At 37.8% G+C, this 72,089-nt stretch overlaps 1 protein-coding gene across 11 annotated transcripts; it reads right to left on the bottom strand.

Annotated features, from left to right (window-relative positions):
- Positions 1-15,663: 15,663 nt before the first annotated feature.
- HNRNPC (heterogeneous nuclear ribonucleoprotein C) lies at positions 15,664-68,810 on the bottom strand. Of its 11 annotated transcripts, none has more exons than XM_032416972.1 (10): positions 67,846-68,810; positions 67,164-67,209; positions 62,617-62,642; positions 41,598-41,875; positions 36,352-36,427; positions 35,664-35,711; positions 17,750-17,910; positions 16,925-17,038; positions 16,522-16,682; positions 15,664-16,422 (listed from the first exon to the last, which is right to left on the bottom strand). In XM_032416972.1, the coding sequence occupies exons 4-10, from the start codon at positions 41,836-41,838 to the stop codon at positions 16,339-16,341; spliced, it is 885 nt and encodes a 294-aa protein (XP_032272863.1). In that variant the 5' UTR covers positions 41,839-41,875; positions 62,617-62,642; positions 67,164-67,209; positions 67,846-68,810; the 3' UTR covers positions 15,664-16,338. The 11 variants fall into 11 exon arrangements, with proteins under 11 accessions (XP_032272863.1, XP_032272856.1, XP_032272855.1 ...); XM_032416965.1 differs by having other exon boundaries at positions 36,313-36,427; positions 67,846-67,996; XM_032416964.1 differs by lacking the exon at positions 67,164-67,209 and having other exon boundaries at positions 36,313-36,427.
- Positions 68,811-72,089: the final 3,279 nt, after the last annotated feature.

The following is a 72,089-nucleotide window of genomic DNA, read 5'->3' as shown; positions in this document are numbered from 1 at the left end:
ATCGGCCCTATTCACTGTGGGAGTGGACTACACAAGGGTATCAATACCAGGAGGTGAAAATCTTGGAGGCCATCTTGAAGACTGGCTATCACAGTCTGCCTTCTGGCCCTCAATGATTCATGTCCACCTTATATGCAAAATACTCCCTCCCAAGGCCCTCCACAGTCACATCCCATTACAGTGTCAGCTCAAGTCCATGATCACATCATCTAAATTAGGTACAGGTAAGGATGAAACTCATTAGGCAGAGTTACATAGCATTTCTCCAGTACAATTTCACTCAATCATAAGTCTGATGAGCTGAACATACAAGTTACATCTGGCTTCTACACTCACAACATATAATGGCAGGACAGGTATGGGATAACCACTATAGAATAAAAAGGGGAGATGGGGAAGGTAGGCACACAAAAGTCATGGAGTCATAGAAATTCTGAAATCCAGTAAGGCACTTGATGGCAATTCCTTGATTAGGATTCAAGTTCTGGAAATAATTGTCCATGGCTCTTGGCTCCACCTCTGAAATCGTGGTTCTGCCCACAGAACTCTTCTTTATTTTATATGAAAGTACTAAAATCACTCAATACAAAATAGATAATGAGTAACTGAGTTACCTATTTTAAAAATTCTTAAAAATAAATCTCTAGGTCTAGATGGTTTCAGTGGATAATTCCACCAAATGTTTAAAAAAGAATTACACCAATCCTATATAATCTCTTCAAGAAAATAGAAGGAAACTTTTCCAAACTATGATACCAAATCAAACCAAACCAAAAACCAGAATAAGACCACACTAATAAAAAAAAAACTCTCATGAATATAGACATGAAAGTCTGCAACAAAATATTAGCATATAGAATCTAACCATGCATGTAGAAAGAATTATGTACCATGACTCAGTGGGGTTGATTCTGGGATGCAAGTTTCCTTCAACATTTGGAAAGCAGTCAGTAGAACCCGCCATATTAATAGGCGAAAGAAGAAAGTCACACAATAACATCAACTGATGCACAAAAAGCACTTGACAAAATTCAACACTTGGTCATGGGGAAAACAAACAAACAAACAAACAAACAAACCTCTCAGCAAGTTAAAAGTAGAGGAAAATGGGAAATTACCCTAACCTGATAAACCTGCAGCTAACATCATACATAAAAGACTGCATACTTTTCCCTTTAAAAATGGGAACAAAGCAAGGATATCTGCTCTTACCACCCTTATACATCATTGTATTGGAAATCCTAGCCAGTGCAAGAATGCAAGAAAAGGAAACAAAAGGCATACATATTGGAAAGGAAGAAATATAACTATCTCTTTTTGCAGTTGACGTGACTATCTAGGCAGAGAGGTCTACAAAATTCTCAACGAATTGAGAAAATTGCTTTCTCAATGAAGCTACCAACCAAGCAATCAACAAAACTCTTAGAATAAGAGAGTGCAGTGAGGTTGCAAGATACAAGATCAAGATATAAAAATAAAAGAATAAAATAGAATCATTCTACCCAATTTTAAGACTATATTGCTACAGTTAACAAAAATATGGTATGGACAGGTGGATAAAAAACATTGATCAATGGAACAAAATAGAGAACCCAAAAATAGAACTCAAATAAGTATGCCCAACTGACTTTTGACAAAGGTGCAAAAGCAATTCACTGGTAGGATAGTCTTTTCAACAAATGGTGCTGGAGCAGTTGAACAGCCATAGGTAAAAACAAATTTTAAAAAACCCGTCAATCTAAACCCTACATATTACACACACACAAAATTTTTTAATGGATCATAGATTTAAATGTAAAAGATAAAACTATAAAACTTATTAGAAGAGAACCCAGAAATGAACCCTCAACTCTATGGTCAACTAATCTTCAACAAAGCAGGAAAGAATATCCAATGGAAAAAGGACAATCTCTTCAACAAATGGTGTTGGGAAAATTGGACAGCCACATGCAGAAGAATGAAGCTGGACCATTCTCTTACACCACACGCAAAGATAAACTCAAAATGGATGAAAGACCTAAATGTGAGACAGGAATCCATCAAAATCCTAGAGCAGAACACAGGTAGGTAGAAACATCTTCGACCTCAACCGCAGCAACTTCTTGCTAGACACATCTCAAAAGGCAAGGAAACAAAAGCAAAAATGAACTATTGGGACTTCATCAAGATAGAAAGCTTTTGCACAGCAAAGGAAACAGCCAAAAAAACTAAAAGGCAACCTATGGAATGGGAGAAGATATTTGCAAATGACATATCAGATAAAGGACTAGTATCCAAGATCTATAAAGAACTTATCAAACCCAACACCCAAAAAACAAATAATCCAGTCAAGAAATGGGCAGAAGACATGAACAGACATTTCTCCAAAGAAGACATATAAATGGCCAACAGACACATGAAAAAATGCTCAACATTATTCGGCATCAGGGAAATACAAATCAAAACCACAATGAGATTATCACCCCGGGACACCAGTCAGAATGGCTAAAATTAACAAGTCAGGAAACAACAAATGTTGGCGAGGATGTGGGATAAAGGGGAACCCTCCTACACTGTTGGTGGGAATGCAAGCTGGTACAGCCATTCTGGAAAACAGTATGGAGGTTCCTCAAGAAGTTAAAATTAGAGCTACCCTATGACCCAGCAATTGCACTACTAGGTATTTACCCCAAAGACACAAATGTAATGATCCGAAGGGGCACATGCACCCCAATGTTTATAGCAGCAGTGTTCACAACAGCCAAACTATGGAAAGAGCCAAGATGTCCATCGACATATGAATGGATCAAGAAGATGTGGCATATATATATATATAATGGAATATTGCTCAGCCATCAAAAAGGATGAATACTTACCATTTACACTGACGTGGATGGAACTGGAGGGTATTATGCTGAGCGAATTAAGTCAATCAGAGAAGACAATTTTCATGTTTCACTCATGTGGAATGTAAGAAACAGCGCAGAAGATCATAGGGCAAGGGAGGGAAAACTGAATGGGAAGTCATCAGAGAGAGAGACAAACCATGAGAGACTCTTAACTATAGGAAACAAACTGAGGGTCGTTGGAGGGGAGGTGGGTGGAGGGATGGGGTAACAGGGTGATGGGCATTAAGGAGGGCATGTGATGTGATGAGCACTACGTGTTATATGCAACTGATGAATTATTTAACTCTACATCTGAAAGTAATAAGGTACTATATGTTGGCAAATTGAATTTACATAAAAAACCTTATTAGAGAAAATATAGGAGAAAATCATCAGGTCAGGACCTAGTTCTTGGTAAAGAGTTATTAGAAATGACACTAAAAGCATGATCCATAAAAGACAAAAATTGATAAATTGGACTTTATCAAAATTAGAAACATTTGCTCTACAAAGTTAAGATGAAATGACAAGCTACAGAAATGAGAGGAAATATTTGCAAAGTATTTGACAAAGGATCTGTATCTAGAATATATAAAGAACTCTCAAAATCAGTAGGTTTTGTTTTGTTTTGTTTAAGTAAGCTCTACACCGAACATGGTGAATCCCCTCAAGATTCAGCAGTTTAGGGGCGCCTGGGTGGCTCAGTCAGTAGAGCATGCATCTCTTGATCTCAGGGTCATGAGTTCAAGCCCATGGTGGGCAAAGAGCTTACCTTAAAAAAAAAAAAAATCCAATTATAACATGGACAAAAGGCATGGACAGTTCACCAAGTGGCAGATAACCACTTGAAATGATGGTATCATCAGCCATTAGGGAAATGCAAACAAGCAAACAAGAACAAAACCCCACTCAATACCTATTAAAAAAGTGAAAATAAAAACTAGTCACAATCCTGGGGCATCTGACCGGCTCAGTCAGTGGAGCATGTGACTCTTGATCTCAGGGTTTGAGTTTGAGCCCCACGTTGGGTGGGGAGATTACATTAAAAAAAAAAAAAAAAAAAGTAGTGACAATCCCAAATCTTGCCAAGAATGCAGAGAAACTGGATCTCTTGTTCCTGTTGGTGGGAATGTAAAATAACACAGCAACTCTGGGAAATGGTTTGGCAATTTCTCATAAAATTAAACATATACTTACCATCCTACTCAACCATCACCACACTCCTTCCTGGGCATTTATCCCAGAGAAATGAAAACGTATGTCCACAAAAACGGATAGACAAATATTCATAGCAACTTTATTTGTAATAGCCCCAAACTGGAAACATCCCAAATGTCCTTCAACAGATGAATGGTTAAACAAACTGGTACATCCACAGCAACAAAAAGGAACAAACTATTGTTACATGTAACAACTTGGATGGAATTCAAGGGCATTGTGCTGTGTGTTTGTTCGGGGGGTGGGCAGCCATTCTCAAAAGGTTACACACTGTGTGATGCCATTTATATAACTTCTTGAAACGGCAAAATTATAGTAATGAAGAACAGATTAGTGGTTTCCAAAGGTTAAGAATGGTTGTAGGAGGATGGGGGACATAGTATGACAGTAAGTAGTATAAGGGTTCTTTTGTGGTAATGGGACATTTCTGTATATTGAGTGTGGTGGTAGTTACATGAATTTATACGTGTGATAAAATTGTGTGGAAACACACAAACACACGAGTGAATGTAGTAACTGCTGAAATCTGAATAAGGTCTGGAGGTTTTGTTTTTTTTTTTAAAGATTTTATTTTTATTTATTTATTTGACAGAGAGAGAGGGGTCACAAGCAGAGGAGTGGAAGAGGGAGAAGCAAGCCTCCCACTGAGCAGGGAGCCCGATGTGGGGCTTGATCCCAGGACCCCGGGATCATGACCTGAGCTGAAGGCAGACGCTCAACCGACTGAGCCACCCAGGCGCCCTGGAGTTTTTTGTTTTTAAGAGAGAGAGCATGCACGAGAGAGAGCGTGAACACAGGGGAGGGGCAGAGAGAAAGGAGAATCTCAAGCAGGCTCCATGCCCAGTGTGGAGCCTGATGCAGGGCTCAATCTCAGGACCCTGAGATCATGACCTGAGCTGAAATCAAGAGTCGGAGGCCCGACTGAGCCGCCCAGGCGCCCCAGGTCTGGAGTTTAATAGTAATGTACCAGTGTTGATTTCTTAGCTTTGACAAAAGCATTAAGATGTTAACATTAGGTGAGGGGCACCTGGGTGGCTCAGTTGTTAAGCAACTGCCTTAGCTCGGGTCATGATCCCGGAGTCCAGGGATTGAGTCCCGCATCGGGCTCCCGGCTCAGCAGGGAGCCTACTTCTCTTCTGACCCTCTCCCTTCTCATGCTGTTTCTCTTTCTTTCTCTCTCTCTCAAGTAAATTAATTAAAAAATCTTAAAAAAAAAAAAACCACAAAAACATTAGGGAAACTGAGGATGGGCATATAGGGAGCTTTTTTTTATGATGAGGCTTGCATTTATTAAAATTTTAAATTCTAGTTAGTTAACATTCAGGGCAATATTGGTTTCAGTAGAATTCAGTGATTCATCACTTACTCTCTGTACTGTCTTTGCAACTTTTCTGAAAATCTTTTACTCCAACTTTAGAAGTTTATTTTTATTTGTTTTTAAGATTTTACCTATTTGTCAGAGAGAGAGAGAGCACAAGCAGGGAGAGTGGCAGGCAGAGGGAGAAATAGGCTCCCCCCTGCGCAAGGAGCTGGATGCAGGGCTCAATCCCAGGACCCTGGGATCATGACCTGAGCCAAAGGCATACGCTTAAGTGACTGAGCCACCCAGGCGTCCCTGAAGCTTATTTTTTTTTTAAGTTTTATTTATTTAAGTAATCTTTACACCCAACGTGGGGCTCGAACTCACGATCCTGAGATCAAGAGTCGTATGCTCTTCTGAGTGAGCCAGCCAAGTGCCCCTAGAAGCTGATTTTTAAAAAGGAAAGATCAATTTTTTTTTTTAAAGATTTTGTCAGAGAGAGAGAGAGCACAAGCAGCGGGAGAGGCAGGCAGAAGAAGCAGGCTCCTCGCTAAGCAGGGAGCCCGATGTGGGACTTGATCCCAGGACCCTGGGATCATGACCTGAGGCGAAGGCAGACGCTCAGCTGACTAAGCCACCCAGGTGTTCCAGGAAAGAAAAATTCTTAAGAAAAAAATTCTTAAAGTTTGTTTTGAAGATCTATTTATTTTAGGGGGAGAGACAGAGTGTGAGCAGGGTGGGGCGGGAGGAACAGAGGGAGAGGGAGAGAGAGAATCTCAAGCCGAATCCCAGCTGAGCACGGAGCCTGACATGGGGCTCGATCCCACGACCCTGAGATCATGACCTGAACCGAAATCCAGAGTCTGAGACTTAATCGACTGAGCCACCCAGGTGCCCCTTAGGAAAAAAAGTTTTTAAAGCGACACCACTAGGATACCTACCAGAGTAGCTAAGATTGGAAAATAGCAGGTATGCAAGGGCATGAGATAATACTCTTTATTCCAGTGATTTCATTCTTAGACTTATACCCAGCAGAAATAGACACATTTGTTCAAAAAAAGACATGCTCTTGAATGTTCATAGCAGCTTTATTCATAATAGCCAAAGCTGAAAAGTCTAAATGCCTATTCACAGAATGAATAAACTGCGGTTTATCTGTATAATGTAATACTATACAATAGTATGAACAAACTACAACATGCAACAATATAGATGAACTGAAAAGACATAATGTTGAATCAAAGAAGCTAGACATATAAAACTACGTAATACATTATTTCACTTATTTGAAGTTCAAAAACAGGCAAAAAGAATCTATGCTGTCAGGATAATAGATGTCCTTGGGATGGTGGTGTAAGTGGCCAGAAGAGGGCATGCATGTGTGGGACTTCTACAGTGCTGGTGATTCTCCAATTCTTGATTTCTTGCCAATTTTTGTGTGTTCAGTGTGCAAAAATAACAGCTGTACACATGATTTGTGCACTTTTCTTTATGTAAATTATACAATAAAAGTTTACCGAAGAGCAAAGTGAGACAAACTCAAACACACTCATTAAAAAAACAAATTATAAGGACTGATAATACCAAGTGCTGACAAGGATGTGGAGCAACTAAAAATTTCATTTACAGCTAGTGAAAGTATAAATTAGTACAATCACTTTGGAGAGGTGTTTGGCAGTATCTATTAAAGCTGAATATACACATACCCTATGCCCAATTCCACCCAATTATATACATACATAACAGAAATGTGTACAGATGTGTTCTCAAAAGACATGTCCAAGAATGCTCATGGGAAAATATTATCTCAAACCAAAAACAATCTAAATGTCCTTCGATGCTGCCGGAGCCAGTTCAGATCAGTTACAGCCCAAAATTGCAGAGAAGTGAACCTCCTTGTGGCATCCCTCAGTCAGTGGGGAACAAGAGCCAGTGGATAAATATTCCAGCCTCCTGTTCTCCCATCCTTAGAAAACTCAGAGAAGTATTATGTACCCAATCTCAGTCACACACCTTTCTACTGGCTTTTTCTTCTTAACGTCTCACTCTTCCACTTCCTCACAAGTCCTGTCTCCTGGAATCATTCCCCAAATAAACTACATCCAAGTGTCTGCCACGGGGAGCCCAAACATCAATAGTACTTACTATTCCATCTACGTATAGTTCACAGACAGAGGACACCTATCTATGGTGATAGAAGTCAGAGTAGTGGTTACCTAGAGGGGGTTAATGGTTGGAGGGAGCATGAAGGTTGTTACTGGGGTGCTGGTAATGTTCCATATCCTGATCAGGGTGGTGTTTACACAGGTATGTTTTTTGTAAATCTTCATTAAGCTGTATGCTTAAAGTGCATGCATTTTATAGTATATATGTATACTTTAATATTAAGAAGAATGCAGGTGTTGAGGGGTAGAACTGCCCACTAAGGGGAGAGTGGGCTTTGTAAGGGAAATCGGACTTACAGGTATTGAAAGAGGTTTTCTTTTTTTAAAAGATTTTATCTATTTATTTGAGAGAGAGCATGAAGAGGAGGGGGCGGGGGAGAGGGAAAAGCAAAGCAGACTCCCTGCTGAGCAGGGAGCCTGACACAGGGCTTGATCCCAGGCCCCCAGACTCCCAGGATCACGACCCGAGCTGAAGGCAGATGCTGAACCGACTGAGCCACCCAGGTGCCCTGAAAAAGGTTAATTTCAATGAGCACATCCATCTTTTTTGGATAATGCACTCTCTCTCTCATCCTTGGCAATCAGACATGGATTATTAGGGATTTGTTGGAGGCACCGGGAAAGGATTGTGAAATATTACAGTGAAAGCAGGGGCACTAAAGTTCACCTGCAAGAATGCATCCCCTTGAGACAGGCCCAAGGCATTGCAACATTCCTCTGGGTGTGTGGTGCACAGCCAGTTCTTCAGCCTTGCTGGGCATTCACTCTGTTTCCAAGACTGCCTCACCCAGGGCTGACCCTCCCGTACTTTTTCCTTTCCAGCCCATTCATTCAACATATTTTGATGTATCAGACACTCTGAAACACTTGGGATAATATTGAACAGTAATAGATGTAGCTCCTGCTCTCATTGAGTTCCACTCTAATAAGAAAAACAGTATTAATCAAGTAATCATATACATTGCTGAGTGTGGCTGTAATTAGTGCTACGAAGAGATTCTTGGTTCTAGGGGAGCCTGCAGGGCGGGGAGGATTCCTGAAGGAAGCAACACTTGAGCTGAACTCTTAAGGGTGAACTAAGTTCACTAGGGAACCAAATGGACAAAGGCGGAGGGAGTGAGCATGCGGAGTGAGAGGCACCAAAGTTCGAACAAGGGAAGTGAGGAGCACATGATAGGCTGGACAGACAGGTAAGGAAAGACCGTGTATGCCATGTGCACTGTGGTAAGAAGTTTTGTCATTATATGTGTTTTGAAAAGATCACGAAGGCTGTTGTGTGGAGAAGTGATTGGAAAAGGATCACAGTGGGTGTGGGTACACAGGAGGGTATCACAGTAAACCAGGAGCAAAGGGATGACAGCTTGGACTGGAATGGTGCCCGTGAAGATTGGGAGAAAATAAAAATGATTGGACACACATTTTAGGAGGCACAGGAGCTTTAACAGTAGCTATAAAAGTGGCATGTCATTTTTATTTCTCAACAGAGCAAGTATAATCAAGTGTTTACATCAGCTAGATACAGGAGTATGGATTAATGTTAAGTTTGGTGGTGGTTCTTCTTTCACTAGCATATTTCTTCTTAGGGAAATGGTGTGTGGTTATGTTGCAACTGAATTGTGCCTAGGATATTCTGAAGCTGTTAAGAATAAATACTCAAGGAGAGGACTGAAGATTGCCAAAACGTTGCAAAAAAGAGGGCGGGGTGGAGGGAAACATGGCTATGGAAACACGAACACCCAAAAGGCTTTGCAAGGAAGGCAAAAAGAAAAACCAGTGTATACAGGGCAGACAGGAGGCTGCCATCTTGGTGGAAAAAGTTAAAACATTCCTCAGATACACCAAAGCTAAAAACAAAGTTTCCCTGGGTCTGTAGAGATCTTCAAGTCATTTGTGTGAAGACTGCAGACTACTTGGCCAAGTGAGGGACTGTGCTGGAGGGTTATTATTTTGAAGGAAAGATGTATATCCTTACACTTTGGTGAGTGCTTATGAGGACAAGACAGGATAAACTTCAGAGGAGTAGTACTGCCATGTGCCTCATTCACAGGCTGAAAGGGAGATAGTAGGGACCAGTGTATCTACCCAGGCAGTTGCTGGGTCCCACACCAGGGGAATGAATCAGGATTGTATGCCCAGGAGAGGGAATGAAAACCTGACAGCAAACACTGAAGCCGTCTCCGTAGGTGGTCAGATAACAGTGAGCAAGTTAGGATGCTGCTTCATTCCCCCCACCCCCCGCCCCCGTAGATTCTAATAAAGGCTGCTCCTCCTACTGCCCAAGAGAGCAGACCACTGCAGCATTTCTAGCAGTTAAGCAGGTTAACTTTCTGGCAACTAAACCCCAGCAGCTTCTGTCACTTTGTGAATGACCTGCTACAGAATAGCTTTTGCGGAGTCCATATAAAGTTCTGGGAAAAGGGCAGGTTTGGCTGGCTGAGGAAACTAACAAAATGGAGTAATAGGCATTCTGAGTAGGGAAGAGGAACACTCAGTGAGGTTGGGCAGGCAGCTGGCTCTAGCTATCTAGCAGACCTCTGGCTCCACTACAAGCCCTCTGGGTGGGTAATTTCCCCCAAGTAGGGTCAGGAGAGGCTATAAGGATCTCATTCATAATTGTTTAGGGCGGGGACAAAATAGGCAAAAAATGTAAGACTTTATGGTCCATAGGAAGATTTCTTGGATGGGAACTACTAAAAGCTTTTCACCAAGCAGTAAATGGCTGGGAGTTTCTGAGTCACTGAACTTGACAGGTAGATTCTCAGGTTCCAACTTTTTTGGTCACTTATGTCCCACATTCATACCAGAAACCCATTATCGAGGCTTGTATGAATCTGCAAAGGTGACTCAACCTGTGTCACTGAACCCCTTTCACATTAATAAATCCTTTTGGGGAAGACCAAATCCTTTTTAGGACTTTTCTCATAATGACATTGCCAGGTGCTTCTAATGGACCATGCAGGCATCACGGTACAGAGTCGGATGTTGTACGATCAGAGTATTAATATCCTGACAAATAATGATTTTTACAAGATATTTGGGAAGTTTGAGATAGAAGAAATAATTTATAATAGTGCCCCTGGGTTCCCCAGGAAGAGCTAAGGAAAATGGATGGGAGACTATTCTCTGTATTCTTGCTACATTTCTAAAGCCAACCACATTGCATAACCCAGTAGTTTCTGCTCTTAGCCAGGTGTTTTTCAACGTGTTAGCAACTGTTAGGTCTATAAACCACTCTAGTATTCAGTATACAGAATCAAGAGAAAAATGGTTATTTTTCCTCTTGTTAAATTTGAGAGAGAAGGTGCTGGGACCCTAGTCTGTTATCGTGCTTTGGAAATAGTTGTGTCATTTTTTGATTCAGGATGTAAGCTCAAAAATACCATTTCCTCTCCTTAGGTCCAAAATCCAATGGATAAGCCAGATCACAGGCTGAAATGTTGGCTCAACCATTTAATACCTATGGGGCTTTCAACAGGGCACTCTTTGAAACTTAGGAATTACTTCCATACATATGTAATAGGATTGTGTGAAAATCAGCTAAGATTTTATCTTAAATGCTTGCCTAGCATCATTCTTGGATGCACAAGGCTTGTAGATGTCCTACCAGTCAAGTTTTCCATGTTGGTCTAGGGATGTTCTAAGGAAGTTTTTAATGTTGAGGTCTAGGGCCTAGAAATACGTATTTTCAATGACCTCAGGACATGAAACACCTCGGAAAGTCACATTTGGTTCACTTAAGTTACAGCTAACGTATCAGTATCTGTACTTTTTAAAACTGCTCATTTTGTAGCACTACACTATCCAGTAAGAGAGCCACACTATTCAGATTAAAAATAAAATTGAAAATCCAACTACTCAGTCACATTAGCCACATTTCAAGGGCTTAGCAGCCATAGGGCTAGCACATTAGTCAATGTGTTTATGAAACACTGCCAATCACAGAAGTTCTATTGGACAGTGCAATAGTTTAAGAGTGGTGAGTGGGTAAGATTGGGCTTACTTTAACATGTTTTCTTGTAACACTTTGTCTCTCCCTCAACCCTAGCTTATCTCACCTTTTAACCCTATCCAGACACCTCCCCTTCAGTGCTTTCTATACTTTGGCCATAGATTTCAAGGCAGGTACACGCTCACCCTTTCACCAGATGCTGTCATTTTAAATAAAGTGTCACCATCATGCTTTCTTACTTTAAGCACTTGTCTTAACCCACTTAACACAGGACATGAACATTCTTTTACTAACTTCCTTATTAGCCAGCCAGTCACCCAGACACCCTCTCTAAAAGCCCTAATTCCTCCCTTCTACCTTATTTACCTTGGAAAGGACACTTTGCTTCTTGGTGCACGGGTTGCCCGTGTTGCTAGCAAACTGAAAATTACTGTCAAGTCCCAACTGCACAGATTTAATTGGTCTGGAGTACACACCTGGGTGCCAGGATTTTAAAAGCTCCCTTAGTAATTCTAATGCACAACCAAAGTTGAGACCCATTTGACAACAAATTTAACATACTATAAAAATATTTTTATTCACTTTGGGTTTATGAAAGGCCTGCAAGAGTCATTTTGCACAAGCAAATTTTTGTCAAATCTTCAGAACATTTTTATTTCCTTCAACTTCTTTGTGTGACTCCTAAAAATCTTGGGCTTCTACTCCTATTTAGTTAGCTACTTGTCTTTTTGGCATTCACCCCATTACACTATCCCTTCTATTGTAGTTCTGACTTAAGGGAGAAGCCCGCCCCAGCTCAAACAGGGCTTTAACTCCAACTCTCTACACAGGTCCTGCTTTTCTTAATTGGGATAATTAAGTTTTTTAATTAATTTAAAAGTTACTAATGCAACCACATATTCTTTTGAGGCCTTCCTGATTAGGATTAATTTGATTAACTAAATTTCAAACATGGAATTTTCCAACACCCCTAATTTATTCTCCTCTCTAAACATTTGGAGTTCTGTCATCCCAGTGAGGTATACATCTAAATCTAGCCTTTTCTGTACAGTTTAGCTGGCCCAATTCTTACTTTATCCCAAGGTCTTTCCAAAACTAAAAAATTCTCCAACAGAGTGCCCCTTATTCATCAAATAAACACCACAGTATAAATGGTACCTGTTCTCTACGAGATACAGCATTGATAAAGCAAGTGAGGTTCTTTACGGTTACTTACCAGCCCATTCTATACATATGTAGCTCATGTACTGGTCACTCTCATTTTTGTCATACGTTTACAATTTTTAGTTTGCTTCAAGGTATCACGGTACTTTTTTTTCTTCCATCTAAAACTCAACTGAATGCATTTCCTTGGCCAATGTGATCTGATCTAGGGTCCAGAAACTCAAACCCCATTTGACAGTGGTACAGGAGAATTTCCCTCACTTTATAAGGTCAACTTCTATGGCTAAATTCTTCTCCCAGGCCATAGGCAATGATGATGATTTCTGATTCTCCTAAAAATAAATACATAGCAATTTCCTATTTCCCAACTACCTCCACAACACATCCCACCCTATCATCCAGGTTACCTAAAACCACCAGTGTTTGTGAAGTATAGTCTCTCGGCAGTTCCATTTTCTTTACTTTGCATTATCGTACCTGCGGGCTTTGCTTCCCCTAGCTTATTCTTTTGAATCAACATACTACTTCTAAGTTATTCACTAGATTCCTTTATTGATATTTTAGTTACTGTATGGCTAGAATGATGCTTATTTTTATCTATCCCTTCCTTCCATTACATTCTCAATACTCATTTGACTTCATTTTATTCCTTTCCAATTTACCGTAATTCTATTGTTCTCGTTTGCATTTTCCCATTCTCTTACATCTAGTTCCGTCTGTTAAGAGAGACTTTAAAACATGTATGTACTGCCTAGCACTACTAATCCTTGCAGGTTTCAGATGTTGGGGTGACAGGTGAACTGAAATCTTTTGGGAACCCTCTTTTCAAGCATTCCAAATGTCATCCATTCCAATCCAACAGCTTTAAGTTAGCTCCTTTCACTGGTGAAATAGCAAATTAGAAAAGTACCTTTGCCAGTGAACTCCATAGAAGTCTCCCCATTAGAAATTATGTAGCATCAGAAATGTTCCAAAGAGGTTTCATTTAAGTCATCCACCTTCTTCATCCAATCTTGGCTGGACACTGCAATCTTAAAGGCTTCCAGGCTATTTTCTTACATTTCCTGGGATATTGGGTAAACCATTATTCTGAATTTTATAATACCCAACAAATGCATCACCATATTTTACTGTTTTAAATCTTACTTCTAAATAGCTTAAAGCCTTGGTCTTTGAGATAGTCAAAGTTACCCAGAATTCCCTCTAAACAATTAGCTGACTCTAAAACTCAAGCTTTTCAACCCCACCTGCACTGCCAACCCACTGCTAACCCAAAGAGCCCGCTGCTTGCTCTGCCTCTATTTCTACTGAACCCATTCCAATCTCTTCCTGGGGCCCAGAGTTAAATCATGTTAACAGTGACTATAAGCCTTCATTAGATCAATGGTCTTTAAGACAATGGCCTCTTTTTTAAAAAGCTTGTAGTATCTGCATTTGATCAGCTTGCAAGATACAGAACTATACGCTATTTCAGTCGTTTCCTTTTCTGTAAGTTTTGGCCTAGGAGCCTGAATTCCAAAGTACTAGAAGAGTATAACCCATGATTATAGAAATCTACAGTACTGTTCTCTTAGTTCCATGGTGAAATTTAACTCCTAATAGCCTGAGACCTAGAGTGTGAAATTACTCTTCCTCATCAAGCCCCATCATGACAGAGATGTCTTGGCATTTTATCAATAACCGTCTGTGTATACATTTTCAAAGAGCATATGACCATTCTCTAAGCTTTCTACAGTTTCTTTCAATACTTGGTTTCATATGAAATTAAAAAAGTAGACACTTTCATGCCTGGTCTAACTGGTTCAGCATCTTAGAGGTACTGATGGCTAACAACCTTAAATGGTTTTTATTAACATCTTAGAACCTTTACCCTTTCTTCTAAGCATCCAGCTTATTTTCTTTTTGGGATTATGTGCTGAAAGTGAGTTTGTGTAACATGAAATCATGTAAGATCAGAAGAAAGGGTGCGTAGAAGTATTTCTGACCAAATTAACCCACAAAAGCTACTTTTGTACTATGGATGTCGGGTCCAAAGGGGTAGTTCATAGTTCAGCCTCTTCCTTCTATTCTGCTTTGTCACCTGTTATATAAAATGATTTTTGAGATCCTAATAGGACAGGACTTCTGCTCACAGGTTTGATATAAATGCCTTTGTTGCATGCTATGAAACACAGCAACTTTCTGGGGAATCCAAGGTTTGTGTGAATGGTAAGAGTCCAAACTAACGATGTTCTTGTCCTGCTCTGCTGGAACCAAGTATAAAACATAAATAAACCAGACCTTTCAGGATTAGGGAAGCGTATCAAATCTAGAAGCTGTTTAATAAATCCATCCTTGGAAGTCTAGGTGCTAATTAGTAACATGCCTAAAAAACAAACCAAACCTGAAATTAATCACACAGGCGGAGGGGACAAAAATTATTTATATGGATTAAACTAATTGAAAGTAAATGTTCTCAGTCACCTGGGAAGGTATGAACTACAGAAGAGCAGGGAAGAGAAAGCTTTCCTATTTTTGGCAACTTGGACGCATAGACTCAGAATCCAGAAAGTAACTGGGACTCTAAATGGCAATTAAAAGGATAAAGTGGAAGAAAACAGAGGTTTCATTCTCCAGTTTTTCCAATTTTCCTGAAAACGTGGTATGTTTGAACCTCTTCCATTTAAGGACAAAACAATTTAGCACACACAAAAAAATCTCAAAAGGGGTGCCAACTGGACCACAGATCATCAATGAAAAAGCTTAATATAATTCCCAAACCTTTTCATTAGGATAAAAAAGCTATTCTGCTCAAGAATCTCCACTCCACATCAAAGTTACTGTCTCCTTAATGCAATACCCACCCCAATGACACATCATTTGAGTAGTGTATGTTGGTATGAGTGATGACTATGACTCAAAGAAAAATATATCTAGTACATTCTAGGGTTTTTGTGGAGGCCGCTGCAAAACAAAGAATTTAAAGTAAACAATTATAAAATACAAAAATAAAAAACCAGGTTTTTTTTCTCCAAATTCCTGGTTTAATAAGGACTTGTTTATTTTGAGAAAAAAGGGTCCCAAACATCAGGCTGTTCACAAAAATAACCCACAGTATCAACTTTAGAAAACAAATCTTAAGACTATTACACTATTTTTCTAGAGGATGCATTTGACATGCCAACTCTCATTCACAAAAATACATTGTTACATTTGTGTTGAACAGCCCCACATAGCACTCTTATGTGGGGTATAACACACATACCTCTAACTCAAAGCTGCTCTCAGGTGCTACTCAACTAATGCGATTGCCTCTGCAGTTAGGGAAGCAACTACTGGAGCTCATGTATGAATGAATGGAAAGAACTGTACTCCCTGCATAACAAGAGATTATTTTGGAGACAGTTGATAAAAACCACACATCCTTTTTATTGTTAAGTCATAAAGAGGTATCAAAATTAAAAGCAAAAATTACAGGGTAAGACTTAACATAACTACTAGGAGCGTCAAAGGAAGTGAAAATGGGACTAGGCGCAGGGCAATATGAATTAATGAACATGGGAAGGACAAGGAAGGGGGAGAACAGTGAGCATGTGCTGAAGATACTAGGGGAGAGGATCTGGTGAAAATTTTGATCTTAGACAAGCGCCTAGGTAAAGAAATAATGGGACAACATTTCTAAACCCCACTATGTGCTTAAGAGTCATCCTCGCCATTGGCGCTGTCTCTGTCATCCTCTCCTTCCTCAGCCTCTTTTTCATCATCCTTGATCAACTCCAGCTGTGAGAAACAGACACAAACAGGATGGAGTTAGAGGCACTCCATGTGTCCCTGCTCCCCCCTCCACCACCTCTTTCTTTCCTTTCCCGTGGTTTTCACCTGGTCATCCCCCCGATCTTCATTATCATCATCATCCAGTAGGTCCCCCTCCTCAGCAGAGTCATCTGCACCCCCCTCAGACTCCATCTTCACATTAGTCTCATCTTTCTTCAGGGAGCTGCTGCTCTGCTCCTCTTCTGACTTATCATTCTTCATCTCTACTGGGGATGAGAAGGACAAGTCTGTCTAGGGGCAAGTAATGTCCACAGGATGTAGACAATCCCCACTAATGATCACAGAACTGCAGCACAAATCTAAATCCTCCCGCACAAATGCCCTTCCCAATTCAAATTCCCCAAGTTTCATATTCAATTGCTTTATATCCCACTATTCCAACATATACCTTCAACTACCTTTGGCAACTAACCCAATTTTACACCCAACAAGCGGCAAGACCATTTACCTCCTTGTTTGCTCTGTTCTTTCTCAATTTTTTCCAGGCTTTCCAGTAGAGAATCCACTTTTTGTTTTATCTGGGTCAACTCCTTCTTAATGGTCTGAAGGTCATCGCCTTTCACTTTAATACAAACAAAACTCTAGATTAGAATCAACTCTACCAGAAGCTACCAGATGCCGAAACACATTTCCAACTAAACCATATGGCAATAGCCAGCAGGAGATCCCGGGGGAGAAATGGAGCCAGGATCATATACTGTTCCAGTCATGGGGATCCTCATTTTTTTAGTTGGTAGCTAAAAACTAAATCTAATGTGCCTACTCCCTTAGCAACAGTATTCTTACTTTCGTAGGCCCACTAAAGACCTCAATTATATTTGAAAGCACTTTTTGTACTGTTTGACTGACTTACACATTTTGTAAATTCACAAGTGCTTAGCTCCCTAAAGTCTAAAACTTTAATTGGCCCCTTAATCACTACTATCTTCTCCTCTTCCATTGTTTTGTTTATACAAAGCCCTTTGTACAAACCCTGAACATTATTAACTACATTAATTTCCCTATTTCTTTTAATCTTTTTTTTTTAAAGGATTTATTTATCTATTTTGACAGAGAGAAAGACAGCGAGAGAGGGAACACAAGCAGGGGGAGTGCGAGAGGGAGAAGCAGGCCTCCCGCTGAGCAGAGAGCCCAATGCAGGGCTGGATCCCAAGGACCCTGGGATCATGACCTGAGCCGAAGACTTAATGACTGAGCCACTCAGGCACCCCAATTTCCCTATTTCAACACACAAGAAATAGCAGAATCACAAAGCTGCAATAATAATACATACACTTTCCAGACTTGGAAGAAGATCCTCGCTGTCCACTCTTAGAATTGAAGCCACTTTTGCCCCTTCGTGAGGTGTTTCCTGATACACGCTGGCGTTTTGAAGGAACTACAGCCCGAGCAATAGGAGGAGGAGGAGGAACACGTGCTGGGTAACTATACATCCTATTGGATAAAAGGAAAACAGAATTCCTTCACAACTAAGTCAGCAAGATTGATCAGTGACCTTTATAAATGTTCATTGTCCCTCAACTTGTGTCTTTTTGCTAATTTCATTCAAAAGTCCAGTAAAAACCTACCTTCTTTGCCGTTTTGAATACAGCAGCTACTCAAAGGAAATACTACATACACACACGCATATCCAATGATAGTTGGTTGGCCTTAAGGGATGGACATAAAAGATTCCTCTGTACTCTGGCAGTATTAATAAAGCATTACTTTGTACAATGAATAGCCTACATATGTATTTGTATATATATACACAAAATATACACATTTTGTGATTTTACTCTCTATATATGCTACAATAATTCATAAATAAATAAAACACAAACAATCCCAAATAAAATACAAAAAGGGGTTGCAATTAACGGAGTCTGCAAACAGTGGTGTTTATTGTGAGTTAAATCCCATTAGTTAGCGATACTAAATTGAACCCTATAAAACTGATAGTATTAACCAGTTTTGGCCTACAAAAACAAAGGGCCATTCATATGTGTTAGCTTTGTATAAAAAGCCATGATCCATTCTAACAACACTTAAGCAGAGGATGCACTCATAGTTCCATTTACAACAGGATGGAGAATATGGTCTGTTTTGTTCGCTATTCACTAGTGCCTAAATCCACTGTGCAGCATACATTCAGCTCTCAAAAACAAACAAACAAACACAAAACCACTGGTTGCTTAACTGCTGCTTCCAGTGGAGAAGTATCCCAGTAACTGCTAACGATACACCTTGAAGTGATGGCTTGGTAATGACTTTCATTTTTGTAAAGAGAAAATTCAAAGTACAACAAAAAAAACTTACATGGATAATAGTTCTAGAAAACCTCTACATTCCATGTTTTTATTTTTACAATAGACTGGCAACATAAGAAGGTAAGACCTACCATGGAAAAAAATCTTTTTAATTCTGTTCTGCACCTTTTTAGTAGCTAACTTTCCTCAACCCAATGTTTTTTCCATCCTACTTTAATATACTAGTAGCTCATTTTTTTCTAGGAGTAGCTATGACAGGAACATTTTCCTAAATTAAGAAAGAGCACATTAGGTACACTGCCGAACAAGTGAGGGTACAAGTTAGTAATTTTCAATCAAGCAGTTTTTAGTCAAGACCACCCAATACTTTTTCCCTTGAAGCACAGTAGTTATTAATTTGTCAAGCACTAAAGAATCAACTATGTGGTATAAATTACTAAAGCACTCATAATTCTTGTTCTAAGTTCTATTAAGGAACACTTTATAAGTTTTGAGTCCCAGGAAATAAGACAATGTAGGATTCAGAAAGTAAGAAAGTATTATTAATGCTTCTACAGGCTTTTTCTCAGCAGACAAATTTTTTAAAAGAAGATTATTTATTTGCCAGAGAGAGAGAGAGAGGTAGCATGTGCAAACAGGGGAAGCAGCAGTCAGAGGGAGTAGCAGGCTCCCCGCTGAGCAAGGAGCCTGATGTGGGACTTGATCCCAGAACCCTGGGATCATGACCTGAGCCAAAGGCAGATGCTTAACCAACTGAGCCACATAGGAGTCCTGCATCAAATTGTAAATGAGTTGTTAATTTGTCAATTTTAATTGGTTTATGGGAATTAGCACAAACGAAAAATATAGTAACATTTTATTATCACCACTACTTTCCATACATAAAGCTTTTCTTCTTTTGGCCCATTAATGTCCCACAGTGTAATTCAAAACTATAAAATAAAATATAAAATAATTCAGAAACCACTCTCCTTTGTGCAAGATGATATTTTAAAAGTAATTCTGGAGGTAAACGAAGGTGAGTTATCTATATCTTTGGGCATGAAACATCTCATGACCCAATACTGTTGGATCTAAACTACCTACCCACCCCTTTCCAACCAACCCACTCACTGGAAAGGGCACCAGTCTCTAAACCAATTATCTTGCCATTCCAGATTCCCTCTATTTGTAGGCACTGGAACTTCCTTTTGAACCATACAATTTCACCTGATGCAGGTAAATCATCACAATGAAAATGAGGCAAGAAATGCAGTTTTAAATCTGTGTAATGGCCCCACAAATACAAATAGAAGTCAAATGCTCTAGTTTTCAGAAGAAAAAAAAAAGTTTCAGAAGACCAACTGGTAGTGCTAAAGGGCTTTTAGTGCCATGGAACTTAACTGCTGCTCAAGCAAAAACGGACTCTTGAAAAACTCAAAGGCTCCTCTAAGGAAGTTTAAGCAGATCTTCCTTGTAAAATGTCAAAGTGCACAATTGTGAAAACATGAAGAGAAAACTATGCCTACTCTGACAACACTCAAGGTCAAAGGGATAGGATTAAGTAACCATTTTCCCCCACAAGAAAACCATGCTTATCAAGATCAGTATCATGTGCTGATTCCCTAGTGATAAAGCCAAAGTCATTAAAAAGCCTTCATGAAAGTTTGTTACCAAAGGAACAAGCACTAAATCCTAAGAGAATTACGACTGCACCCTAAATCAGAAATCTGGACATTTAAGTGTTGGTATAAAATCTAGCCCGAATAAAAAAGGTCATTAAAATACCATTTTAAAGAAATTAAAACACTTCTGGATGCACATTAGCTAGGTAATTATCTAAACAGATAAGACAAACTGTCCTAATCTCTAAGCAAAACATAAGCATTACAAGTCATTTATTAAAAATAGAAGTTTACAGAGGTGCCTGGCTGGCTCAGTCAGTAGAGAATGCAACTCCTGATCTTGGGGTTTTTAAGTTCCAGCCCTATGTTGGGTGTAGAGATTACTTAAAAAAATAAGATAAAATAAAATAACGGCTCGGTTAAACATCTCTTTATTTCAGCTCAGGTCATGATCTCAGGGTCATGACATCAGCTCTAGGCTAAAGCAGGGAGTCTGCTTTTCTCTCTCCCTCTGCTCCTCCCCCCACACTTGTGTACTCTCTCTAAAATAAATCATAAAAAAAATAAAAGCTACATGCTATAATTTATAGGTAAGAGCAATCTAATAAGATTACTCCCTCCTCCCTGTACAACAATGGTTTATCAAATTCAGTTTAAATATGCAATCCCATTATAATTTCATTCAAGTGTCAGGAAGTATTTTCTTCTGCTTCATTATTTTTTATCTACAATGAAATTTCAAGATGTTGTTTCTCCCTGCTTACCCCTGATTTTCCTAGGACTGATTTTACAGGCTACCATGTTGTTTGGGCTTTAGAATGTGTGAGGATCTCTCAAACTGCTAAAATACTATGAACGTTACCTACTCACAATAAAGTTAAAAATCACTGATGCAGGAACAAGACCAAATCTAGAATGAGTGCTCATTTCTCAGAAACGAAACTCTATGCCACACATGGGGCTCGAATTCACCACCTAAGAGTCACATGCTCTACCGACTAAGCCAGCCACCTAAAATGTGCTTTAATTTAGAGAAGTCCAGACAAAACTAAGTACAAATTCATGAGATTCAAAAAGAAGGATTTTAAGAAAATGATAGGAACAAAATCCCAGGAAGTATCAGTAAAATGTAGTCTGTGGGATACATCTAGAGGAAACCATGGGAAACAGCAAAAATTATGTACAGAGTTTAAGAGTCAAAGAGCAGCATCCTAGCTCCAGTATTTACTAGTTAAATAAACTCCCAGTTGATGAGATACTCACCTCAAACTCTAGCCACCATGACTCTAGACATAAACCAGTGCACCAACAATTCACTTAAAGAGTTGAAACTAAAGCCCTGAGTGAAGACTCTTTGCTACTGCAATTGTTTTAAGTTTTATTCTCGTCAGTGTGCTCACTCTCCTGTGACAATCTACAACTTCAACTACAGGTTTCCCACCATACCATCCAGGGTTAACCTTCAGCACGCACTCCTTATATACTATTCAAGAATCAAGGCTTTCAGTAATTAATATCTCTGAACATTACAAAATATTTCTGGATAGTTCTTTCCCATTCCTTATAAAAACTTCTAAGAAACTGTATTTGAATGATTAGATAACTATTTTCCATTATCTTTTAAAACTACCAAAACTTTTTTCATAGAGATAGTACAACCCCTCAGACTTTTTAAAAAATCATGTAATTCATTTTTAATGTAGTAAAAGTAACACAATGAAATTACTTTAAATGCACAATTAAAGATTATGGTATAAAGTTCATTTTAACATGTAGACAAATACTTAACTAAAAACCAAATTTTTTTTATTAAAAGATTTTTATTTCTTTATTTGACAGAGCGAAAGAGCACAAGCAGGGGGAGCAGCAGAGGGAGAGGAAGAAGCAGGCCCCCTCCCGAGCAGGGGGCCCGATGCGGGACTCAATACCAGGACCCTGGGATCATGACCTGAGCAGAAAGAAGGCAGAGCTCAACCATCTGAGCCACCCAGGCGCCCAAAACTAAAAATTTTTAAGTTCACCCTAATGTAATTTTAATAGTATTTCTTTAAATCTCAAAGATTTAGGAGTAGGCTACTGATTCTGCTTTACTTATATAAGAATGAAGGGGGGAGCTTTAAAATGTCTATGTAACGTTTAATTCAGGTTTACATTAAAATGTAAGTATGAAACTTATGAAAAAAAACGGATTCCAAAAAACCTGTTTTCATGTTGCCGAAATGCTTGTTGTGCTTAAAAATAAATCAACTAGCTAAATTTTTATAATTTGTGTTTTATTTCTAAAGAAACAATTTCTAAGCCTTATTTGCAGGTATTTTTCCACAAACATGCTGCCTTGGTGAGTCTTCTTGGGAGAAGCTGAAATGAAACTATGAACTTAAACTTGTTTTGCTAATGCAATTTATGGAAAGAGTGCCAATTACCAATATAAATTTGCAGAGTTGTACTTTATGTTCCTTAGCTTTGTGTTGCCTTTATCCAATGGTCCATTAAAGATATAGATGATCTATACTACTGAAAAACTTGAGCAAGCCCTGCTCACCCTTAATGATAAAGGGACTAAAGGACAAACCAGTATGCTACAAAGGATCATTCAATATATAGTGGCACCCAAACTATTAAATTTTAAAGAAAAAACAATGTTGTTAACTAAAGGAAAAACAAAGATTACCTAACCACCTTTGTGGGTTTAAGAACACTGCCCAAAGAACAATGATCAACGCTGGGAACAGCACATGCATTCCTGCTGACAAAAAGAAGGAATTAACAGCCCCTGTAGATGTAGAAACAATGTTGCCAATGAGTAAATGGTTCTACAATCTTTCAGAAAGAACTGTGGGTTTAGTATTTAGGGGTATTTTTGCAAATTCAAAGATAACATTTGAAATTTCAATACATACAACTGAAAATTGCCTCACTGATTTATTTACAACTCTGCAAGAGGGAAAAAAATTAACTATACCTACTCATTTTAAGATGCACCCAATTTTATGTATTTAAAAAAATAAAAGCTACACCTTAAAATTAAGAAAATATAGTGATTTGTCTTGACAGATTCATCTAGGAAGCTATATTAACACAAAATCACGTTTCCAGAAAAGACAACTTGAAAATTCACCTGAAAATTTTCTAAACAAAAAATAATCTGAGCGATAAAATATGTGGGTTGCTTTGATAAATCCATTCAGGAACAGTACTGGATTGAAGACTATGTTCAGGGAAAAAAAAAAAAAATTTTTTTTTTTTTTTTTTTTAAAAATCTCTGCTTCTGCTTATATCAAACTTTACATCCAGGTGACAATCTTTAATAGACACAATTTCCCAAGAATTATGACCTTATTCATTTGTCATAATGTTAACATATATACTACTCCCCAAATGTCATTGGGTCTTTTACAAAGATAACGTCTTAAAAACTGTCAAGTGTGGTACAATTTTTTATTTTTTTTATAAAGCCAAAATTAAAAAAGAGTATTTATTGAGAATACTGTTTACAGACCGTATGTTAAGAACATGTAAGCACATTCATTCCTATATTCTCATTTTACCAAGCCAGGCCAGACGAGTACACTTCTTTAGCTTACAATAAAATTTCTTTTAAGTAGTTGTCTGAGAACACAGATTTGTGGTTTGCCAAGGGCTAGGGTGGAGAAACTGACTAGGAAAGTGCTACATGGTGAATTTTTGGGAAGGATGGAACTATATCTTGATTATACTGGTAGATACTATACCTTGTTCATACTATGTATGTTAAAACTGTACAGAGTAAATTCTGCTGAATGTAAAAAGGTGTCCTATTTTTATCTTTCTCCATTCTTGAAATCTCCCTGTAATGTTTCTGCCTGACCATTATCAAAACCTATCCTTGTTGAAGTCACCAATGATCCCCACGCATTTTTAATTTTTCGTATTACTTAACATTTGCAGTTCATCCCTCTACTCTTTAGAGTACACTATTAATATGTATTAATATTCACACAGCTGGGACACTTCAAGCTTCTGGTTTTTCTCCAGGTTTCTTCCTTTATGGCATTCTCAATTACCCATACTGATTCCCCTCTCCCCAGTCTTGCAAAGTTGCAGTGTTCCAGGGATCTCTACTTTCTATCTTCATTCATCCAATATTGTGGGTTTTACAACCTATAAGCAGACACTACTGTGTCTCTGTATAAACAACTGTCTAATTAACATCTCTCAAAATGAATGTCTAACAAACATATCCATGACCAATCTGTGAATATTCACTCTCCAATCTAGTTCCCATGTTCTTCTCCTATCACTGGTTCTGTAAATTCCAAGTCTCTGGTTGTCCAGGCCAAAACTTTGGTGACATCTGATTCCTCTCTCAGCCTTCACACTGATCTGTAAGCAAATCTGTCTGGATTACCTCAGAACTCTCCAACTGCTTCCCATCTCGCTATGTGTTCAACCAACCCATCTTCTCTGAGACCATTTATTTTCCACCGCAGCACCCTTGGTGAACACAACAATGTCTCTCCTAAAGTGGCCTCTAGGAAAGAACTTGTCACAAACAACACTATCAACACAACACACTAAACTATCTTTATAGCAGGAAAGCCAGGAGCACTGACCTGGTCTTTTCCTAGCTTTATAAAGACTATTGGGAGTTCCCCCCTAGGAAAATCAGGCAAAAATAAGTTGAATATAATAATCTACCACAAAATCGCATCATTTTCCAAGCTATTACAAAATAAAAATCAGATCTTCCAATAATGGATGTGATGAGACTATCATGTCATACTTGCCTTAAGGAAATCACAAACAAAAATTTCCACTGCTAAGTTTCTCCTGCTATTACATATTTTGTACCCTAAGAATCTCTTTCCCTTGCTAAACTCCACTAATCTGACAGTAAGTACATTTATTATTGTAAGGTAATAAAGGTCCTAGAAAAAAAGTTTATCTGCCTGAATAAGTCAAATTCTATTTGTTGGACTTTTTCATTCCTTGGATTACAGTTAAGAGGGCATATCAAAATATAATCTTATCTTATTTATCAAAGGGTACCTTCTTTTTCCCTGGAAATTTAGTTTCTTGGATAACCCTAACCAACCCATCAATATTCCTTGTCAGCTTTGTTCTAAAACTGCAGTCTGAGTTCTCTAACCTCCTGCTTGAAGAGAAGTCTTCAGTCATTACAATTCTTATACTCAAAACTACTCAAAATTCATTAGACCCAGTAAGGCTTAACTTTGCAGCACCCTAGACCTGCAGTGTCAAGCTGAGTAATTATTAGCCACATGTGGCTATTCAAATTAAAGTCTCAGTTCCTTAGTCACATTAGCCACATTTTCAATGCAGAAAAGCTGTATCTGACTAATGTCTACCACACTAACCTTGTAGATACAGAATATTTCTATCAGCACAGAAAGTTCTATCGGACACCGTTCTATTTTGTTGTTTCCATAGGTATCTATTGCCTATATATAATTTCCAAACACAGCTTAGAATTCTGTAATTTTTCAGTCTATAAAAAAACCTTAATCTTTATAAACTAGTAAATGTCCTTAGTATAAAGTGACAGTTAACACATCTCCTGTGAACACAAGGTAGAATGGTGAAACTATAAAAAAAACTGAAAACAGTAATAAACCTCAAAAATGTCAGTGTCAGATATGGTATCCATAGACGTGTATTTACAATATACAAAGCCTTACATTCAACAAGAAAACCCAATATAAAAACGAGCAAAGGATCTGAACACATTTCTCCAAAAATAAACAAGTATCTAGTAAGAACACAAATACTCAGTCATTAGTTTTTTTTAAGTTTATTTTTTTTAGTAATCTCTACATCCAATGTGGGGCTTGAGCTCACAACTGAGATCAAAAGTTGCATGCTTTTTCGACTGAGCTAGCCAGGTGCCCCTCAACATCACTAGTTTTTAAGAAAATGCAAATCAAGGGGCGCCTGGGTGGCTCAGTTGGTTAAGCGACTGCCTTCGGCTCAGGTCATGATCCTGGAGTCCCGGGATCGAGTCCCGCATCGGGCTCCCTGCTCAGCAGGGAGTCTGCTTCTCCCTCTGGCCCTCCCCCCTCTCATGCTCTCTCTCTATCTCATTCTCTCTCAAATGAATAAATAAAATCTTTAAAAAAAAAAAAAAAAAAAGAAAATGCAAATCAAAACCACAATGGGATAACACTGCTCACCCTCGAACTAGTAGTTAAATAACAAGGACAAATAATAATGCAGCAAATGCTGGCAAGTATGTGGAGAGAGGAGAACCCTCATACGTGGCTGATGGGAATGTAAAATAGTACAACTGCTTTGAAAGACAGTATGGCAGCACCTCAGGTTAAACATGGAAATACCGTAAGACCCAGCAATTCTATTCTTAGTATATACCCAAGAGAAATGAAAACAAGACTTAGCTACGCAAAAAAATGTGTATACAAATGTCCACAGTAGCATCATTCAAAATGTGAAAACATCTCCAATGTCCACCAACTGATGAACGGATAAACCATATTTATCCACGGTATCATCCATACAATGGAATATAATCCACCAATTATATTGCTGGGTGGTTCAGTTAGTGAAACCTCTGCCTTCGGCTGAGGTCATGATCCTGGGGTTCTGGGATCTACACTGGATTCCCTGCTCAGCAGGGAGTCTGCTTCTCCCTCTCCCTCCCCACCCCCTCCCTGCTCATGCTCTTTCTCAAATAAAATTAAAAACCAAACCAAACAAAAAAGGAATGAAGTACTAACAAATGGTACAACGTGGATGAACCATTAAGTATTAAGAGAAAGAAATCAGTCATAAAAGACAAATACTGTACGAATCCACTGATATGAAATGTCCAGAGTAGGCAAATCTATAGATAGAAAGTGGTTAGTAGTTGCTAGGTCCAGGGACAGAAAAATAAAGAATGACTGTTAACAAGTGTTTATTTTTGGTATGATGGAATGTTCTAACATTAGAACACGGTGGTCATGACTGCACAACTCTAAATGTACTAATTTGAATTGTATACTTTAAAATGAATTTTATAGGGGTGCCTGGCTGGCTCAAGTCATTTAAGTGCCTTCAGCTCAGGTCATGATCCCAGGGTCCTGGAATCGAGCCCCACATAGGGCTCCCTGCTCAGTGGGGAGTCTGCTACTCCCTCTTCCTCCCCCACCTCAGCTCTCACTCTCAAATAAATAAAATCTCTTAAAAATTTTTTAAAAATAAAGACTTTATAATATGTATATATACTATACATCTCTCTCAATAAAGCTAAATTTTAAAAAGAAAAAAAAATTGTCAAGGAGAATGACAAAATCTACCTGAATTAAAAGTATCCTAAAACAGCAGAGGCCATCTTTCAATTAGAGGTTATAACCAGAACGGCATTTAATTCAGAATCATAGAGCAGATTCTCAGGGTCTTTTTGAACCATCATTTGCTTATCAGGTGTTTATAGTGTCTCAGCTTTCATACTATAGCCTACTGTCAAACCTAATAATTACGTATTGTTTCCTGCACTCCAAAGTCCTCCACAGAAGAATGAGAATTACTTGGCTGTCCATAACTGAGGGTCAAATGTTTTCCCAAGAAAAAAGTATGTCCCTCCTACTTACCAAGAGTCCAAGACACATAGAAAAATAAGCAAACAGCCCAAAATGAATGCTAAGTGAAATAAAGAATGTACTGTCAAAATTTTAAGTCAATAATACCAGGTTTATGTTGAAATTATATTTGTACTAAACTATGCCCTTAACTAAAATCCTCCTAGCAACAATGACATGATCATGTTCCAATGCAAAATAAAACCATCAGAGGGGCTCAGAGGAAATCCAAAATTTCACCTTATGCTTAAAATGACATCTACGAAGGCATCCCTTAGCTTTCCCAAGTAGCTAAGAACCGCGTTGGTCTGAATCACATGCCTTTCCAAGTGGATGGTCTCACCCAATTCTTCAAAACCTGAATACTTTATGTGCTCTTCCTTCAGGTCCACTGCTACTCAGGAATATCAGAAAAATGGAAAAAAAGGGGGAGGCAAGATGATAGCCCCACTAATCTCAGTAACATGGGGGGAGGGGCTATGATCTATAGTCACTATTTCTGTAATTTATTAATCCAAAACCTAAAACTCTGTGTGCCTAGAACAAAATAAGGGTTTAAATACTGGTTTAATATGATGGCTAGCCTCTTTCCTTGTCTTGCATTTCAATGGAGAGTTCTCTACCACTGTACTTCACCTCAACTACTTTTCTCCACTGTCTACTAGGATACTTTCTAGAAGAGCTGTAAGAGAAATATCAACAAAATTTTTTCCCAAAATTCAAACAACTCAAGCCCTCTAAACCTTTCATGTAACCTTTACTAGTATAATCTTAAAAGATAAAAATCTAAGCTATACTTATTTTCTCCCTTCAAAACACTTACTCTCATAACTTTAATTACACCAAGACCAGTCTACCTCAGAAATTCCTGTACCTCCTCTCCATTCCAACATTTACAATGTTAACTACTTAAAACATCCTTTTTCCCCTCCAACTTCTCTTTTCTAGCCATGAAGCTGTTTCTAAGTTATTTCTGCCTACGGGACATATGCCTAACGTGCCATACAAAGCCCTCTACAACCAACGCTCTTTTTTTTTTTTTAAGATTTTATTTATTCATTTGACAGAGAGAGAGAGGGACAAGTAGGCTCCCCACTGAGCAAGGCGCCTGATGTGGGGCTTGATCCCAGGACCCTGGGATCATGACCTGAGCTGAAGGCAGACACATGCTTAACCTACTGAGCCACCCAGGGACCCAACCAACACTCTTTCCAATTACAACTGGCTGCTCCCCAAATATAACCAGGGATATTTACAACTCCGTACCTTTACCCTATCTGTGGCAAAACCTCCTACTTAGTATCAAAAGCAAGTTGAAATATAGCACTTCGTGAAACTACCTGGGGGCTCTTTAAATCTTACCAGAGCGTGGAGCTCCACAAAAGGAAACACTACTCATCTTCCTATGACATAATCCTATACAATGAAGGGAACACAGCAGCTGATATTAATTCCACATCACCTTCTTCACTGTATCATACCATGCTTGCTACAACAGTTTCTTCATTAAGTAACATATGGCTTGTCATACACGCACTGTATTTGATATGTGAGTTGATGTATTCCATTCTTTTTATTCATGGTGTGCCGGCATATTTACTTCATATACTTCGATATGGAATAAAAATAGCACTCTGAAAAAGCTCTGATGGAAGAATTTTTACAGTCCAATCACTTATACACTGTTTACATTATTATTCACATACCATATGCAATGTGTGATTTTTATTATAAAGTCCTCAGATCACACTGAACTAAAATCAGGATCTTTTTGAACCATCACTTACCAGATGTTTATTGTGTCTCAGCTTTCATATTATAGCCTACTGTCAAACCTAATAAGACACTTTTTCCTGTGCTCTCAAGTCCTCAATAGAATAAGGAGAATTACGTGGCTGTCCATAACTGGGTAGTTTCCTTTTCATTTAAATTGACATATGACTCTCATACCATAGAATAAATGTACACAAACTTGTGCAACCATTACCACATGTAATTCCAGAACAATTTCATGGGTTATCTTGTAAGGGAAACAAAAGTGGGACCACAACTGATTAAAATCCATAGAATCTCAGTATTTTTCTAAAAATGGATAGTTTTTTACTTAAGGAAACACTAAATATTTGTGGCACAAATAGTAAACACAAGTCAAATATGATTTTAATAATGCCAGTTTAACTATGGCAAACATCAATTCCGTGCATATGTCAGCCTAAGAACTTTCAGATCTACTTGTAGTATATTCCAATTTTGCTTAAAAGGTTAAGATTCCTCAAAAAAATAGAGCTTTAATGCCCGTGTATTTCCAATAACGTGCTAAATATTTTTATTACAACACTTCTGGCACGAGAACACATACAGCCTTTCTAATGATCCATAATTTCAAAAGTGAATGACTAAAACTCAATGTGGAGATTTTAATTAAATTATTATTATTATTATGATTAAATTAGAAATAAATTTCAAATTCAGTATTTCAAAGCAACTGCTCACACAAGGTCCTACAGCAACAATTTTCCTAAAAGCAACAAGATTCGCAATAGGACACAACTGAAATTGGATCTGTCAGAAGCTTACACGTTTTCAGGCTTTCAGCATCAACAAACAGTAATGTTTTGCACACAGGTGTGACGCAACTCCCTTAGTTTTATACATAGATGCCCATCAGCAGTCATCATTAAACAACAACAAAAACTACCTTTGGGGCTGTATCCTACCAGAAAAAAATGTTTTGGTTAATGAATCTGGTATGTGAAACAGAGTGGACAGTTTGTCAAAATATTAATACATCTAACATATATCAGCAATTTTTATTAAAATCCATCCCAAAATGTCCAACACCTATAAAATTAGGAATGGCCTTAGGAACAAAAACAAAAGACAGGCTTAATTCAGATAATCAGTGAAAAAGGTAACTTACGGAAAAAACCTAGTAATTATTTTGACTTTTACATCATTACAATGCACAATCTGATCACTGTAATAATGCTAAGATATTAAGAAATACGTTTATTTAACTTTGGAAGAACAGCACCCTGTACTGAGAATCCTTCCAAACTATGGTTATCTTTAATGATCACAGGTAACAGTTTTAACTTTTCCGCCTATACTCCGAATTAAAATCACTGCAGGATGTAGCATAAAGCTACAGAATCTGATCCCGTTGTCTCCTCAGTAGACAACATACTAAAATATAAGTGACTTGGTTAAGTCTTAACATTTGATTACCCTCCAGTTTTAAAGGTAAAGTATTTACAATCCTTGGGACTTGATCACAAATGCCCACTCATCCCCAAACAAAAATACAGGTCATTCTAACTCTCCTAAGAAAACAATTGTTAATTACATACTTCCTGACATCTAAAGTGTATCTCCTTATACAACACCCAATGCTTCCTGCATTCTTAAAATTTGTCAAAAATCAGGCTAATGATAACTAAAACGCATAATGCCTTTAATGAAGTATTCTGCTCTTCTTTCCCACAACCCCCTCATGTTCCCTCATCCCTAAAGGAAAGGAAAAAAAAAAAGAAAATAGAACCTGAAATCTTATCAAGCCTGCAAATCTATCCAGCAGGTCAGACAAAATAGAGGTGGCAGAGAAACATGCTAAAATATAACCCACAGTATCAAGTCTGCAGAAAGCAGATGAGATTAAGAAATATTATTTTAACTATAAATGGTACTGGGATTATGTTTATAAAAGCAGTCTTTATCTTCTACTGTGCACTCTTCTTTTTTGGGGCGTGAGGGGGGAGAGGAAGAGAGAGAATCTTAAGGGGGCTTCACGCCCAGTGTGAAGCCCAAGGAGGGGCTCAATCTCACAACCCTGAGATCAGTACCTGAGCTGAAATCAGGAGTCACATGCTTAACTGACTGAGCCACCCAGGTGCCCCATCTGTTCTTTTACATATATTTAAACTGAGATGTTTTAGAAGAGTTAAAATAAAAAGGTGTCTAGAAAACAAACACTAACCATTGTTCATTTTACTATGCATTAGTTGGTAAGACTACTGTCACACATAAAGAACAAGTTATGCTACAGATGTTAGTTTTTTGGGAAGAGCACTGGTGGGGTATCCATAGTCCCTTCATTTTACTAAGTGTCAACAAAATAATATGTGTCAGTGTTAATAGGATTAATAAAACTACTAATTCAGAAGTATAACTTTCAGCAAACTTAGCATGTAAGAAATCTTGATAATAAACAGGAATGAATCCTCAAGGTCTTCACTGACTGGTTAATAGTTACAATATTTGGGCGTTGTTACATTTATAATGCAATTTTTAATTTTTTTTTAAAAGATTCTTTTTGAGAAACAGAGAGAAAGCCCAAGTAGGGAAGAAGGGGCAGAAACCCAATGTGAAGCTTGATCCCAGGACCCGGGGATCATGACCTGAGCTGAAAGCAGACGCTTAACCAACTGAGCCACCAGACGCCCTTAAAATGCAATTTCTTATCTTTCAGGTTTCCTTTAGTCTTCATACCCACTCTATTAGTAAGCATTATTTCCATTTTAGGGATAAGAAAATTGTGATTACATATGACTTCGGTCATAAACTTCTTTGCTAAATACACCTTTAGATTCTTCAACTGTTCTTTCCTAGGCCCTCTATCAGCTGCCTCTCTACCGTAAGAATAAGTAGAACTCAAAATCGCAGAAAGCTAGATAACAAAGAAATGATCTGGGGCGCCTGGGTGACTCAGTCGGTTAAGTATCTCACTTTGGCTCAGGTCATGATCTGGGTCCTGGGATGGAGCCAGTCATCAGGCTGCGTCAGGTTTTATGCTCAGCAGGGAGTCTGCTTCTCCCTCTCCCCCAGCTCATTCAAGCTAATAAAATCTTAAAAAAAAAACAAAAAAAACCCAAAACCTAAAGAAATGCCATATATGTCTTGAAACATTTATGTGAATTTTATGTTTTTAAGGGTATGACTAAAGAGATTAGGTAGACACTGATTTAACCCCACTTACATAGGAAGACCCAGAGCTTTCAGCTTATCTCAGAGCCAATTTTCCATTCTGCTTTAATAAAGAATCCAACACAGTTGATTTAGGATCATTATGTTAGCAACAAAGACAATAACAAAAGTCTTAACCTTGCAAATTATCTTCAGAATGACTTCTGAGAAGAAACTAATGCAATTTTCCTGACTAGTTCTTTTTTTGACTAAACAGGTTCATTTTCCCATCACAGACCTTAGTAATATACTTGAATTGGCCCTTTCCCAGATACTGCCTGGTTGTTGCTCGATTAGTTATCAGAAGTCTTTTTCTACTGGCTGAGATTAGAATGGAAGGAGAAAGACATTACTTTTCACCAACCCTATATAAATCAAGCAACACATCAGACTGACTAAAGTTATTCTCTTGCCTCTTGAAAAACGAAAGAGTGAGGCCAATAGTGGCACTGCCACCAACTTTTAGGATCAAATAGCAGTGGAAAGAAATTTAAAAGGTATTTCTGCAAACATCTAAATTTCTTCTCTATTCCCTGCTGTTTACAGCTCTTTTCAATTAACCCTTCAGAAGTCCTCACTCAAAACAATCTTTTCCGAACTTACTTATAGTGGGATGATGGTAGGGACGGTCCAAGAGGACAACTAAAAAGTAAAACTTTATATCGCTATTCTCATGAAAAAGGTAGGACTGTACATGTTAAAATTCTCTATACACTCAATTTAAAACAGGAAACAGGAGTTTGTTGACAGTCTATGGTACACCTCCAATTATTTATTATACATATATATAAATGTATTAGAATTTTTCTAAAGGGAGCCATGAACAAAGATATAAGCTAAGAATTACAGAAATAAAACTTCTTCCCCATCCCTTCTTACTCTCGACTCTGACATCAAATTTCTTGAAAAACTTCAAAAAATATATATATATAAAGATAGTAGGAAGGGAAGAATGAAGAGAGGAAATCGGAGGGGGAGACAAACCATGAGAGACTATGGACTCTGAGAAACAAACTGAGGGTTCTGGAGGGGAGGGGGGTGGGGGGATGGGTTAGCCTGGTGATGGGTATTAAAGAGGGCACGTTCTGCATGGAGCACTGGGTGTTATACGCAAACAATGAATCATGGAACACTACATCAAAAACTAATGATGTAATGTATGGTGATTAACATAATAAAAAAAAAATACATACATACATATATATACACACACACCAATACTCAAGAATCTACCTATATACCATGTATACCAGAATCCCTATGGGTGTAGTTGGGCATGAGTATTTTTTAAGCAGAGTATGCGGTGAAGGGTAGCTGCTTCAGATTAACTTAGTAGGTCTCAGTGCCTTCAAGTCACTCACCCAATGATCACATTTTCAGTAGCAAAGAGATGCCCAGATCTGTTCTCATTTTATATTTTAGTATTTTCAAAGTATGAGAATCACCATAGTTTTCAATATATGTATTCAAACACAAATAGACACAAAAATGTGAAGAAATCTCTAAGGACAAATGAAAGAACCATTCTGAAGATGCATGAAGAATACTCAAATCATGCAACCTTAATATGGCATTTAAAGATCTTAACAATGTAGGCCCAAACTATTTTTCCAGTCTTATTTTTTTGGCCTATTAATTACTAGCTTGTTGCAGTCCGTATCTCTCTCAAACACAAAAAGTATACATGTTCAGGCCTTACTCATAGCGTTTACTGACTGACTGGATTCCATTACCCAACTCCCTTGGCATGACTAATCAACTCAGTTCCAAAAGTTCTAGTTTAGGGAAACATTCCCAAATCAAGACATTATTTTTACTTCCAAAGCAAAAATTGATCTAATTGAAATTCTTACATATATTAACATCATCCTTATGATTGGAATACCGAAAACCTAAGATGAAAAAGCAAAGGAAAATTCAAAGTAGATCAAGTCCAATATAGGAGGTATGCTCCATATACCTCCATATAATGCATAATTAAAAAAGCAGGAAACCAAATAAACTTAGTATTTTCTTAATGTTCATGAGGACTAATGTTAACAGAATGCCAATGTTACTAGTATCTTTTGTGTATTATGTCATTCCCCAATAACTAACTCCTATATCATCACATCTAAATCTCTAATTCATAATTGTCCATAATGTATCCCTATCCACACATCTTCCGATTTTATTTCTCAAGTCTCTTCAACAAATACTAATGCTCTTCTGAAGGCACACATACACATAAATCAACCATTGTTCCTACCACCTTGGCTTTTAGAATGGTGTCAACCACCACCCCCAATCTACAAGTCTTCAACACTTTATATAACCCCTAAAGCAATTTATATTGTTAATTCATTTATGTATGCTTACTGTATCCTATTTTCCATTAGTTGGTTTGCTCAAGGGAGACTTACGGATCTTTTTTTAAGTAGTTTTGCTGTAATGCCCTACAATGCAAAGCCAAATGGCAAGTATGCAATAGGGAAATAATGAAGAGAACATGGAAATGCTAATTAAGTCCTATTTTGTCATTTGGCAAGTCTGGCACACAAACTCAAATATAATACTGGACATGTTCCCATATGCCCTGACACTATATAAACTGATTCTTTGAAACCAACAGAAATGTCACCCTAGTATAACCCAGACAGTTTGCAGGAAGGCATTTTTCATTTTGTTTATCAAGGGGGGACTTTGACAACATGTTTGTTTTTCGTTACTACAAAGAGAATATTCATTACAAAACAGAAAAATAAATGGTTCTTACTAAATGGTTTTTTAGCAGAATAGACAAAACAACTTTAACATACCTGTCATAATAATCTCGTTGAAAGTCATAGTCCAAGTCAAAAGAGGAGCTGAAAAATAAATACCGAAGAGGATTAATTTGGAGCTGTTGATGTAAATTCACAATAGCAGATGGGAAAAACAAAAACAAAAAACCATGCAAAACCAACCATAACAAATAGATCAAGAGAATAGCATGGAATAATCCCCAATCATTCAAGCAACAAATCACTAAAATTCCAATCATTTTAGAAGCCACTGGACATGCAGCAGCTAATTTGCAAATTTAGGCGTAAATCTGCTACAATGTCAACATAAAACATAATAGCTAATATAAGAACACTGAAAAATACAACAGTAAACCAAACATTCTTATGCTACCCTCCCTTCCCTTTCATAGTTCCCAGCTTCTTATACAAACTAAACAACTCTCAAAGATTTCATTGTATGTTAAAAATAGCAAACTGCTCCTTAGTAAGTAAAAAATCTCAGGGAATTCTAGTAATTCTCTGGGAAATGGGAGAAAAGAAGGTATACTAATACAAAATTAATAAAGCATCATTTTTACACAGATAAAACATACTACAGTTAACCCTCCCCACATCCAGAAAACAGATAGAGAAGATGCCCACTGATGGACACAATGCAGTTATAAATAATAAAGTTCCGGACCTGAGTAGAGGGGACGGAGAAGGGTGTTCTGGTACTGACCCGTACATCTCCGCTGCAGATCGTTTCACACCTGCTTTTCCTCGGTTCACTTTTGGCTCTGCGGCCAGATTAATATCTGAAAAAACAAAAATGAAGACAAAAACTTCAATGACAACTCTGTTGGGGCAGGGATAGGGTAGAATCTTAAACTACAGTATTTAAATGTGTACATAGTATATAAATCAACAAAGGCCGAACACTGTATCTCATCTTTCCTTATGTAAGGGTAGGACTTAGTATTTCAATACTTTGTCCTCTGTACTGTAACGTAAAAAGTACTCATCATATATAAGACATACACATACACACACACACACACTCATATATAAGACACGACATTTCTCTTTGGTACCTTCTACCCTCAGCTCCCGCTAAAATGAAACTCTTGCTATTAAGAGCATATATTAGGAATCAATGAATGACCTCAGAGATATAAAATACATAGCATTTCACAAATTATTGATACCCTCAAATTATCCCCAAAGGTGAATTTTCATTCTCCTTACAAACAGGATCAGCTGTAAAAGTTGAATAAAAATAGTTAATAAATACTATTCAGGGGGTGCCTGGGTGGCTCAGTCATTGAGCGTCTGCCTTCGGCTCAGGTCATGATCCTGGGGGTCCTGGGATTGAGCCCCACATCGTGCTCCTTGATCAGCCAGGAGCCTGCTTCTCCCTCTCTTGCTCCCCCTGCTTGTGTTCCCTCTCTGTCTCTCTCTCTGTCAAATAAATAAAATCTTTGAAAAAGAAAAAAAAAATTTGCAGACTTCATTAAAAAAGAAATACTATTCAGTGAATTGCTGAACCTTTACATACACATTTGTGTGTGCACTTGTGTGTCTGCGTGCACACGCACGCACACAGACACACACACCAAGGAAGACTTAAGGGAACAAAGGAGAAGTCCTAGTTTCCATAAACAACTAATGTTATTAAAAACAACTATTCCAACATGGCCAGCTATAACCCTGCCACCCACTGCCTACCAAACAAAAGAATTCATATCTCTTTCTTATTCTAACAAGAATCCGTTGGTCAAAAGCCAGCTCTCCAAAACTTAGTTCATCAAATGACCAACTAAAAAACAGATTTTTAGTACACTATTTGCTGAACACCATTACATTTATGAAGAATCTGCAGAGTTCTTGGTTCACTAAACTCATTTCCAATTTTTAGCATCCAACGTTAACAACCTTGCCTTTACAGTTGACTTTTATTTTTATTTTCTTAAGTAGGCTCCAGGCACAGTGTCCCCCAGCCCTACCCCCAGCAGGCCCACTCTCTTAAAAGAACCTCAAATCTAAAAATGCATTTAGTAATCTTAATTTTAGTAAAAAACAAACAAAAAGGCATAGTTATTTTGAAACTGTGGTACTAATCACACATAAAATTTTTTCTTAAAAAAAAGTGCTTCCTATTCTGCCTGAAAACTAGACAGAAGCAATTAAAATTGAATAATAAACACTTCTGGTGTACAGACAGTGGCTTGTATATAATTCCCATTATTTCAGTAAGTGGCAAATCGAGATTTAGGTCAAGAAATACATCAGATCACCTGGAATATCTTGTGGTGCCAGAAAGCAAGGATGCAATGAAATTATAAGACTAAGGTCTCAAGGACACAGGTTACACTGGCCACAGATGAAGTATTTTGAGCTCTAAAGAAGGATATGGAATGTACTAAAACACACCAATTTAAATTATTAGAGGTATTAATATTATGGGGGCACCTGTCTGGCTCAGTCAGTACAGCATGCGACTCTTGATCTAGGGGTTTTGAGTTCAAGCCCATGGTGGGAAAGAACTTACAGAACTTACTAAAAAAAAAAAAAAAAAAAAAAAGGCTAGGCAACCCCCTCGGGTCCCTTTCCTCCTTGGGAGCTTTGTACTATCACTTTGCTATTGCTCAATAAACCTCGCTTTGCTGCCCCTCCTACACCCCCTGCCCCCCGCTAAAAACTTTCCAACATAAATGGTATTTCAGAAAAAGCAAATATTAGTGAATTGTTCATTTTAGAAAAGTTATGCAGAAGGAAACTAGAAATCTATTCTTCTGCAACCCCTAATGAAATATCTAATCAATGATCATCAATGGATGATCACCATTAAGGTGAAAAATTGATGGGAAACTTTTTATCACAGATGGATCAAGATCTAAAACCTGAACCCAAATTATCCTTAACATCACTAAAAATGGGCAACCATGTTAGGTTGCAATCATGTTAGGTGTGATACAATATAAAATACGTTAACATTATCCACTGTAACTGAATCAAGCCTCTAGATCTGCAGTCCAATATAGTAAGCTGCTAGCCACAAGTCTGAATTCAGATGCATTTTAAGTATACATGTTTATATTTCTACTGGACAGCACTGCTCTAGATCTAGCAGTATTACACAAAACAGAGGTAGAGAAGAACAAATTAAATGACACCACAAAGAATCAAATCAGTACACAGTATGGAAGACACTGAGGCTTTCAACAAATTAAATGTCACAAATTTTTTAAATGGGAAAGGAAGGGATGGGGAAACTCAGATTTAAAAGACATAAGGGGCAATTAAATCAAATGCATATGTGGACATGGATTGGGTCTTGATTTAAAAAAGTTTGAGACAATAAAGCAATCTAAATATGGATTAAATATTTGATGGTATTAAGGAATTACTGTGAGGTTTTTTTTAATATGTTGTAAGAGCAGTGTGGTTGGCATTTTGTTAAAATTTCTTATCTGGTTGGATATATGTTGACGTCTTAAAACTACTCTAACAAAATTTAAAAGAAAACCAATAGAAACAACAGATGAAAACAATTTAAATACTGGTATCTGTTAAACTAGGTGAGATGTGGGTTGCCTGGGTGGCTCGGTTGTTAAGCGTCTGCCTTCGGCTCAGATCATGATTCCAGGGTTCTGGGATGAAGCCCTGCATTGGGCTCCCTGCTCAGCGGGAAGCCTGCTTCTCCCTCTCCTACTGCCCCTGCTTGTGTTCCCTCTCTGTGTAAAATCTTAAAAAAAATAAACTAGGTGAGATGTACTTACACACGTTCATTAAATTCTTCTACTTTTGTGTTAAATTTCCATGACAGTTAAAAAAAACCAAGTATCAAAAAAACCCTGTCTTTATGATGCAAAACTCCTGTTTTAGTTCATTTTCGCTGCAGCCATTTTACAGATGCCCAAATTTTATATATGTATTTTCCTGTACTTTGGGTATAGGACAAATGGGTTTGAAAATTTCTTACGTATTCTCAATTACAACTATTCTATGTGTCTTCAATGTCAAGGATTACAAGCCTCTCTAACTTCCAATATTTTTCCTTCCCAATCCAGTATGGTTAGGATTTTTAAAAACAGTATTTAAGAAGTGTTGAAGTGTTTACAAATTACACAAAACTTTTATTCTAGCATGAAAGAGCTCTTCATGAAAGAGCCACTGAGAAACCATAATCAAACAATTCAAAATAATATAAAAAGTGAGGGGCGCCTGGGTGGCTCAGCCAGATAAGCATCCGACTGTTGGTTTTGGCTCAGGTTATGATCTCAGGGTTATGAGATGGGAGCCCCGTAGGGCATCGTGCTCCGTGCTCAGGGGGGAGTCTGCTTCAGATTTTCCCCCTTTCCCTCTGCCCCCTCCCCCTCACGAAAATAAAATAAAGAGGGAGCCTGGGGAACTCAAGTTAAGTGTCTGCCTTCAACTCAGGTCATGATTCCAGGGTCCTGGAATGGAGACCCACATCTGGCTCCCTTCTCAGCGGGAAGCCTGCTTCTCCCTCTTCCCGTGCTCCCCCTGCTTGTGCTGTCAAATAAAAAAATATTAAAAACAAACCATAAAGTCTTAGAAGAGCTGCTCCTGCTATGAAGAGTAATGCTGTTTACTGTAAGAATGGAGCTGTCACTTATTTAAAAAAAAAAAAACTGTTGAAACTTTACAATAAATCATGTTATGTAAGAAGTATTTATTAAATGCTACAAACATTATGAAATGCTGAAGTTTTGTGTAGTACTGTAGGGAAACACCAACATGGAAACACTTAAGGGGACAAAAATCCACTGCAACCTGAAGAGAGGAAGCCAGGTAGAAAATAAAACATTTAAGGTGGAATTAAACTTGAACATTATGCATTTAAAAAAAACCAAATACAAACTCCTGAATATGCTGAAAACAAAATGAAAATTTAAATAAGCCACCACAGGAATAATCAGAAAACTCTCAATTAAAAAAAGTCTCAATTATGAATTGCTATAAACTTTATAAATCTAAAGTAGTAATTTTGTTTAACTACTAAGCAATACCTTATCAACAATGGAACTAGCCATTCTTTGGCACTCAAGATGTCTGTGTGCTTATTCCCTCTTATTCATAAAAAGCAAAAAGAAAGACTTTTGTCTTACAAACCTTTCAGCTTCCCTAATATTCACACCCAGGAAAATATAAACTATATAAAATTAACTATGATTCTGACAGCAAATCTTAGCAACTGATACGTAGTTAGAAGACTATTCAAGGAGATGAAATTCTACAATCATCAGGAACATACTTATGTGCTCTAAAGTCTTAATATGTAATGAGATTTTCTAAAGATTAGAATATAAACATGTGAGCAGAGCTCAGATCTCATCTTCCAAACATTTGAACATGGTAGATCAGGAGACCCCTTATTGGGGAAACTAACACCTAAAACAAAACCAGTTTGTACTGCTAATGCTAAAACATATGCAACAGTAAGTATCTTTTATTGAGCGTAACATGCTAGACTTCTATCAGAAGCTTCTCATGAATCATCCTAATTAATCCAAATTCTTGGTAACACCAAAGTACTATTACCTCAGGTAAGAACACAAAATAGATTACGTACTCTACCTCCGTTTTAACAGATGAGAAGACTCACCAAATTATGTAGACTGCCCAACACACAACTGTGCCAAGCAATCTGACTCCACAGCCCATGAGTGACTAAGCTATATTGTCTTTGCCCATTCTGTGAGCGGGAGGACAGCTATTTAGGCAGCAACTGTACCTGACGTAGTAGTATCATTCCTATCCTCCTGACCTTACTCAAGACCACCAACTCGTTATGCAGTTTCTGCTACACAAAAAGGAATAAAATCCTTATTTAGCCAGTTATACCTATAACCTAAATTTTTTTTACTTAGCTCAATGGAGAGAGAGAAAAACAGAAGCATGAACAGGAAAACCTTATATCTCAATTAAACAGTCAACGAAGAAATTCAACCCAGATCTTACCTAAAACCTGGCCAGCAATCATTCTGCCATCCTCTCCTGCCACAGCAGCCCGGGCATTTCTCTCATTAACATACTGAACGAAGGCAAAGCCCTTATGGACAGAGCAACCAACAATTTTGCCGTATTTTGAGAAGATCGCCTCCACATCAGATTTCTTGACCACAAGAGTATTGAGATTCCCAATGAATACACGGGAGTTCATGGAGCGAGGATCTGTCTTGTTGGTAACGTTGCTGGCCATTTTCTTTGATGATAAGGTTCCTCACAAAGCCGAAAAACTAGAAGGAAAAAAAAATGCATTCAGGTGGGGGAAAAAAAGATAAAATCAAAATACTCCTTGATAAAACTTTCTACTCTTTATTTTGAACCACTGTGACTAACTAGAGTATCAGTGAACGTAAAGAGCTCTCACAGCAGCAAGTACATTACTATTTTAGAGAGGAGAGCTCCTGAATATATGCATCCTTATACAAATTCAGGCTCCATCTTCCCTAGTCTATTCCAGCAGCACTAGACTACCATTTCACGGGACAGTGGGTGGGGAAGACTACTAGCAACACAATTAAGGATATTATTCATTTCAAATGAGCCCTCTCTGTTCTAAAGTCCTCAAGCAATTTAGAACCCCTTAAGCTCTCTACCACCAACTTTTCATTATATTTTTAACCTTCCCTGTCATACTAACCTAACCATTATCTGCCATTCTAACCTAACCATTCTCTGCCATATATCAAGAATTCCACCTTCTCATACATTGCTATTATTAAAATGAGGCTCACCTATTCCAAAGATATACAAAACTCCAAATTCTGCCCACAAACCATTCTTTAGCTAAATTTGTTCAATAGACACTCTCCCCTTCAAGTATAATTAACTTTATTATACTAAGGCAATATATAGACCCAAATCATTCACTCTGGAAATATTTCTGGTACATTAATTGATTTATAATATGCCAGAGATACCTTAAGTAACAATACCATCATTTTATAGAATGCAATGACTCTTGACCTACTTTTTATGTGATAATCTACAAAATACAGCTAGGATATTTGTTAATACTAGATGGTGATGATGATAAAACTAGCAGGTAAAACACTGCATGAATCAAAAGAGGACCAGGAGAACTAAGAAGAGTACAACTTTCCTCAGACTGTTCCAAAACAAAAATTTTTTATGTATATGAAGGTTCAGTCATAATTTCATGGAGATTCATGATACTATCATCTTTTAGGTCTTTTTTAAGTGGAAACATTTTGACATTCTTTTAGCTTTTTTATCTGCTGCTCCTTCCCACTCCAACTACCAAAACTAAACAGAGTTTAAGATGGGCCCGCATTCTTAAGATTTATTTCCCATTCATCCCTTTGACACTCAAATGAGATACCAGTGTCTAGTATGTTATCTTTCCAATCCCCAGGAGAATGACAAAGTAGTTCATGGATTATGTAAAAATATCTTCTATATACATATATATGTGACAAAAGAGGTAGCATAACATCATTTATACAGACTAATATTCTGATCCTTAAAACACCTACTCATTTCACAACTAGTACCTAGATTTTTTAAAGCTGTTAACAATTGCTTTTCCCTCCTAGCCTTTCTAAAATTCAAGAAATTGTCTTTACTTGATTTTTGTTTCTGAATTATAGCTTTATAAACAATAGTTCTTAATTTTTTTAGACTACGCAATAAAAATTTACCGAACAGTAGCACAGAGTCACCAACACTCTACTCTTTCAACTCTAAGTATGAGTCCCAGAAAGCATCTTTAGAATGTCAAAAAAAAAAAAAAAAAAAAAAAATGTAGTGAAAGGCCTAACTGGTTTCAAATATTACTTGCTGGTTAAGGTATGCTATTATTTTAAGTGGGGAGAACTTAAGCCAATTTTCTACAAATATTTTCACCAAAAATAAACATATATCTACATATTACAGTAAATAATAATAAGTACAGGAAAAATCTTCCTAGGTTGAATTAGCAATTACCTGTGAGGGGAAAGAGGATGGTTCTACATGACATCAGGAAACTGAACAAGACAAAAACGTAAAACACCAGACAAAAACGTCCTCTTCAAATATACTCCTTGGAACCACGGAAATCGGACTATTCTCTCACTTTTTACAAAGATGGTACATAGCTAGTACCAATCTAGAAGTAGACAATTCATTACATATAAAGAATGCCTTAGGATATTAAGGATTAATACCCATGGAACTCCATTTGGAAAGGCTGGTAAAGAAACATCCAGATACACAAGTAAAAAGGTGCTAACAATGGCTGCCATCTCTGAATTTAAGTATATAATCTATTTTCTCCAATTCTATGTGGTTACTAAATTTGCTACAAGATTCATGGATTGTTAACAGAAAAATAATAATGACCTCAACCTCAAAAGCTTGGCTAAAGTCAATGAATAGCTTTCAATGCCCATACTTACTCTGAAGGATTTAATCAAGATCTGAGCAACAGTAAAAACAAGTGAACCCACAAAGGTCCATTAACCTTGCTCCAAGGAACACATCTTCTAAAGAATAAATTACTACAAATTTATACATTTTTCCCTGAACATTTATTGAGTATCTGTTAAGTACTAGGTACACCAAGGCCACTTCAGAGGAAAAATAGGAAGAGACGGGATTCTTCAGAGTTTACACACTAATGATACCACTGTTTAAAATTTTACTGAAGAGGGAACATATTTCCCAAAATTTTACAAATAACCAAATGAGCTTAGGTCACATTTCACCCTACCTCTGATCATTAAGGCACCTTACCCATGAAATATATGCTGGGGGCGGGCGGGGGGGGGGGGGGGGAGTGTAAAATGGTCAGCATCCTAAATGCAAAGAAACTATTGCGTGCAGGGGGAACCCCTGGGTTTCCTAGAAGAAAACAGCAACAGCAAAGCAGTTTTTGAACCTTCCTGAATCCCCACATAAAAGCAACTAGATAGTAAACTTGGGTGTCAAGGAACCCCAATGGTACTCATAAAAACGTCTTAAGGTGCCAGAGCAGCTTAGTCTCAAAAACCTCAAAACTCAGAGCTGCACGTGCAGCATTCCATTCTTAAAACCTTTCCAACCCCCCAAAGTAACTATTATTCTAACTTTATAGTAATCACTTTAATTTTACCTGTGTGAGAGGGAGCAAGCACACGAGCAGGGGAAGGGCTGAACAGGGAGAGATGAGGAACTTGATCCCAGGACCCTGAGATCATGACCTGAACCGAAGGCAGACCCACTTAACCGAATGAGCCACCCAGGCACCCCTTTTATGGCTCCTTTTAGGTAAGTTTCCCTTCCATCCCTTTAAATTCAAATTTATTCTTTGAAGAATACAGGGTACTCGACCTGAAGCTTCCCAGTCTGGATTTTCCACAATTTCATACTCTTAGTACAATTCCACATATTCTTCTGTTTTTTCCTGCAATTGGAACCTGGGACCAAAGCCTTGATCAGATCCATGTGTGAATCTTTTGGAAGACTATATATAAATGACATTGTCTTTTTGTGGTTATTAATGCTTAAATTCTACACCTTAAGTATTATAGTTTCTTAGGTTTATCTCTAATCTATTACTTAGAACAAGTTTCTCTTGCATATTGGTAACAGTTTGCCTGTGCCCTCTTATTTCGAGAGTCGGTTCTAAGTTGGTTTTGCTGGGTATAAAATTTAGCACTGCATTTTCTTTCTTTAAATATGTTATTATTCTATTTACTTCCAAACTGTCACAGGGTCATTCCAAATTGTAAACCTTGCTGACAAAATTGTTTTTACAGGCTTTAGTAGTTACAGGGTTTTTGCTTTATGCTCAGTGGAGAGTCTGCTTTTCTTCTTCCTCACTCCCTCTGCCTCTCCCCCTGCTCGAGCTCACTCTCTCTCAAATAAATATCTTAAAAAAAATTTACAAGTAAAAAAATAAGAATAAAGCAAGTTTCAGAAGAAAACGGGTTAACTTTTGCTTTTTACCTTACCTCTGTAGCGTATTACATTCTACATGCATTTTTAATTTTTAACAACCTGGTATTCATTCTAATTACCAACAACTACAGTCTTTAGAATAATCTGCAAATCACTTTAGGGGCACCTGGCTTCCTCAGTCAGGAGAACATGCGACTCTTATCTCAGGGTTATAAGAGATTACTATATAAAAAAATAAATAACTGCAAATCACTTTAAATAATGTGGGAATTATGATTAAATGTTTAGTCAAAGGGTGCCTGGGTGGCTCAGATGGTTGAGTGTCTGACTCTTGGTTTCAGCTTGGGTCATGATCTCGGGGTTGTGGGACTGAGTCCCTTGTTGGAGTCAGCGCTTGGTGGGGAGTATACTTGGAATTACCTTCCCGTCTCCCTGTGCCCGCCCCCACCCTGTGCATGCATAATCAAGCTGTCTCTAAAATAAATAAATCTTTAAATGTTTAAGTCAAAAAGCAGTATTACAGTTGTTCAATAACAGAAAACATACATAAACTATTCACATAAAAATCATACTTAGGAAAGAGCAAGACTCTGCTTTTGGTTAATCTTTATCACCTACAGTTCCTGAAGAAGTCCAGTTCCTCAAACCAGTTTATAAATTCCGTAACCAGAAGTTTCTGGCACGTTCTGAACACTCAATATTTCCTCACAGACGAAATTAGTCCAGTCATATCCTTTTAAGTTTTCTCAGAGAAAACCTTTTTATAAGTTTTAATGTTAATTCGTTAGTTAATATATATTAGTTTCAGGTGTTAATAGAAAAATCCTTTGTAAAAAAAGTTTATGTCTTTATGTATGTAAGTAATCTCTACACCCAATGTGGGACCTGAACTCATACCAGAGATCAAGAGTTGCCTTTTCTTCCAACTGAGCCAGCCAGATGCCCTAAAATGAATTTTTTTTAAGTCAAATTCATTCTACTTGTACACAGAATAAAAAAAGTTTCTTTCCTAAAATTGGTTTCAAAGAGAAAAATCAAGAGAGTAGATTTCTGGGGCACCTAAGGTGGCTCAGTTGGTTAAACTTCCGACTCAATTTCAGCTCAGGTCATGATCTCAGGGTTGTGGGATCCAACATTTGGGCTCCACGCTGGGTGTTCAGTCTGCTTAAAATTCTGTCTCCCTCTCTCACTGCCCCTCCCAACTCACTCTCTCTCTAAAAAGAAAAAAAAAATAAAGAGGGTAGACTTCTGAAATGATGTTCCATTGATACTGTGCATCCTATTTTTTTTGTGTGTGCATCCTGCTTAATTCACTACTGATGATTCAGTGAATCTGGTTTCCAGCAAAGCAGAATTTGAACACAATAAAATACAATGGAATGAAATGAACATTTTCCTAATGGTTATTTGGGTAGTAGCACTCAAAACTGTAGTCCATGGGTGCATATGAATACAGGTGTTTGTATACTATATATTTTATATTTATATATACACATATTTTCATCCCATGATTTTTTTTTATACATGGGGCATGAACTCATGACCCTGACATCAAGACCTAAACGAAGCTCAATAGCTGGATGCTTAACTGACTGTGCCACCCAGGTGCCCCTCATCCCATGATTTTTATCATCAAAGGATCACTAAGGCAGGTCTTATCTCACGGGGAGTCTGCTTCTCCTTCTCCCTCTGCTCCCTTTTGTTCTCTCCCCTGCTCTGCTCTCTCTTGACCTTAAATAAATAAATAAAACTAAGAGATTTTAGTAGCAGTGTGAAGGACAAGAAATGCTTAAGATTTGTGGATATATTCAGGCGCCCCTGAATTTAAGTTACTTTAAAAAGTAACTGAGGGACGCTTGGGTGGCTCAGTCTGTTCAGTGCCTGCCTTTGGCTCCGTCATGATCCCAGCATCCTGCTCAGCGGGGAGCCTGCTTTTCCCTCTGCCTGCTACTCCCCTGCTGTTCATTTTCTGACAAATAAAAAAAAGAAATGTTTCTATTTCCACTCCTGCCATTCCAATTACATCCTAAAACCAGTAAATAAAATCTACATCTGGTTAGAATGTCAAACCTGTCAAAATTTTGTTTTTAACTGTTCATTCTGAAGCTCGTGCTATTCTGATTCTTTGCCCTCTTGAGACAAACCTATCTTGGATTTGCAATCTAGGTAAAAGTTTGGTAAATGTTTGTAACAACTACCCCATTTAAGTTAGCATTAAATCTCAAGTAAATTCTGCTGGGAAGAGGTGCAGTAAGGTGGGAGAGGCAGATTGCACAATCTGATTATTATGAAAGGTGTTGGATTTTGTTAGGTGCGGGGCCAAATTCAATTTATAACTGAAATCAAGCCTTTAGCTTCCTTTCCTTTATTTGCAGGGCAGTAAACTCCACCTGTAGTGGAAACTGAATGGAAAGACAAATACTTGACATAAACAGTGCCACTTATTCAGACTGTGTTCAGTATCATATTTAGGCACATTTACTACAAACAAAAAAGCCCATCAGAGAAAATAGGTAACAAACCACAAGATGTTTCTAATGAAGATTTCAGCCAATCCTCTACCTGTTCACCCTATTCACCTAGGCTACTCAGTTATACTTACTCATACCACATTATGTTGGTCCAGAAAAAAAAAAATCAAATACAGTATCTGTATGGCTTATGAAATGTCAAATCATACTAACTAGAGAACAAGGGAAATAACTTGCCTCAGACAAGAAAATTCAGAACCCTACCTTAGAATTTTCATTACTACCCCTTAACTAGCCTATACATTCAATTTGAATCAGATGCAACTACCATTATGGCGGTTATTTCCCATCTTTCTGTGAAGAATATAAAAAGCAAAATATCACTAGATGGCAGCAACGAGTTGGCAATTTTATAAAAAGATGACTAAATCTGGAGTCCAAGGTTTTCTATTTCGCACTGCCTTTCTTTCACAACATGTCAAAGCTTCTCAGTACCTTTTGGATACTATAAATTTCCCCTTCTACTTAGGGCATCATCATCTGCACTCAAACAAACTGAAGTTCCTATTTTGCCCATTTAGGTACTCTTTCACATTACTCTATCTGGCCCTCCTTTGTTCTCTACCTATGTATCTTTATTGCATTCATCAATTATTTCCCTCTGGCTAAAATGAACTGTCCATGTGTCTGCAAAAAGGAGAGTATACTTTAATCTGCTCCATCCCCAAAACTTATTATACATCAAAACACAGATGTGATATCAAGGTCAAGACTACTAGCATGAGAAAACAGAATATCGTGGTACTTTTAGGACATCTTCAGGACACAAAAAGCTAAGTAGGCCATTTTTATTTTCTAAGTAGGTTCCACGCCCAGGGTGGAGCCCAGCCCAACACAGGGTTTGAATTCATGACCCTGAGATCAAGACCTGAGGTGAGATCAAGAGTGAGACGCTTAGCCAACTGAGCCAGGTGCTGGTCATTTTTTTGATAAGCTATTCTAACTGCTTTGCCTAAGAATTAAAACTAATACTCAACATATTACAAATTACAGAGAGAAATAGGTAATTCAATGGTAGCACATAGCTATTAAAAACCAAAAAAACCTCAAAAAACATAACTCAATATACAAAAATAAATTAATAGATGGATCAAAATGTAAATGTAAAAAACTACATACGCAGTTGTCAAAACCTAAATAACAGAAAACATCCAACAGTCCCAACAAATATGAACAGGAAAAGGGGCAGGAAATGCAAAACAAATCATAGACGTGAAAAATTTTAATACTGTTAAGAATTAATTCAGACAACTGTCGATACATGCTAATATCGTTGGGGAAAAGCTTGTTGGGCAGAAAAGGATTTACAGGATCTCAAAATATTACCCAAAAGAATACTGATTATAAAAGGGAAAAAAATGTACCTTTACAATGGAAACAAACGCCACCACTTAAACCAACTGATCTGACATTACATGCCTCTTGGTGTGACAAAATTAAAACACACATCGCCTATGCAATATTCTTGGTAAAATATTTGAACCTGCACATAGGGAAACAGACAATTTCAAGTTTGTAGAGACATTATACAACAATATTAACTGGTTGGGACTCCTCAAACATACATACATACAACATAGAGACCTTTTCTAGATTAAGAAAGCAATGTGTGAACCTTGACTGGACACTGGATTGTGAACAACTTTTTGGTGACAGGGTATTTTATTATGGACTGTATACAAGAGAATATTAAATTGAAATTGTTAATTTTCATTCGCTTGATAATTATTTTGGTGATATAGATTATCTTTATTCTTAGAGGAGATGCAGGCATGTTCAAGTGCCTAAGTATCATGCCTAAAACTTTAACATCATTCAGGAAGGAAAAAAACCAAAATAAAACACCACACACAGAGCAAACATAGCAATCCACACAGTAGCTACCAGAACAAGAAGGCTGGAAAACGGATGGTGTATTTTACGTATGTAATATTACCTGTTCCAAAGTTTATTAAAGCTCCTATTATAGCAAACGGAAAAATGATACATACCAGGTCACACGCTTTAGCACTTCCCACAAAATAGCAAATTGTATTTTTTGTTGTATTTTCTAATATAAAAATGATCATCCAATGGGGTTAAAAGACATGGCACTCCCACGGCTGTAACTAAGTAAACCAGTACATTTCTGTAGGTTCCTCTGAAAATTCTTTTTTTTTTTTTTTTTAAATTTTATTTATTTGACAGAGAGAGACACAGCGAGAGAGGGAACACAAGCACGGGGAGTGGGAGAGGGAGAAGCAGGCTTCCCGCGGAGCAGGGAGCCCGATGCGGGGCTCGATCCCAGGACCCTGGGATCATGACCTGAGCCGAAGGCAGATGCTTAACGACTGAGCCACCCAGGCGCCCCTCCTCTGAAAATTCTTAAAAAGTGCCAAGCAATGGGCAGGCCTACATACTTGCATTAATTAAGCAACTGGCAATGTTGAATTTCAGGTCATCCTATGTTTGGAATTGAAAGAGAAAACTCTGAACATCTATTAAGTTCTAAAAATCCCTGTTGGGTGCCTGGGTGGCTCAGTCGGTTAAGTGGCTGCCCTTCACTCAGGTCATGATCCCAGGGTCCTGGGATCAAGCCCCACATCGGGCTCCTGGCTCAGCAGGGAGCCTGCTTCTCCCCTGCCTGCATTCCCCCCTGCTTGTGCTTGCTCTCGGTCTCTCTCTCTCGCGTGCTCTCTCTGTGTCAAAAAAAAAAAAAAAAAAAAAAAAAAAATCCCTGTTAACAAAAAACATTACATAACCACTTAACAAAAACATACTATAGAAATCTACGTGAAAAATGTTTACAATACAAAGACTCTGAAACTACATATGGTAATGATTCCATTTTGCTAAAAATGTATCAGAAAATATAGGTATATAAGTACACCTATAGCTGTAAGAAAGATGAACCAAAACACCAAAATATTAAGTGGTTAAAAAAATATATTGTTTTATATACAAATTTCCTTCAAGTTTTCCTTAATAAGCATTTTTATTATAAAAGATTGTTCCTGTCAAAGTATAAACATATTATGACAAATTTTAAAATGAAGGTCTTCAATATTCCCAGAATCTCAAAGAGAGAAAAACTAAATCATGTAGTTCAACTTCCCCACAGATCTTCAGAGGATGTTAAAATCCCTTTACAACATCCTTGCTCACTAATAATCTAGCCTCCTGAGAACTGCCACCAAAGTCAAGGAATTCACAATATGATATTCAATTCTAAAACTTAATTGGCTTTTAACTAATTTCTTCCTTTAGTTCCATCCTTCCTTTAGTGTCCATTCATTAGCATTAAATTTTTCTTTAACGTAAGTCATCTTATTCAAACTGTTCCCTATCCTCACCATCTTCTACGAAAATAAAAAATGGTGCCTTGTAACAAATACAATTTAATCTGTCAATGTCCCTTTGAACACAGTAACAATCCAAATTTGGTTGCTCTTTCAAGAATGGAACACATTGGGCGCCTGGGTGGCTCAGTCGTTAAGCATCTGCCTTCAGCTCAGGTCATGATCCCAGGGTCCTGGGATCAAGCCCCACATCGGGCTCCCTGTTCAGCAGGAAGCCTGCTTCTCCCTCTCCCACTCCCCCTGCTTGTTCCCTCTCTCGCTGTCTCCGTCAAATAAATGAATAAAATCTTTAAGAAAAAACAATGAATGGAACACACTCTGGATGCTCTCCAATGCTACTGTTCCTGGTAACTTTTGCATTGTCAACACATGCAGAATTCACTAAGTAAACCCCCTAATTCTTACACATTTATTAATATAATGCTAACTTCCTATATTGGGACAACTACTTTGTTGGGTTTCTTTACATCTAGTATAGAGCTTTACATTTCAAATACCATTTCATCCTCCTACATATAGTTCACCGCCCCTAGTTCCAGCATGAAGAAAAGTTTCAGATTTTGATTTTGTTAAGTATTAACAATCTCTTATATATTCTTCACCGATTTGTTCACCATACTGAGGAGTCCTACCCTTATCATTTTAAAAAGTTTAATATTAACACAATTTTCCTTCAATAACAAAATTTTTTTTTCATGTTATAGTTTTAAAACAATGACAACCAACAAAGTCAGTCCCAACTGTCTTTTCGCATATTTTCTGTATACTGAAAAGTCCTTCCCTGGTTTAGTTTTGAGGACATGGGTTAATAACTCAAAAAATTGCAGAACAAAATTTAGGTAAAGCCTATTTAAAAAAACAAACAATTTTAAACCACAAAGGAAGATACAAAAAATACCTATCCCCACAAATTCAAGCCATATCCACCATGACCAACTTCGCTTAAAATAGTGACTAAAGAGAACTTCCTAAACATAAAAATTCAACGCATCCCCACACCAAAATACAAAACTAAAAAAACCCCGATGTCTGCAATACACATTTGTTCACAATTCGAGTTCTTAGTAATGTATACAAAAATGCATGAAAATATTAATACAACCTAATGATTAAGAGGTCTGAGACTTTGGGATGAGACAGACTTGTTTCAATTTTGAACTCAACCCCTCTGAAGAGTGTACACTACCCTTTGGGAAGCCAATTCCTTCAAAAACCAGATTCAACTGTAAAATGAGTATCATTGACAGTATTAAGTCTCACAGGTGAGATATGAGGCATAAATGAAGTACATGGTGCCTGGCACATAGCAAGTATTGCTGCTGCAGCTGCTGCTATTACTACATCATTTACTATTATTGGCAAATACCAACAAAAAAATGGGGCAACGATGCAAACAGGTTATTAGCAAATAATACTATAGGTCCATGGAGATTTTTTAAAAAATTCAACATCACTATAACAGGAATTAAACCAATTATCATACTTCACTTCCCAAAGAAAAAATTTTTAAAAGTCATTTTAATGTATTACTTCTATGAATTGGTACCTTATTTTTATAGGACAATTGGACTTTTATCAAAAGCCTTAACGCGGGCGCCTGGGTGGCTCAGTCGTTAAGCGTCTGCCTTCGGCTCAGGTCATGATCCCAGGGTCCTGGGATCGAGCCCCGCATCGGGCTCCCTGCTCCACGGGAAGCCTGCTTCTCCCTCTCCCACTCCCCCTGCTTGGTTTCCCTCTCTCGCGGTCTGTCAAATAAACAAAATCTTTAAAAAAAAAAAAAAAAAAAAAAGCCTTAACGCTGTGAATATTCTTTGACTCAATAATCTCATTTTTGAGAACTCATTTTAAGGAAACAAGGATGTCGACATTTAGAAAGTAAGTGTATGACAATATGGGACTGGCTAAATGAACTTCAGTGCATCAATCCAACTGAATACAAGCAGCAACAATTATTTAAAAATGACACTGTACTGGGGCGCCTGCCTTCGGCTCAGGTCTTGATCTCAGGGTCCTGGGATCGAGCCCCGCATCGGGCTCCCTGCTCCATGGGGAGTCTGCTTCTCCCTCTCCCACTCCCCCTGCTTGTGGTTCCCTCTCTCGCATAAATAAAATCTTTAAAAAAAATAAATAAAAATGACAATGTATTGACACTGAGAGATGTTCAAGATGGTAAGGAGCATACAGCTGACCCCTGAACAACACAGGGAGCTAGGGGCACCAACCTCCCCAGTGTGCAGTCAAAAATAAACCCCCATGTAACTTGACTCCCCAGAAACTGTTGACCGGAAGCCTTACCAATAAGTTAACACATATTTTGTGTATGTATTATATACTGCATTCTTGCAATAAAGACAAAAATTATTAAAATCGTAAGGAAAATATACATACAGTACTATATATTTTTAAAAACCCACGAAAGTGGACTCATACAGTTCAAACCTGTGTTAAGAGTCAACTGTACAAGTTATCTAAATCATTAAGACAGACATCTCAGGACGTAGTAGTAAAGTACTTTTTCCTCAACAACCATACTGCTTTCATAATTTTTTCATTTTGCAAAGATAGCTTAATGCTACCTTGAGATTTAATGATTGTGATACATAGCTTGGCCTAGAATCAGTGAAGATTTCTATAACCCTCTAAACAGAGGTTGTAAAGGTTGAGTGCTTCCCTTCCACAAGAGCAATTCAAAACTATATAAAATCGGGGCGCCTGGATGGCTCGGTCGTTAAGCGTCTGCCTTCAGCTCAGGTCATGATCCCAGGGTACTGGCATCAAGCCCCGCATCGGGCTCCCTGCTCCGCGGGAAGCCTGCTTCTCCTCCTGCTACTCCCCCTGCTTGTGTTCCCTCTCTCGCTGTGTCTCTGTCAAATAAATAAAAATCTTAAAAAAAAAAAACAAAAAAAACTATATAAAATCAAGAAAATGGTCATCTCTATACCAAATTTCTCACTGGATATTGTTTCATAAATTAGGGGTCTCTCATTGGTAGTCCCACCAAATACAGACACTTCTCTCTAGTCTCAACCTTCATAATCAACTGTGCCATTATTAAACGGTGTTCGTGGGCGCCTGGGTGGCTCAGTTGGTTAAGCGACTGCCTTCGGCTCAGGTCATGATCCAGGAGTCCCAGGATGGCGCCCCACCTCAAGCTCCCTGCTCCTTGGGGAGTCTGCTTTTCTCTCTCCCTCTGCCCCTCCCCCCACTTGTTTTCTCGCTCACTCTCAAAAAACAAAATTTAAAAAAAATATAAAAGAATGCTATTAACAGGGAAAGAATTAAGATCAACATTTCAAAATGACTTCAGTAAAGTCAATAAATTTCGACTGGGAACTAAAACATCAAGAACATATGCAATATATAAAAATAAGTAAAAAAATACAGGAAGGCCTTATTATTTCTAGTGTAACACTAAAATTTTTTGAATGAGAATACACGGTTTAATTTGTATAAACCCCTGGTTAGAACACTATCTTTATACTTGAGATTCATGCTTTAAATTTTAGGGGTCTATCTTAAATCAGGAATTTCCTTTAAATGGTTTAGCAAATAACACTGAAAGAAAATGGAACCATAGCAATCTAGGTGGAAGGTATATAGAAAATTATACTGTTATTTGTATGTTTGAATATTTTCTTTAAAATGTTGGGGAAAAAAAAATGTTGGGGAAACAGAAAATTATGTTCACAAGTATTATAATCAGATCTACACTGACCTGCAAAATTATGTTAAAATATTACTCTCTTCAACTATCATATACCACCAAGAAGTAATTATAGAGTGGTCACATTATACCAGATATATGATTTGCCTAAAAGCTCTGATAATTCAAAATACATCTATTTCATGATGGCATTCATTTCGATTACTAGCTTAAGTGGTATCACCATTTACCCAGTCTGCCTATTTGAAATTACTTGATTCTTAATCCTATTTGCAATTTGGTGAGAGTCATTAGTTCAAATCTTACACATAAAATCGTTTTTACGTTGCATTATTTCAAATTTACATAAAATGGAGCCATACCATGATCCTCAACTTCCCCCCAAACACCGAAAACCCTTGCCAGAAAGCCCATCAAAATTTCTAAATCACGAGCAAGCAACAAAAAGGAGTGCAAGTGGTCTATACCAGTTTCTTTTTACCCATCACAGTTCTAGGACAGAGCATGAAATTGTATTTCTATGAAGCTTCCAGATGATGATGATGATGATGATGATGACGGTGATGATGATGTTGCTGCTGGAGCACAGACCATATTCTGAATAGCGAGGGTCAACAATACTTACTGACAGAAGATTCAATTTTTACTTATCTTTAAATTATCTTTCATTGAATTCCAACAAAATATACTTTTATCTTTAAAAAAGTCTATCATGGGGACATGTTTGGAAAATCAGCGTTTTTCACAGAATTTACCAATACTGTGCTTTTTTGTTGTGTTACACCCCAGTGGGATCTGGGGAAGCACACAGCTGTCAAATCAAATATATTAGTATTTCTGCAATCATATCCATAATCATAGTCACTTAATTTAAAAGACTATAAATGATTTCCTGTCAACTGAGGTCAGGCTGTCACCAAACTAAGTGTCAAACTATTGAAAAAATTTCCGATAAATTTTTAAATTTCTGAATTGTAAATAAAAGATCTTTGACCAGTAGAGGAAAATTATTTTGTGTAAAGAAATTATTTTTAGGGCGCCTGGGTGGCTCAGTTGGTTGAGTGACTGCCTTCAGCTCAGGTCATGATCCTGGAGTCCCTGGATCGAGTCCCGCATCGGGCTCCCTGCTCAGCAGGGAGTCTGCTTCTCCCTCTGACCCTCCCCCCTCTCATGTGCTCTCTGTCATTCTCTCTCTCTCAAATAAATAAATAAAATCTTTAAAAAAAAAAAAGAAATTATTTTTAATAAGGAAATCAACTTAAATTTACAACATTCTCCATCACTCAGACCTAAACAGCTAGAACATAGTATTATACCTAAATCTGCAAATTAACAGTAAAATATAGAGAGGAATCCCATCTTTTGCTACCCTGACCTCAATTTTATCACCAATGAGAACATGCCAAGATTCTCTCAACTTAAAAAAACAAACAAAACTTATCTCTAAGAAAAGAACTTCTCAAAGTCCAGAAAGGACTAAGCAAAAAACAACATGTAAGCAAAAATCAATCATCCTTGTTAATACTCCCACAAAAATAAAACACAATTGGGGAATGCCTTTCTCAGTCCCCACAGTATTTTAGGGTCTTAAATATTTGTGTGACAATGACTGCATTTTTAAGTCCTTACCGTTCAGAAATAGATACTGAAATATCTACAGATAAAATAAATAAAGGATTTACTTCAAAATAACATGAAGCAGAGAGGGTAGATACAGGTATAGATGAAACAAGATTACCCAAGGACTGTTAAAGCTGGACAAGTTCAGGGAGATTATACTCCTCTGGGAAATTCTCCACAAAAATGAAAACAGCACCAAATTTATGCATACACAGATCCAGAAATAAAATACTTAAGGGTTATTTACAAAATTTTATTTGTCAGACTGTTCAATTATGTATACAAGGGAAAAATGGGAAAAACATTAAAGGCCCAAGACAGAGTTCTATTTAAGTAAAATATTATACAAGGATGCTATGTACGTAGCTATTTAAATTTTCAAATTTCTACTAATTTTATGTTAATATTATGTTCACATTAAGTAAAAAATTTTTCTGTACTTGAATGTGTATGTTTTGAAAAGCCTATATATGCATACTCACGAGAGAATAACTTTAAAAAAAAATGAAGTTCTTCCAAATTTTGTCTGCAGCCCTATCACAGGAAACACAATAGCCTATGCTCTCAAATGAAAACTTGATCCATTCCACCACAGCCAGACCTGTTTTAAAGCTGTTTTTCAACTTAATTATAAAACTGCTTACTAAACCCCTAGTACATAGGCTGTAGCCATTTACACCCAGCCACAGAAAAGTTGAAGCAGATCTACTAAGTTTTGTCTTACTTAAATGAGAATACCGTGTTGCTCATTATATTACTCTTCAAGCACACAGCAAGTTTCCTTCCAACCCTAACAATGTTGTTATACCTGTATCGTTCAAGGTATTTCCCTATACTTTTACATAGATAATAGACTTCTATAATATGTGCGATGGTGCAATGTGCTAGAGTATCCAGTAGGGAGGGGGAAACTTGAAGGGCTAAGTGAGGGAAGCCATCAGTGAGGCCATGACCTTTGAGTTAAGAACCTAAATGAAATGAGCAACCAAGTAATCTTAGGAATGTCTCAAGGAAGAAAATTCCAAGAAAAGGCTGAGATAGGACCATCTAGCGTTCAAGACTCAATAAGGAGGCAATGCGGCTAGAGCAGAATATACTAAGTATATTATTAAGGGAGGAGGAGCACAACATCATTGTAGGGTATTAAATCACAGTGAATTTTTAAATTTTAACGTTGAAAATAGGAAGCTATTGATTTTCAAGCAGCAACCAAAACGGGCATTAACCAAAACGGGAAACACTGGTTTGAGACTAGCAGGAGCCCAGTTTGGGACTTTTAAATTGGTAATAGTTAACATTCAAGGAGTCGTCAGCTAGGTAACTAGACATACTGGCATGTCATTCGAAAAAGTCCAGGCTGGTGATGCAAGCATGGGAATCTCATTAGCTTATAGATGGTATATAAAATCATCTGATTGAATGAAATGACCCAGGGAATGTAAAAAAGAGAAGTGGAAGGAATGAACACAGAGTATTCCAACAGAGTTGAAGCCAGATACAGAACAAAAACCTAAAACTATATAAAAAATATTTCAAGGAGGAAAGTGGCCCAACTGGTTAAATCACACCAACTGGTCAAGTGTGATGAGGACTAAAAGACGACTGCTGGATTTGGCAATACACCATTCTGGGATGTGTATTTTTTTAAAACCACAAATGCAATTATTTATTTCTTCAACTAAAACTCACTTTTAAAGTGTGTTTAGTTCCCTGAAATATGGTCACATCCAAACATTTTATGAAATTATACCACAAAGCTACCTCTATCTAATTTATTACCTTGGACTCTTCATCATGTCATTTAAAGTGATAAGAACAGGGCGCCTGGGTGGCTCAATTGGTTAGGCGACTGCCTTTGGCTCAGGTCATGATCCTGAAGTCCCGGGATCGAGTCCCGCATCGGGCTCCCTGCTCAGCGGGGAGTCTGCTTCTCCCTCTGACCCTTGCCCCTTTCATGTGCTCTCATTCTCTCTCTCAAATAAATAAATAAAATCTTTAAAAATAAATAAATAAAGTGATAAGAAGAATCAACAAGGGGCGCCTGGGTGGCTCAGTCGTTAGAGCATCTACCTTCTGCTAGGGTCATGATCCCGGGGTCCTGGGATCGAGCCCCGCATCAGGCTCCCTGGTCCGCGGGAGGCCTACTTCTCCCTCTCACTCCCCCTGCTTGTGTTCCCTCTCTGTGTCTTTGTGTCTGTCTTTGTCAAATAAATAAACAAAATCTTAAAAAAAAGAATTAAGCTAAATATATTAATGATGATATTTAGTTGGAAACTTTAAAAATAGAAGTCCAAAGCAGTTTCTTTTTTTGGGGGGGAGGGGTAACTTTAGCCCAACTGAAGATTTTTCGAAAATACTTCATTATGTCAAATAAAGAACAATCAATCTAGTATGATTAAGAGTTGAAATCTGTAGGCTTAACGGCCTGGGTTGAATCCATGTGTCACCATTTATTAGGTATGTCTAACTGTGAGCAAATTTTTAAAATTGTGTCATCTCCAAAATTCTGATGATAATACACAAAGTTTAATTAAAAAAGCTGTTAAGAACATTAACAATGACGGACATATTCACAATAAGGTGCCCAGATTATTACTTCCAAAAGGAAAAAATTGAGGGTCTACTTCATTTTTCCTTTCAAACAGAGAAGTAGATCAGTAGTTTCCTAGAGTCTGATCAACCTGTCCTCTTCAAACTAATTATATCTGCTCATTAATACACACACAAAAAACTCACTTTAAACAACTGGGCAAGTATCCCCAGGCCTAGGATTACTACTTTTTTCTGAAAGATTAGAAGATAGTGACCTACTCTGATAGGTCTAATATATTGTCCTCCTTGAACTTTGTCCTCATTACTAACATTCCCCAGACAATAGCCAGAAGGAAATTCCAAAGTTAATAGGATCTCAGCATTCTCCAAGGTCCTTCAAAAGATTCCCTTTGTTCCCAAGACAACCTAGATATTAAATAAGGATCCCACAAGGACCTGTATACCATGCTTGCTAATTGCTTATCTTTCCAACTTTGTCTCTTATTCTATGCATTCTTGGTGACTATTCTCCAGTAGTAATTTTTTGCTCTGAAGTCAAGATTTCCCTCCATTACCTGTGCTTTCAGGTAGGATAACCCACTTCTAGATCTTAATTTCACCATCAATTCAAGGTCACTTCACTGGAAGCACCCTACCACCTCCATATTCTAAATTTGGTTCCCTTTCTATAATCTTACTCTGTTCTTTCCTTCTAGATATAGTGCTCTTTGTCACTCAATTTCTCCCCTCAATGATCTGTCCAAGAGGACAGGGGACAGTATGTTTTCTTCATCCCTATGCCCCACCCTACTGGTGATTTTCAGAATAAGCACTCAAACGTCTAATGAATAAGCATCTCTACTTGAATATTCCACGTGCGCCTCAAAAAACCAATTGTTTAAATTGCTTTCTCCTATTCTTACCCTAATCTGCTCCCTTCATCTATCTTGGGAGTCACACTGAATCCCTTGCTCATTATCACAGTAACCATCAAATCCTCCTAAATTTATCAGTTCCTCTCTAGTCCCAATACCATTGCTTTTGACCAGGCCAGCTCATTATTTTTCTGTGTATTTTACTATCTTCCTTATCACCTACCTCCTCCAAGCCATTTCCACACCATCAGAATGACATTTCCAAAATGAAAATCTGATCTCAATCCCTGGTTTAGAACCTTTTAATAGCTCATCAATAGTTTTTGGATAAAATACAAACTCCTTAGCATGGCATTAAAATTTTTATAATCTGGCCTTAATTCTAAGGTTCAATTCAGTTCCCTTTCTCTTAGAAGCATTTCCTGCCCTTTTAAGAGTCAATCAGGTACTTATTTTTACATGCTTCTATAGGTTCTATGTTTACCTCTGATCACATGATGACATTGTCTCATTCATCTGTCTCCCTCACAAGGTTCCAAGTCCCTGAAAAACTACCATACCTTTTTGTGTCTCCCCAAACCAGAACATGACCCACAAGAATTTGTAGAATTAACAAGGACGGACCGATAGCGAACAGCAGCCACACCATGACAGAAGAGTTAACAGGTAAAAATAGCTTTCATGTAACAGAGAACATCAATAATACTTGGACCTATAAAAGAAAATTTTCCATTCCTCTTCCAGATAACCTCAGGACATTTTATATAACTTTCTCCCATTCGGTTTTCCTTTGAGGATGCCTTCAGTGTTATTTTATTCCTTTAGTACAAATAAGGAAGTAGTATGTGATTTATCCTAGTGACACACAGCATTGAATATGCCTTTTAAAAATCATTTTTTTCCTTCAGCTCAAAATCTACAGCAACTCTAGAGTGAGCTATCAAAATATTCCACTGTAGTCAGTAAAATACTATAGGCTGTGGGGTGCCTGAGTGGAACAGTTGGTTGGGCATCCAACTCTTGGTTTTGGCTCAGGTTGTGGGATCAAGACCTGCACTCAGTGTGGAGTCTGCTTAGGACTCTCTCTCCCTATGCCCCTACCTTCTAAAATGAATAAATCTTTTAAATACTACAGGTTGCTAAAATTCTTAATTCTTTAGGTAATCATTCCTTCCTATTACTATTGGGAACACATTAGATTCCCCAACATTTGCTGGGTCACAAGTCACCACTGAAAAAGAGATCAACTCTACACCTTTCCTGATTTGGATACAGGTTAAAGAGATTTCACTGCTTTCTGAGATTAAAAATCTACCTATCCTTTAAAACAAACAAAAAAAAACCCTCCCAGTGAGATAGCATTTAATATTACAGCATGTTTCTTGTGATTTGATTCATGTTAAATTTCAGTAAGAATAGTCTAACTGGAGTACAATCAAAAACTACTGTTACAAACCCAAGGAAGATTACTCTGAATGACAAAATTTTTACTAATTTGCAATAATCTAAGAATAAACCCATCTAATATGTCCTTGTCTTGTTGCTATTTAAAACAAACCATTTTCATTCTGAAGTATATGTAAACTTCAGCTGCTCTTTCCAATTACCAAAAATTCTCAGTCAGCCCAAGTTAGTTACAACCTCATAAATCCATTAGCTTATAAAAAACTGAGCTGGCATCCTTTGGGAAACATCTCGAGATACACAAAAATCTTAACCCAAACATTACCAGAAGCTATCACCTACACTGTATCAACTAGACTTAAATGGGTGTATTTCCTAGTCTTTGCAATGAAACCAAGTGGACCTCACACCTCTTACCATCACCCAGGAAGGGTGTGCATCTGTTCCGAAGGCCCCCCTGGCTCCAGGTCATCCTGGCTGCTGCTGTTCCAGGCTGGGCATCCATGTTGCTGCAGCTTGTGGTTTGTGAGGGGTAGTAGTGTACAGGAAAAGCAGGATGGGATTTCAAGGGAAACAGGAGGAAAATGGCTTTCTGGGAAAATGCCATCACCATCATAGGTGTTAAGTAGTACCACACACATTTTATTGCAGCACAGTTTAAAAATTTTAACAAATGAAAGATTAAAAATAAAAAAAACAAAAATAAAAAATAAAAAATACAGACGTCCAGAGATGCTCTTAAACAGTTAAGTTAAAGATCAGGAAAAATAAGGTCACAGACTTAACAGCCAGTAAAATTCTTTCGAGCCTGGGGAAGGGGATGAGGGCAAGGGTGGGGTTGGGAGAGAAAAGGTTTATGTGATCAATCCACTTAAAAATGCTAATGCCTTCACCTTCTCTCCCAAGATGCAAAACTCCAAAGTCAATCAGGAGGCCGGAGAAATTCTTATGAACATTCAGAAAAACTCGATTTTAATCCGGTTAAAAATCATCAGTGTCATTATCATCATCATCATCACCATCATTAAGTATAATAATAATAAATAATAATAGTAACTAGTAACAACAATAAAAAGGAAATCAGCGGAAAGTCAGGAAAAATGTAAAAAAAAAATTGGAATAACTTACTGTAGCTGAAGATCAAAAAAATCTCACTGTAAAAAAACAAAAATAAAAATAGCCCAGATTAGAAAAACGGGAGGTGCAAAAATGTCAAGTCAGTAAAGTTCATTTCTTTTCTTTTTCCAAAAGCAGTTTCCACAAAAACCGCAAGGGTAAAGTTCTCAGTAGCAGACAAGCAAAGCCCTTTCCACATCATCAATCAATCTTAAAAATACACGAGGAAGTAGAGAGGTCAGTTTATGAGAGGCTAAAAGGCTCCTCCTCCTCTAACCCAACTGCTGCAGAAAAAATAGAATAGAAATTTTAAAAATTACATCTTAAATCCAAGTCCCGTTTTGGAAACAATTGAAAAAAAAACACCTGTAAATTTGCCGTAGTGCACACCAAGTTGCATCATTATGTTTAAAATCTCTTTATAAAATCAATTTTGGAATGGGAATGTGTGTGTTCTGGAAGGGTGGGGAAGGGAGGTTAAAAATCAAAGCTGAGCTCCAGTGAGTAGGGATGGGGTTCGCCTTGCTGCCCTGTGAAAGGAGAAGGGACAGATTGAGTCAGAGTTCCTCAGAAATGTTGTGCCCTAAACCCCCAAGACAGAAACATCTGTCCATTGCATGTAACACATTTTGGTAAAGCATAACATTACACTGGGAAGGGAAGAGCCTCTATAGAACCATCACCTCTACCAGTGACTGTCTTCACAATTCAATTATCAGTAGGTGACAAAAATTTACTAAATATATGCCTATATTCCCACAAGGGTCTTAAAAACAAAAATCTACATTCAAACATTCATTTGATAATCAGCAGTTTGGACAACGAAATTATAGAAAAACCAGGCCAACAGAGATGAAGAAGTGAGCAAGTGTCAAATATCAAGATTATGAAGGGGAATGGTCTACCATGAAGATACACACTAAAGAGGACATCTATTCTCAAAACCTGTAAAGTGATGAGACTACAAGACCTGATAGGTTCTATAGGGGGAAAAGATGTTTACTTAAGGAGCACATCGTAAAAATTAATAAATAAGGAGCTCATCATTCCAGTGACAGAATGAAAAACCACAAATGAAGGAGAAAAGTTTACTAGAGTTACTGAATAATGTCATAAAGTAAGTGAAAATTATGGTCCTTAATGGATTTGTTTCTGTTTATAAGCTAGTATACAGAGCTAATTTCAAGATATGAATTCTAAGAATCTGACACAGAACACACTAAAAAATAACATGCATGACAAATTGGCTGTTTCATCAGCTACAAGATTTTCAATTAGGCTGTAGGATTTTTGAGAAAATAAGGAAATCACCACCCTCATATTTTAATATTCAGCCAAATGGTCTTATTCTCCTTTACAAATGTCAGTAAACTAGGGGGACCTGGCTGGCTCAGTTGGTAGAGCATGTGACTCTTGATCTCAGAGCCGTGAGTTCAAGCCCCACATTCGGTGTAGAGCTTACTTCAAAAAGCAGGGGAAAAAAAAAAGAAAGGTCAGGGCAGCCTGGGTAGCTTAGTTGGTTAGGCATCTGACTCTTGATTTCAGCTCAGGTCATGATCTCAGGGTTGTGAGCTGGAGCCCTGCATTGGCCCTGGAGCCTGCTGTTCAAGAATTCTCTCCCACTCCCTCTGCCCCTCCCCCTCAAAAAAAAATCAAAAAAATAATAAAATTAAAATTAAAAAGTGTTCCTTGAGTCAATTATGTGTGGATGACTACAGCAACAGAACAGGTACTAAACCTCTAAAATTTTAACTGTAAATTTTTCCAAGTGTGGGACTCACTCTCAGGGCTGTGGGTTCGAGCCCCATGTTGGGTGTAGGGATTACTTAAAAATAAAATCTTCAAAACAAATTATACAAACCATAAAAAAAAAAGTTGTAGAAAACATACACATTTGAATATTATCTCTACAGAAGTGTTTGCGATGTCCAGTTATGCTGAAACTTTCAATTTTCTTAAGTCACAGCTTGAACCCAGTACTCAAAATCTTCAGGGTATGTTAAGTAACTTTGTGGCTCATCTACAAATAAAGCCTTTGCACATGTGTTGCAAGACAAACGCTCACCAAGATGATGAAAAGAAACATTTACATTTCTGAAAGTCATCAAGAGGTCTTCCAGAAAGTTACGTTAAACTGATGAGCTACCAACTCATAAAAAAAAAAGACCAGTTTTAGTGCCTAATTATAATGCTTTGCAATTAACAGTGTACCTAAGTTATACTTTGTAATACCTCTGGGAGGTTTGGATCCCTTCTTCTAAAGCACTATTCTCAAAGTGTGGGTTGCCAACCAGCACCAAGTGGCACTTATTAGAAATGCAAATTACCAAGGCCCACACCAGACTTAATTAGAAACTGGTGGTGGAGCCCAGCAATCTATTTTAACTATTCCCCTTACTGATTCTAATGTGGGTTCACATTTAAGAACCACTATGAGAGTTTAATGGGGAACCCCTATCCCATAGTTAAGAGTGGTATAAAGTAAATCCAAGATCATCATGACTTACCATAGTAAATGCACCAAGAGAATTAAAAAACCCTATGGTAATCCTTTTTCCCTTTTATAAGCCCCAACTTTCTAATATCTAAGAGAACACTTGCATTTACGCTACATCAAATAGTGCTGGTTCTCACCCGTCAATTCTCTAATAAATCTAATACATAATAACCATCATCTTCCCTGACCCCAATCAGGATGAATATACATATTAAATATGAGCAAATAACGATCTCCAAAGACAATTATAAAGCTATTTCAAGACTAAGTTATTTAGATATCATTAATATATAAAAACTGCTTTTAATAAAACTTTATACACTTCAGCCTTCTGACAAATGACTTGAGTAGAAATCAGAAATTAAAATAGGTAAAATGGGGTGCCTGGGTGGCTCAGTTGGTTAAGCGACTGCCTTCGGCTCAGGTCATGATCCTGGAGTCCCGGGATCGAGTCCCACATCAGGCTCCCGGCTCAGCAGGGAGTCTGGTTCTCCCTCTGACCCTCCTCCCTCTCATGCTGTCTCTCATTCTCTCTCTCGCAAATAAATAAAAATCTTAAAAAAAAAAAAAAAAATAAAATAAAATAGGTAAAATGTCTAAGCCCTCTTGAAATCCATAACTTTTGATTTGCCTAATACAATAACGGGGGGGGTAAGGGAGATGGGGATACAGTTCTCTTCTCTCAGGCCAAGATTCTTTCAACTGTCACTCCCCAGTTAACATCTTAGATAATGACTACTTAATATAATTTTTATTAGAATTAACGATTTTGGATTTATTCCTTACTTGTTCTTACAGCAATTCCAACCAAAACGAAGATGCATGCTATGTGAAACCCACTAAAGCCCTAATCACAAATATAAGGAATGTTTAAATTCTCCACAGAAGGAATAGCAACCAACACCAAGCATTCCAGTGCAACGAGCATGGGAAACACAAAAAGGTCGGAAGACCTGCAACTTAGGCATCCTTCTTAAATCCTTCCTCTTTAGCCACACGAAAATGCTATTAAAGCCTATCTGAAAACCCCTTCTAAAATTGTTTCAGACATTAATTCTGGGGCCCAATCTTTCCAGATGGATAGTAACTCAAAGGAACGGTTTCCTTGGTACATGCTGATCCCAAGAAACCCAGTATTTCTAAGAGGTCAAGGCAAGAAAAGTGCCCATTTTCAATTTTTATCAACTGTTATTAAATATTAATTCCTTACATTTCTATTTGCCAACGATATTTTTATTACGTTTAGGAGTTAAATCAACTAATCACTGCCCTTATCTCATTTCTAACAGTTCTGCAGTGATACAAACTTTAGTTTTAAGCGCATGTAATAATATACAGGTTTACGTTTTTCCTAAAGAGCAATGCTTTTAATCCCTATTACATTATCTACATGGTGAGGGAGTTGACAAATGCATTCATCATTCCGGATAAAAGTACTTTTACCTTCTGTTTCCTAAGGGATGATTTTATCCTTCAGTATTGGTTTAAACTTTGCCTAACAGTTTTTGTGAGAGAACACACTATGAAAAAAGAAATCTTCCCCTTCCCCAAGTATCCAAAAAAAAAAAAAAGGCGATTTCTTGGATAAGTGAATGTGATACTACTTAGAAACACCTATGTAATTTTTATAAACCTAGCGAACATTTTCCTAAGTTTCAGGACTTAGCAAATAGTGGGCACAATACTACTTTAATAAAAAGTATGGTTAACTACATACTTTTCAGATAGATATTTTGGAAAATCAATGCCAGAATACCCTGAAAGTCAAATTTTAAGTTTGTATTAGAATGTTAAATTAATAATAACTGCCAATTCTCATAATTATTTTTCCCAAGTGCAGTTTGGGAATTTCCAGTTACCGCTAGTGACTGCTGTAATTAGGTTCTCGTAAAAAATTCAAATACAGTACTATCAATACCTACCATTCCAATAGCTAGGTAAAAACCACTTGACTAACCTAGTAGAGTCAAATTCCTTAGTTCCGCTACTCATTTATTATGACCCTGGCAACCGACACTCTTGTGCCTCTCAGTTTCTGTCTGAGAAAGATAGTAGTACCTACCTCAAGCAAAGTTCCACTAACTTATATATTTCAAGTGATTTGTAACCTGCAGATAAAAAGTAAGCCAGCTTTAATTATTACTGTTAATATGTAAATGAGATTACAATATTAAAAAAATAGAATTGAAAATAACTACTTCGAGGTCCGCCGTTGCTCAGAGAGGTGTAAAATAAAAAATGATCAGTAAAACATTAAATCTATTGTTATATTTACAACTCTTACGCCCTGCGGTACGCTCCAGAATTTAGAGGCTCGCGGTACAGTATCTACTTGGTAACCCTTACCCATCCCCCGCCCAATTTTTAAATTTAACAGGAGGCATCAGCACTACGTGAACTTCAACTGTATTAATGAGCATCTCGATCTTCCCTTTCATCTCTCTCTCGGAGTCCTCATGGTCGTAGAAAATGAAAGGAAAGCAGCCGTTAACACAGAAAAAGAGCGAAAAAGGAAAAGGACGTTTTCCCTGCCGATCGTGGCCTAGAGGACACTAGGTTTAATCTGCGCAAGGGCTGAGGCCTATAAAACTCTCTCTGCATAAAACCTAATGCCCCAACGCAAAGAGAATAAATGGAGGCCTGGTTACTCTACCGAGGGTAGGGTTCCCTCGTCTTTTCTCCCACACCCCCTCGCGCTCGCCGAGGAACCCAGCGCCTGCCCTGCTTCTGCCCCCTCCACTTACCAGGAGGGGGAAGGGAGAAGAGATTCGATTCTGAATCTCCTACTCCCGAGTTCTACGTGGAGAAGCCAACTGCTGCTCGAGGTCGACAACACGGCCACACCGCTCAGTCTTCGTCTCTTCACAAAATGGCCCCCGAGTCTCCTCTGCCGCCGAGGCGAAGGCCTAGCCCCCGCCCCGCTCCCGAGAATCGTGCTATTGGCTGCGACTTTTCTCGCTCCCGCTTCTAATTAGACAGTTCTACCGCTCTTCACAATTCTGCCCAATCACAATCAGTAGTGGGTTAGACTATGCAGGAGAATTTCCACATGCGTGAGAGAAACTAGTTTGTAAATGGCTATTTTTCCTGTCATTTATCACCTGAGAAGTGCTTATTGGCCACTGTACTTGACGAAGTGCTGGGTGGTAACGCGCCTTTGTATCGCGCATCGCTTCGCATCCGGGTATCTGGGAGGTCTGATTGGCGGCTGTATTCTCCTATCCCTGCTTCATAGAGCGCCTAGCAGAAGGCCCGCCCAGATCTCAGAATTCCCGCGGCCCGGGGGCGGGGAAAGGACTGAGGGATTTTGTTAGGTACCGGCTCGAAGGCTCTGCTGTAGCACCCGGCCTAGGAAAAAGATGATGCGCTTAGTGAATCCTCCACCGAATGTAGCTAAAGAGAGGACTTTTCTTAGGGGAGGGAGCAGTGAAGACCAGGCTGCAGAAAACTAACCAACCCTACAGTTTTCCCGACCCTAGATCACTTCTCAGTTCTAGACTCAAATGTCAGCTCCCTCCTGGATCCACTTGTCAGCCCGTCAAGCCCTTCTTCATACAAACCGTATCTCACCCAAACCAACTGACTTACTTATTCCTTTCCACAACAAGAAGTAAAGGAAGTTTAAAGTGCTGGCCTGGAATACTATGCCCACCCTCTGGCCTCCAATCATCCTGCTGATACCCTACATGCCAACCAAATTGGCTTACCCCTCTGTCTCCCCCCGCCTCCCGAAATGACCTACTGTCTACTCGGTGGGGTCACCACCTGCCCAGTCCCTCTGGTTATATTGCAGCAGCTCTGAACGCAGTAAGAAATAGGTCCAGCTCTTCTAAGAAGGAGGGAGATTGCCTTGTGCCGTTAAGGAAAGGAAGATGCAGAACACCTGATAACGTGATTACATCTATCCATTTTAAGGGGTAAATGTATATGTGAATGCAGTTTTATGCATTAGTTTTGAATTAATTCTGAATTGCAGATAGATTCACAACGAAGCTGTCTGTTACCTGTCAAATGACAAAACAAACAATTTTGTAACTAGCTTGATGTCCTTTCTTCCCAAGGGAAAACCATCCACGGATTAGGAGAATACAATGCCTCACAAGCAATGGAGCCTTCTACTAGAGGGCGTTTGGGCAACAGCGACTTTTACAGAGCATTAGACGCGGCAAATCAAAACAGGCCTGGAGTTGCATATCTGACCTTATTTACAAAGGTCAAGGAGCAAGGAAGTAAGTTTGGGAGCCCAGCGTTGACTTGGCTTTTGGGGATTGGCTGACAAGATACAGTGTTTCCGGTCAAGAAGAATTTAAATGAACACCAAAGTTTGGTTTCTGGGACGTGACCCCTGGCAGGAGGGACTCCATCTTGGACCTAGAAATTTATTTTAACGTGCCTCTGGGGAGCGGACCTTTTACCTTTTTAAGTGGTATGCCTTTTTATACTGGTAGACTTTTTTTTGCCATATGCATGTATTGTTTTTAAGCTAACCTGAAAACCAAAAACAAAAGCAATGTAAAAAAAAAATACCAAAATACTAATAGTGGTTCTTTTTGTGGGAGAATTAGGTGCTTTTTGTTTTTTTAGGGTTTTTTTTTTTTTTTTTTTGCTTGTGCTTTTCTGTATTTTCCAAATTGTCAACTCTGAACAAGTAATCATCCTCCAGGTGCTTAATGCCAGCTCAGTTGCCACATTGCATTGGAAACTCACAGCTCTATGGTTAATTTTACACTCATCTCTCCTCCTGGATGGTAAGGTTTTATAAAAAAAAATGTTTATTATTGAAGTATAGTTGATTATGTTATATTAGTTTCAGGTGCACAACCTAGTGATTCCACAGTTCTATACATTATGCAATGCTCACCACCCACAATAAGTGTAGTTACCATACAATGTCATTATAATGTTATAGGCTGTAGTCACTGTGCTATACTTTTAGAATCTCTGTGGCTTATTTCTTTTATAAATCGAAGTCTGTACCTCTTAATCCCTTTCTCCCTATTTCACCTATCCCACCCACTCTCTCCCCCTCTGGCAACCACCAGTTCTCTGTATTTATGAGTCTTTTTCTGTGTTTTGTTTTGTTTTGTTTTTTAGATTCCACATATAAGTGAAATCATATGGCATTTGCCTTCTCTGTCTGATGTATTTCACTTAACATAATACCCTCTAGGCCCATCCATGTTGTTGTAAATGGCAAGATCTCATTCTTTTTAGAAATATTCCATTGTGTGTATATAAAGATATATATCATCTTTATCCATTTATCTATTGATGAACACTTAACGTTGCTTCCATATCTTGGCCGTTATAAATAATGTTGCAATAAATATAGGGGTGCATATATCTTTTCCAATTAGTGTTTTCGTTTTTTCTGGGTAAATAGCCAGTGGTGGAATCACTGGATCATATAGTATTTCTATTTTTAATTTTTTAAGGTACACCCATACTCTTTTCCACCGTGATTGCACCAAAAATTTACATTCCCCACCCTCCCCAAATTTACATTTTCCCCCATCAGGCCAGGAGGGTTCCTTTTTCTCCACATTCCCACCAACATTTCTTATTTCTTGTGTTTTTGATTTTAGTCATTCTGACAGGTGTGAGGTGATATCTCATTGTGGTTTTGGTTTGCATTTCCCTGATGATCAGTGATGTTGGCCATCTGTATGTCTTTGGAAAAATGTCTGTTTAGGTCCTCTGCACATTTTTAATTGGATTATTTGTTTTTTTAGTGTTGAGCTGTGTTAAGTATTTTTTGTTTTTTAATTAAGTAGGCTCCGTGACCAGCAAGGGGCTTGAACTCATGACCCTGAGATCAAGAGTCACATGCTCTACTGCCTGAGCCAGCAAGGCATGCTGCTGTATAAGTTCTTTATATATGTTGAATATTAACTCCTTATTGGATATATGTTTTGCAAATATCTCTTCCCATTCAGTAGATTGCCTTTTCCTTTTGTTGATGGTTTCCTTTGCTGTGCAAAAGTTTTTTATTTTGGTGTAGTTCCAATAGTTTATTTTTGCTTTTGTTTCTCTTGTCTGAGGAGACATTATCCATAAATACCTTGCCCAAGCTGATGTCAAAGAGATTACTGCCTGTATTTTCTTTTAGGAGTTTTACGGTTCCAGGTCTCACATTTATGTCATTAATCCATTTTAGTTTATTTTTGTGTAAGTAAGTGGTCCAGTTTCATTCTTTTGCATATAGCTGTCCAGTTTTCCTAATACCATTTATTGAAGAGACTGTTTTTTCCCCATTGTATATTCTTGCCTCCTTTGTCATAGACTAATTGACCATGTCACTATGGGATTATTGCTGGGTTTTCTATTCTGTTCCATTTATCTATGCATCTGTAACCATATTTTTTCAATTGCTATAGCTTTGTAGTATATCTTGAAATCTGGGATAGTGATACGTCTAGTTTTGTTCTTCTTTCTCCAGATTGCTTTGGCTCCTTAGGGTCTTTTGTGGATTATTTGTTCTAGTTCTGTGAAAAATACTATTAGTATTTTGATAGGGATTGCATTAAATCTGTAGATTGCTTTAGCTAGTATGGTCATTTTAACAATAGTAATTCTTCCAATCCACGATCATGGCATATGTTTCCATTTATGTCTTCAATTTCTTTCATCAGTGTCTTACAGTTTTCAGAGTATAGGTCTTTCACCTCCTTGGGTAAGTTTATTCCTAGATATTTTATTCTTTTTTTAAAATTTTATTACGTTATGTTAATCACCATATTCTTTTTGATGTAATTGTAAATGGGATTGTTTTCTTAATTTCCCTTTCTGATAGCTCATTATTAGTGCATAGAAATGCAACAGATTTCTGTATATTAATTTAGTGTCCTGAAGTTTTACTGAATTTATTTATTCTAACAGTTTTTTTGGTGAAGACTTTAGGGTTTTCTCTATGTAATATCACGTCATCTGCAAATAGTGACAGTTTTATTTCTGCCTTACAAATTTGGATGCCTTTTATTTCTTGTCT

This window comes from Phoca vitulina, unplaced genomic scaffold (assembly GCF_004348235.1).
Source record: "Phoca vitulina isolate PV1807 unplaced genomic scaffold, GSC_HSeal_1.0 scaffold20, whole genome shotgun sequence".
Lineage (NCBI taxonomy): Eukaryota > Metazoa > Chordata > Mammalia > Carnivora > Phocidae > Phoca > Phoca vitulina.
Note: the sequence above shows the minus strand (reverse complement) of the source record. Positions and strands in the feature narration are given on the sequence as shown.

Excerpts from the sequence above, each read along its gene's own strand:
- HNRNPC (XM_032416964.1), bottom strand. The coding sequence starts at position 41,838 with ATGGCCAGCAACGTTACCAACAAGACAGATCCTCGCTCCATGAACTCC. Across the intron at positions 17,039-17,749 it reads TTCTTCCAAGTCTGGAAAGT|TGAAAGGCGATGACCTTCAG; the intron begins GTATGTATTATT and ends TTTGTATTAAAG. Across the intron at positions 16,423-16,521 it reads AAGATCGGGGGGATGACCAG|CTGGAGTTGATCAAGGATGA; the intron begins GTGAAAACCACG and ends TGTTTCTCACAG.